This window comes from Coregonus clupeaformis, chromosome 14, assembly GCF_020615455.1.
Source record: "Coregonus clupeaformis isolate EN_2021a chromosome 14, ASM2061545v1, whole genome shotgun sequence".
NCBI lineage: Eukaryota > Metazoa > Chordata > Actinopteri > Salmoniformes > Salmonidae > Coregonus > Coregonus clupeaformis.
The window spans coordinates 20,580,119-20,652,207 of NC_059205.1; the positions used below are offsets into that span (position 1 = coordinate 20,580,119).

Sequence of the window (72,089 nt, forward strand, 5' to 3'; positions counted from 1 at the left end):
CTGACTTACGAACACATAAACAAGTTTAAGAGACTTTCACCCGTCGCAACGGAATCTCTAAGGATACGTTAACATGTAGCACACAACACAATTAGCCTGTAGCATTAGCATTTAGCTTAGCCTAAAGTACATGGTGACACAACACACATTTAGCCGTTAGCATTAGCCGTTAGCATTAGCCACGATGTACCACGTGACCTGAAACAATGAAGAATGAGCTGTAGCCTCTAGCTAACTGCGGTATACTACACAAATCAATATCCTGCACCGTGGCCCAATCATTTTCCATGATTATCAATAATATCTCCTTCTAACTTTGTGTTGCCTTGAAAGATGAATCTCATATCAAGAGGTTACCCCCAAACCAATTTCCCGTCGACCAGAGGCGGAGTATAACGTAAATACACCAATTCACTTCATAATTCCCGCTTAAGGAATCAACCTGACCCAATACTAACTAAGTCTGGATTTCTGGCCCACTCCTGTGAGTCGCCTCCTCGAGGGCTTTTCCAGATCCCCCGGTGCCCTAATTATGCAGACATCTCCCAACATATTCTCTACCAATCCATTTGTACAATCCATTGTTGTAAACAGCGTTTACACATCAACCAAATTTAGACTATTTTCGTTCAGACTCCCAGTTAACAGCCATAACGCCACCCGAAACACGGTCGTAAGGGTACACTCCTCCAGTGTACATAAGCAGTAACAAAACCAACAACTTAGCTGTGTCTAGTCGGGTCATGACTCCAGACCAAAGTCAACCTGAGTTAGCTTGATGACTCCAAATGCAGCAAAGAAGGATTGCATCATCCCTCCTGGCAAGCTCGCCATTCTGTAGTATATGATGAATTGTGGTCGTCATGGCTGATGAACAAAAGGAGTCTGCTCATACTGAACATTGATCATAAGGTTTATTCAGATCAAAAGCTTCAGCATGAGTTTACAGACACGCGTATCCGGAGAGCAGTGTCCTCCCATTCTAATGTCTGCTCTGTCCTATCTTCTTCGTTCACCCCTATTTATAACCAATGCAACAAGATGGCTCCCTCTTCTGGCCAGTTTACAATACACTTCCTGTCTATTATATGTTACATTATACTAACCATTGTCTTGTGATACTAACATAACCAACATTCTATTTCTTCATGAAAAACATTTAACAAAGGCATAATCTTCAGATACCATAGTGTCAAAAGCGTTCCACAGGGATGCAGGCCCATTTTGACTCCAATGCTTCCCACAGTTGTGTCAAGTTGGCTGGATGTCCTTTGGGTGGTGGACCATTCTTGATACGAACAGGAAATCCTTCTTTAACTTGTCTCCTCCCCTTCATCTACACTGATTGAAGTGAATTTAACAGGTGACATCAATCACCTGGATTAATCTGGTCAGTCTATGTCATGGAAAGAGCAGGCATTCCTAATGTTTAGGACACTCAGTGTACTGGAGTTGCTTACCAAGATGACGTTGAATGTTCCTGAGTGGTTTAGTTAAAGTTTTGACTTAAATTGGCTTGAAAATCTATGGCAAGACTTGAAAATGTTTGTCTAGCGATGCTCAACAACCAACTTGACAGAGCTTGAAGAATCCTTTAAAGAATAATGGGCAAATATTGTACAATCCAGGTGTGCAAAGCCCTTAGAAGCTTTCCCAGAAACACTCACAGGGAGGCCCATCCTCCTCAGTGAATTTTAGGTAAAACTATACTAAATATATTCACGTCACCAAATAATTGATTAAAACACACTGTTTGCAATGAAGGTCTACAGTATCCTCAACAGCACTCTGTAGGGTAGCACCATGGTGTAGCCAGAGGACAGCTAGCTTCTGTCCTCCTCTGGGTACATTGACTTCAAAACAATACCTATGAGGCTCATGGTTCTCACCCCCTTCCATAGACTTACACAGTAATTATGACAACTTCCGTAGGACATCCTCCAACCTATCAGAGCTCTTGCAGCAGGAACTGACATGTTGTCCACCCAATCAAAGGATCAGAGAATGAATCTAGTACTGAAAGCATAAGCTACAGCTAGCTAGTATTGCAGTGCATAACATGTGGTGAGTAGTTGACTCAGAGAGAGAAAGACAATAGTTGAACAGTTTTGAACATTTCATTTCTTTCAAAATGAAGGAGAAGCAAGAGAGATGGAGAGAGAGATTGTCTTTATTTTTTTCACTTTCAGTTTCACTTACTTAGCTAGCAAATGCAGCTAGCTAGTTTAGCCTACTCAAACATCCTGCTCAAACAGAGGGATGCTATGTTAGCTAGCTGGCTATGACTGTCCAGCACAACACTGGAACTCTTCCAAGGTTTTACTAATTTATTGCCACCGGGGCCTGCCGGTGTAAGTGCTAAACTGCTTACTGACTGAACGTTACTGCATGATTGTATTGGGTTTACTAACGCGTTAGTTCTATTAGCTATGTTGACTATGACGTTACTTTAGCTAATATGGTGACAACGATGTAGGCTGTGTGTAGCGTTTTTCGCCTGGTCACATACAGCTGATGTGTTGTGCATTGAAGTCCACAAGCGAAGGGAAAAGGTGAGAGGAGGAGAGCGCATAGATGCGAGAAGGAATACAACGTGGCTGCTATGAAAATGAACTGTGTTTACATATGATCAGGTATGTATTCATTTCGCCAATTCTGTTGAAAAACATTCTTAAACGGAAGCAAACGGAACGAAACGGGGATAAACATACCTGAATTTGTCCAATAGAAACTCTCGTTTGCAACTATTGGACTAATGATTACACCCTAGATCAGCTACATGCAGGCAAGAGTGTGCAAGGCGGTATTGAATGTGTCACTGTCTGTCCATGTGTCACTGTCTGTCACCTCAACATTTTCTCTCGACCTGTATACACCTACGTTGTAGATTTTCATTCATAGGTTAGGTTGTAGCAACCTCATGATGGGTATAGGGAAAATTTGAGTATCATGTAGTAGCCTAAACCTATCGCTGTTACATTGAACTGGGTGAATGGAATATGAATGACAGTCATCCAATATGCTGTAATAGAAATAAGGCCATGCTCATGAAAAAATTTAATTGTCCTTCCTCATCTTTAACGGCACCGACCGCCACTGGTCCGGGGGTACAGGTTAGTCGAGGTAATTGAGGTAATATGTACATGTAGGTAGGGGTAAAGTGACTATGCATCGATAATAAACAGCGAGTAGGGGGGATCAATTCAAATAGTCCAGGTAGCCATTTGATTAACTGTTGGCTTGGGTGTAGAGCCTTTTGAACCTAGACATGGCGCTCCGGTACCACTTGCCGTGCGGTAGCAGAGAGAACAGTCTATGACTAGGGTGGCTGGAGTCTTTGACTATTTTTAGGGCCTTCTTCTGACACCGTCTGGTATAGAGGTCCTGGATGGCAGGAAGCTTTTCCCCAGTGATCAAATCAAATCAAATCAAATGTTATTGGCCACATGCGCCGAATACAACAGGTGCAGACATTACAGTGAAATGCTTACTTACAGCCCTTAACCAACAGTGCATTTATTTTTAAATAAAAAAGTAAAATAAAACAGCAACAAAAAAAGTGTTGAGAAAAAAAGAGCAGAAGTAAAATAAAAAAACAGTAGGGAGGCTATATATACAGGGGGGTACCGGTGCAGAGTCAATGTGCGGGGGCACCGGCTAGTTGAGGTAGTTGAAGTAATATGTACATGTGGGTAGAGTTAAAGTGACTATGCATAAATAATTAACAGAGTAGCAGCAGTGTAAAAAGATGGGGTGGGGGGGCAGTGCAAATAGTCCGGGTAGCCATGATTAGCTGTTCAGGAGTCTTATGGCTTGGGGGTAGAAGCTGTTGAGAAGTCTTTTGGACCTAGACTTGGCACTCCGGTACCGCTTGCCGTGCGGTAGCAGAGAGAACAGTCTATGACTAGGGTGGCTGGAGTCTTTGACAATTTTGAGGGCCTTCCTCTGACACCGCCTGGTATAGAGGTCCAGGATGGCAGGAAGCTTGGCCCCAGTGATGTACTGGGCCGTATGCACTACCCTCTGTAGTACCTTGCGGTCGGAGGCCAAGCAGTTGCCATACCAGGCTGTGATGCAACCAGTCAGGATGCTCTCGATGGTGCAGCTGTATAATTTTTTGAGGATCTGAGGACCCATGCCGAATCTTTTCAGTCTCATGAGGGGGAATAGGCTTTGTCGTGCCCTCTTCACGACTGTCTTGGTGTGTTTGGACCATGATAGTTCGTTGGTGATGTGGATACCAAGGAACTTGAAGCTCTCAACCTGTTCCACTACAGCCCCGTCGATGAGAATGGGGGCGTGCTCAGTCCTCTTTTTTTTCCTGTAGTCCACAGTCATCTCCTTTGTCTTGGTCACGTTGAGGGAGAGGTTGTTATCCTGGCACCACACGGCCAGGTCTCTGACCTCCTCCCTATAGGCTGTCTCATCGTTGTCGGTGATCAGGCCTACCACTGTTGTGTCATCGGCAAACTTAATGATGGTGTTGGAGTTGTGCCTGGCCATGCAGTCATGGGTGAACAGGGAGTACAGGAGGGGACTGAGCACACACCCCTGAGGGGCCCCCGTGTTGAGGATCAGTGTGGCAGATGTGTTGTTACCTACCCTTACCCCCTGGGGCGGCCCATCAGGAAGTCCAGGATCCAGTTGCAGAGGGAGGTGTTTAGTCCCAGGATCCTTAGCTTAGTGATGAGCTTTGAGGGCACTATGGTGTTGAATGCTGAGCTGTAGTCAATGAATAGCATTCTCACGTAGGTGTTCCTCTTGTCCAGGTGGGAAAGGGCAGTGTGGGGTGCAATAGAGATTGCACCATCTGTGGATCTGTTGGGGCGGTATGCAAATTGGAGTGGGTCTAGGGTTTCTGGGATAATGGTGTTGATATGAGCCATGACCAGCCTTTCAAAGCACTTCATGGCTACAGACGTCAGTGCTACGGTCGGTAGTCATTTAGGCAGGTTATCTTAGTGTCCTTGGGAACGGGGACTATGGTGGTCTGCTTGAAACATGTTGGTATTACAGACTCAGTCAGGGACATGTTGAAAATGTCAGTGAAGACAGTGAAGTAATGTATTGGGCCGTACGTACTATCCTCTGTAGTGCCTTGCGGTCGGATGCCGAACAGTTGCCATACCAGACGGTGATGCAACCAATCTAGGTGTACAGTATTAGTGTTTAATTTTCCATTAGTTTTTATAAAATGTTAGCATTTTTCTTCCACTTTAGCATTAGAGTATTTTGTGTAGATTGTTGACAGAAAAGGCCAATTAAATCAATATTATTCCCACTTTGTAACACAACAAAATGTGGAAAAAGTCAAGAGGTGTGAATACTTTCTGAAGGCACTGTACATTATACACAAACTCAACAAACTACAGAAAACAGTGTGAGTGTCCTCAAGCACTTGGCAATCACCCCTCCTCATCTGACAAAGACAGAAAGTGTTTAAATATCGGAGGTCATGTGGCACCAGGTACCAGAGGGAGAATAACAGGCCAGGTTTGGTCTCAAAATGACCCGTCTCCTGCTCCTATTGAACTAACCTTATCACCAGGCTGGCTGGTGGACAAAGCTAATGTTGAACTAATTCCCAGGTTTTATTGTCTGACGTTGTGGAGTCGAGAGAGGAAGGGAGGAAGGGGTAATTAAACAGTGGGGAAATAAAATGTATAACAGGTGGGTGTTTTCCAATCCAACTTTTCGCCATTGGTACAAAAACAAAAATATGAAGATGGGAGAAATTCAACAGGGGAAGAATGTGATTAGTGATGGTGGAAGTTTCTGGGCAGATAAAGTTGCAGATTTTCAGTCCAACTTTTGTACACAGGCCAGAACTAGGCCTACTCCCCAACCCACCCATGCCTGTGGCCATTGTATAATTTAATTATTTGGGTTAACTTCTTCTCTCAGCAACACTTGACTTGTCCCCTCGATTCCCCCCAGTAGTAAACAGAATAGAAGGGGTTGGGAAAACTTCAATAAACAATACACACACGTACAGTACACTCACGTACACTCACTCATAATTTCTCTGGGATGAACCATTTAATTGAATGGTTGTTTTTTGGGTGGATTTAGGACTGGACCATTAATCCTGTATCACCTTTTCTGCAGTGCTGGGTTTTATCTGAACCTCTTCCCCCCTCCCTCCCTCCCTCCCTCTCTCTCTCTCACTCTTTCTTTCTCTCTCTCTCTCCCTCTCACTCCTCCCCCCACCCCCCTCCCTTTCTCTCCCTTCCTCTCCTCTCCCAATCCCTCTCCTCTCTGCCCTCTCTCTCTCTCTGGTGTCCCAGTTTTCAGGGCCCCGTATTAATCCTGCAACTGGGTGACCTGAACCCTTTAAACCTCTGAGCATGAGCAGTATACACTATATAAGGAATAGGGTGCCATTTGGGACACAACCACAGCCCCCGTCGCAGCCACTTTCCCACCTTTGAAATAGTAAAAGTAGATCTGACCGGTCTCTTTTAAAAATGTAAATTGATATTTTTCCTTCCTCTCTCTGTCCCCTGCAGGCGTTCTTCCAGGGCAAGCTGAAGATCACAGGGAACATGGGCATGGCCATGAAGCTCCAGAGTCTGCAGCTGACACCAGCCAAAGCCAAGCTGTGATTGGCTGACAGGCTCTCAGCTCTGGAACTCCTGCCATATGTTGCATTTATGCACCTTCTCTCTTCTCACCTCTCTCTGACCCCTCTCTCACCTCTTCTCATCTCTTCATACTCACTCTTGACGCTTTCCTGTGTCTATCTTTTTGTCTTTCTCTCTGTATCTCTCTCTCTGTCATGATCTTTGAAATAGATTATGTACTTGGTAATTAGCTGAGAAATCAACCTGTCCCAAGATTCTAACTGCCTTAAGTGTCCTATAACTTAATGGATAGTGAGATATGTTTTATATTTAATTCACATTTTCCTCATTATTATTATTTGTATTTTGTAAACCTCCAACTTTGGGCTGGATGTGTCAATGTGTAGATCATACATGCATAATCAATGTGCAGAATTACGGTCTTACCTCAATTAGTCACGAAATCCCTAGTTTGAAAGCCACTGTTTTCCCTACATTTCCCCCCACGTGGGCCAGTCCCCTAGCAATTCGAGTTCCAGCCAATGTGTTTCAGCCCCTCGCCATTTGAGTGACAGCTAGCAAGAATCACACACAGCAGAGCGAGAGAGAGAGCAATGACGTGGTGCACATATCTGCACATGCAGTGCTGCTTGAAAGTATGTGAACCCTATAGGGCTGGTCATTATTTTGCTATAAAATATTAAAATAAACATATACAATCCTTATCTAAACCCCAATTCATTTTACATTTTAGTCATTTAGCAGACGCTCTTATCCAGAGCAACTTACAGTTTTAGTGAGTGCATACATTTTACATACTGGCCCCCCGTGGGGATCGAGCCCACAACCCTGGCGTTGCAAGCGCCATGCTCTACCAACTGAGCTACAGGAGGCCCTAATTCGTAATAAAGACATTCCAAGTAAATGACAGAAACAAACAAATATGAAATATTTTCATTGTTTATTTAACAAAAGTGGTTTACTTAACAGAAACTCAGATTTTATGTGTGCAAAAATATGTGAACCCCTTCAGTCAATAGCTTGTGGCACCTCCATTAGCAGCGATAACTTGGACTAAACGTCTCCTATAGCCAGTAATCTGTTTTGAGGGATTTTTGCCCACTCCTCCTTACAGAACTCAGCCAATTGAGTGAAGTTTGAGGGGTGTCTGGCATGAACTGCCCGCTTCAGGTAGTGCCACAGCATCTCGATTGGATTTAGGGCAGGACTTTGACTTGGCCAATCCAAAACACAAATCTTCTTTCTCCTGAGCTATTCTTTGGTAGATTTGCTTGAATGCTTTGGGTCGTTGTCTTGTTGGAAGTCCCATTTTCGGCCCAGCTTTAGCTCCTTGACTGATGGCCTGACGTTCTGTTCAAGAATCTCCTGGTATACCTCATAATTCATGGTTCCTTTAATGATGTGGAGTCGTCCAGGTCCAGAGGAGGAAAAGCAGCCCCAGATCTTGACATTTCCACAACCATGCTTGACTATTGGGATACGGTTATTTTGGTGGTAGGCAGTGTTGGGTTTTCGCCAAACATAGCGGTGTTGATTGTGACCAAAAAGGTCAATTATGGACTCATCGGTCCAGAGAATGGACTTCCAGAAACCTTCAGGTTTGTCCAGGTGGTCTCTGGCAAAGTTAAGACGGGCAGTTTGGTTCTTTTCTGACAGCAGAGGCTTCTTCCTAGCAACCCTCTCATGAATGGCATTTCGATTCAGTGTTCTTCTTGTTGTTGAAGCATGCACAGTTAACTGAGATGCAGCAAGGGAAGTCTACAAATCTCTCTTATTGTTCTTGTGGCTCTTGGGGATATTTTGGAAGGGCGTCCACTTCAAGGCCGAGTTGTTGTCATGTTAAATGCTCTCCATTTGTAAATAATTTGCCTCACAGTGGACTGATGGAGCTCAAATATTTTTGAGATGACTTTATAGCGTTCCCCAGACTGATGTGCTCGCACTACCCTCGTCCTGATGTCCTCAGATCTCCTTTCCTCTCGGCATGGTGCGCTTTGCATTCACCTGGATGGGTAACACCAGGTTTCTTATCTCTATTTATCAGAGTCCCGCCCAAACTCTTTCCTAACGATCTCTCCTTTGATTGGTTCATTTGGTAGCTAATTATTTACCCACTTGATTATACTTACCTACTTGATTTAACCAATACAACTTATTTTTGCACCTTTTTTATTTAGTTTTTCTACTACACGCATGATTTCCTCTACACCAACATATGGTATTGGTAAATATAAACCTGTTATGTCAGATCAAAAAGACTTGTTCTGATTAAATGAAGATTTCATGGTAAAAACTGAAAAAATCTGTAATTGCACAAGGGGTTCACATACTTTCAAGCAGCACTGTATGTGATGTGGTAATTTTTTTTTGTTAAAGATGGAATGCATAATAATTAAATATCTGTCCCCAGTTTCCTCTGATTAAGCCTGAGGAATACATCTTACATCGTTTTTGGGGTGCATCTCAAATGGCACCCTATTCCCTATATAATGCACTACTTTTGACAAGAGCCCTCGACATCTAGTTATTTTTTTTGTATCTAAGGGTCCAAGGTCATGTTGATATTTTTTTCATGAAATTATTGGTTTTCTGCAATTAGTTCGGTGAGTCCCAAATGACACCCTATTCCCTAAACTGTGCAATAATTTTGACACGTGCGTGTCTGACAAAGAGAGAAGGTGTGTGGTTTGTGCTCAGGTCCTGAACATACAGATTAGATTAGTGGTGGAGAGATCGCAAATTACTGGCCTCTGAATAGTATATTTTGAACGTGTGGAGGGTAGCCTGTAAGGTTTATATCAAGGTTACTTTGTGCCTCTGTTGTATAGTTGTTCTTACACCTTTTTGGAGGATTTTTTTGTGTGTTTTTGGGGGGGGAAATTAACCCAAGTTTCTCCTGGGTTTCTGGAAACCCACTATCTGTAATTGATTAAATCCCATTCTAAGCCTCTGAGGCTTTTTGGTAAAACAAAACAAACAGAACAAAACGCTTTTTCTAGATTATCCAAATAATAACAAATTCTAGATGCCTTCAGATGCTTTTGTAATTGTATTTTTGTACATTCATCTCATGATGCCCTACTTGTAGTTTTTTTCAGTGGATTTTTACATTTTACATTTTTTGCTGATCCAGACCTGTCCCTGTTCACAACTGATTGACCAGAAGTGTTTTAGGAGAACCAATTCACTGTATGCATGTTTCTTTTATTCATAATAACTATTTATTTCTCTCTTTCACTTAGGGTTTTGTACTATAATTTTGCTGTACACTTGTCTGGCAGGAATTTAACAAATTCAACATTTCTTCTGTTCTGAAGAAATGTTGATTGTTACATTTTTCTGTTAAAGATGGAACGCATAATAATTAAATCCCCGTCTCCAGTTTCCTCTGATTAAGCCCAGCCCCACCGGCCGCACCGTCTGCCAGATACAGCCTGGGCTCTTAATCTTTTCCTCCAGCCCTCTCTCCATCCAATGGTGCCAACTGGTGGCATTTAGCAGCTGCGGTGGCCGTTTGGCCTGGCTCAGTGACCGTTTAGTCCATCCTCTCAGTCCCGGGCCACCAGACTTATGGCTCCTTAACATTAACGTTTAACAGATAAGGGCAACTAGTGGGATCTGATCTGTGATCTGGGAGCAGGGCAAGCTGGTGTTAAGACTGAGGGAATCCCTTAAGTACTCCTGAGGACTCTCGTATGGCACCACACTGGGCTTGGGCTGCATCTCAAATGGCACCCCATTCCCTATATAGTGCAGCAGTGGTGTAAAGTACTTAAGTGAAAATACTTGAAAGTACCACTTAAGTAGTTTTTGGGGGTATCTGTACTTTACTATTTATATTTTTGTCAACTTTTACTTTTACTTCACTACATTCCTGAAGAACATTATTTACTTTTTACTCCATACATTTTCCCTGACACCCAAAAATATTTGTTACATTGAATGCTTAGCAAGACAGGAAAATTGTCTAATTCACACACTTATCAAGAGAACATCCCTGGTTATCCCTACTGCCTTTGATCTGGCAGACTCACTAAACACATGCTTAGTTTGTAAATGGGTGTTGGAGCGTGCTCCTGGCTATTCATAAATTATACTTTTACTTTTGATACTTAGGTATATTTTAGCAATTACATTTACTTTTGATATATTTAAAACCAAACACTTTTACACAAGTAGGATTTTACTGGGTGACTTTCACTTGAGTCATTTTCTATTAAGGTATCTTTACTTTTACTCAAGTATGACAACTGGGTACTTTTTCCTCCACTGTAGTTCTCTACTTTTGACCAGGGCCCTATGGCCCTGGAACTATTGAAAACCATGTCACACAGGAACTTATCTTATCTCTCTTTGAGGCTGTGGGCCGTGTACTGTACATCAAACGGTTGCTATAGATTATGGTAACTATGGCCTAGATTCAATCCGATCAAGCATTAACAAGCGATAGCCGACACCCGCATAGCTGGTGTTTTGGCAGAGTCTGAAGGTGTAATTGCGTCAAATCGGTGAGCAGCTGATTGCGTGGTCATTGTCACACGAGTCCCACTCGTGTTAGATGTTCAGAATGAGAAAGTTTGGGCTTTATAGAAATAATGGCACTCAAAATGAAAATCATTAAACAAAATAATGAGGATTTCTATCAGCCTAATCGGGGTGTAGATTACATCTCATATTCCAGTGTTCAAACTTGTAAACAAGGCTGCATGGGATTTCTCTTAATGCGACTCCATGCAGCCAATGGAAATCTCCCCTTTAGGTATAATGCCGGAACACAGCCAAAACAACCACTATGCGAGTGTCGGCTATCACGGATCTGATAGAATCTAGCCCTAAGTCTTTGAGGGATCTGAGAATGTATCTATTAGAGGAGCATTTGAATTGTTTTGCAAGTTTCCTGTGTCACTTTTGTGTTCTGGGTCTAATTTGAACCCTTTACATTTCCTGTCTTTTTGTTGAACATGATAAGGTGCCAAATATGTATTTTGTGATGGCAAGAATATTCAACTCCAAAAATCCAACTAGCAATTCAAAAATGTGGATTTCAAATAAGAAAAGGGCGGCAGGTAGCTTAGTGGGTAAGAGCGTTGTGCCAGTAACCGAAAGGTCGCTGGTTCTAATCCCCGAGCCGACTAGGTGAAAAATCTGTCGATGTGCCCTTAAGCAAGGCACTTAACCCTAATTGCTCATGTAGTCGCTCTGGATAAGAGCGTCTGCTAAATGACAACAAAAAAATATATATATATATATAAAAAAAATAAACAATAAAAAATAAAAAAAATAAAACTCGTCAGACAATCAAAACATACTACACACCACAGTTCAATAAAATGTGTATTTGTGTTTCCTTACAATATATTTTCAGTTTTTTTTTTTTTTTTTTTTTACAGAAATACATTTTGTGCAATTGGACTAGATGAAACAATTAATAATTATGTTAATTTCATGACAAAGATAGAATGGCGCTTGTTGAATCATACTGTATGTTTATACAAACTGAAAATGATTTTTCACTTTTTAAATAAATATATGTACAGCATAAATTATCATGTACAAGTTCAGAGAATGACCTGTGGTTGTTTTGTTGCAGCTTGCTGCTCTTGCCTTGAATGTATTAGGTGTACCCCCATATGTTTTGTGGTACACCCATACTGTATATGAATGTATTGTCTCCCCACATGCTTCTCCTTTGTACTTTAAGGCAAAGAGGGAATAGTGTGGGTACAAAGAACTTGACACTCTAGAAATGTTTCAACAACGGCTAACACCTACCGGAGCAGTATGGCTCTGACACATACCTGTCTCTGTCATTGTGTGTGTCCCAAATGGCATCCTATTCCCTACCATATATAGTGCACTATATAGAGAATAGGATGCCATTTGGTAAGCAGCCATTGTCTCCATCATGCCAGTCACCATATACAGTGGGGGGGAAAAGTATTTAGTCAGCCACCAATTGTGCAAGTTCTCCCACTTAAAAAGATGAGAGAGGCCTGTAATTTTCATCATAGGTACACGTCAACTATGACAAACAAAATGAGAAAAAAAAATCCAGAAAATCACATTGTAGGATTTTTAATTAATTTATTTGCAAATAATGGTGGAAAATAAGTATTTGGTCAATAACAAAAGTTTCTCAATACTTTGTTATATAGCCTTTGTTGGCAATGACACAGGTCAAACGTTTTCTGTAAGTCTTCACAAGGTTTTCACACACTGTTGCTGGTATTTTGGCCCATTCCTCCATGCAGATCTCCTCTAGAGCAGTGATGTTTTGGGGCTGTCGCTGGGCAACACAGACTTTCAACTCCCTCCAAAGATTTTCTATGTGGTTGAGATCTGGAGACTGGCTAGGCCACTCCAGGACCTTGAAATGCTTCTTACGAAGCAACTCCTTCGTTGCCCGGGCGGTGTGTTTGGGATCATTGTCATGCTGAAAGACCCAGCCACGTTTCATCTTCAATGCCCTTGCTGATGGAAGGAGGTTTTCACTCAAAATCTCATGATACATGGCCCCATTCATTCTTTCCTTTACACGGATCAGTCGTCCTGGTCCCTTTGCAGAAAAACAGCCCCAAAGCATGATGTTTCCACCCCCATGCTTCACAGTAGGTATATTAATATATAATATAATATGCCATTTAGCAGACGCTTTTATCCAAAGCGACTTACAGTCATGCGTGCATACATTTTTTTGTGTATGGGTGGTCCCGGGGATCGAACCCACTACCTTGGCGTTACAAGCGCCGTGCTCTACCAGCTGAGCTACAGAGGACCACTAGAGCATCTTTGGATGCAACTCAGCATTCTTTGTCCTCCAAACACGACGAGTTGAGTTTTTACCAAAAAGTTCTATTTTGGTTTCATCTGACCATATGACATTCTCCCAATCCTCTTCTGGATCATCCAAATGCACTCTAGCAAACTTCAGACGGGCCTGGACATGTACTGGCTTAAGCAGGGGGACACGTCTTGCACTGCAGGATTTGAGTCCCTGGCGGCGTAGTGTGTTACTGATGGTAGGCTTTGTTACTTTGGTCCCAGCTCTCTGCAGGTCATTCACTAGGTCCCCCCGTGTGGTTCTGGGATTTTTGCTCACCGTTCTTGTGATCATTTTGACCCCACGGGGTGAGATCTTGCATGGAGCCCCAGATCGAGGGAGATTATCAGTGGTATTGTTTGTCTTCCATTTCCTAATAATTGCTCCCACAGTTGATTTCTTCAAACCAAGCTGCTCACCTATTGCAGATTCAGTCTTCCCAGCCTGGTGCAGGTCTACAATTTTGTTTCTGGTGTCCTTTGACAGCTCTTTGGTCTTGGCCATAGTGGAGTTTGGAGTGTGACTGTTTGAAGTTGTGGACAGGTGTCTTTTATACTGATAACAAGTTCAAACAGGTGCCATTAATACAGGTAACGAGTGGAGGACAGAGGAGCCTCTTAAAGAAGAAGTTACAGGTCTGTGAGAGCCAGAAATCTTGCTTGTTTGTAGGTGACCAAATACTTATTTTCCACAATAATTTGCAAATAAATTCATTAAAAATCCTACAATGTGATTTTCTGGAGAAAAAAAATCGCAATATGTCTGTCATAGTATACGTGTACCTATGATGAAAATTACAGGCCTCTTTCATCTTTTTAAGTGGGAGAACTTGCACAATTGGTGGCTGACTAAATTCTTTTTTTCCCCACTGTATATGAGGCATTTGTGTACTACCCTGTTTATAAAGGGATAAAAAGGCAAAGAAGATAATGGGATGGACATTTTAAGCAGAAAAGGTACCAAAAGGTTGAAATCAGTGAGAGAGAAGCAATAGAGTAGAGCGTATTTGAGTTCTGTAGATCCCTTCTCTGTTGAATGTCTTGAAAAGCCATTCTAGACATCGATAAAAGAGGTCTTCAGAAAACTTAACCGCCAGTGTAAATGTACCAACCAGTTTCTCAATTATAGAAAACATTTAGATAGCCTATGTATCCCTTTGTTTCAGATGTGGAGATATAAAAAACGGATTCTAGATTTTACCTTAGCTGAAAGTTTTACGAATAACCTCCAATGATGTGGGGGTTTGAGGAAGTTTAGTTTGTTATAACATATTTTTAAAAAGAAATGCGCACTTCCTCTTTGTCCATAGTCCACAAGCATTGTCAATGTAAGGAGAGTGTTGTCACATTCACCTCTCAGCTCGACAGACAGACGGACAGACTCACACATCCACTGTGAGGGGGGCGTTGATTAGCTAAGCTGAAGATGGAAGGCCAAAGCTTAGATGTCCTGTCATTATCCACAGATCCCCAAGCCCTCTCTGAAGTTTCCCATAGTTCTTCATTATCCCTTATGTCTCCTGATACTTGTCATATAAATAGTTTATTAGGTACACCCATCTAGTACCAGGTCGGACCCCCCTTTGCCTCCAGAACAGCCTGAATTCTTCGGGGCATGGAAACATTGGTATCAAGGGACTTAACGTGTGCCAGGAAAACATTCCCCACACTATTATATCACTGCCACCAGCCTGTACCGTTCACTTCAGGCAGGATGGGGCCATGGACTCATGCTGCTTAAGCCAAATCCTGACTTTGCCATCAGCATGACGCAACAGGAACCGTGATTCGTTGGACCAGGCACTGTTTTTCCACTCCTCAATTGTCCAGTGTTGGTGATAGCATGCCCACTGTTTTTAGCTGATAGGAGTGGAACCCGGTGTGGTCGTCTGCTGCAACAGCCCATCTGTGGCAAGGACTGATGAATTGTGCATTCCGAGATGCTGTTCTACACACTACTTTTGTACTGTACCGTTATTTGCCTGTTTGTGGCCCGCCTGTTAGCTTGCACGATTCTTGACATTCTCCTTCGACCTCATCTACAAGATGTTTTTGTCCATAGGACTGCCATTGACTGGATGTTTTTTGTTTGTCGCACCATTCTCAGTAAACCCTAGACATTGTTGTGCGTGAAAAGCCCAGGAGGCTGGCCATTTCTGAGATACTGGAACCGGCGCAACTGGCACCGATGATCATACCATGCTCAAAGTCGCTTAGAATGGGCAAAACGAGTGACCTAACGTTCAATCGAACAGTAACTGATTGCCTCAATGCCGGTCTGCCTGCTTTATATACAGTTGAAGTCGAAAGTTTACATACACTTAGGTTGGAGTCATTCAAACTCATTTTTCAACCACTCCACAAATGTCTTGTTAATAAACTATGTTTTTGGCAAGTCGGTTAGGACATCTACTTTGTGCAAGACACAAGTAATTTTTCCAACAATTGTTTACAGACCGATTATTTCACTTATAATTAACTGTATCACAATTCCAGTTTGTCAGAAGTTTATATACACTAAGTTGACTGTGCCTTTAAACAGCTTGGAAAATTCCAGAAAATGATAGCTTTTAGCTTCTGATAGGCTAATTGACATAATTTGACATAATTTGAGTCAATTGAAGGTGTACCTGTGGATGTATTGCAAGGCCTACCTTCAAACTCAGCGCCTCTTTGCTTGACATCATGGGAAAATCTAAAGAAATCAGCCAAGTCTGGTTCATCCTTGGGAGCAATTTCCAAATGCCTGAAGGTACCACGTTCATCTGTACAAACAATAGTACGCAAGTATAAATACCATGGGACCACACAGCCGTCATACCGCTCAGGAAGTAGACGCGTTCTGTCTGCTAGAGATAAACGCACTTTGGTGCGAAAAGTGCAAATCAATCCCAGAACAACAGCAAAGGACCTTGTGAAGATGCTGGAGGAAACAGGTACAAAAGTATCTATATCCACAGTAAAACGAGTCCTATATCGACATAACATGAAAGGCCGCTCAGCAAGGAAGAAGCCACTGCTCCAAAACCGCCATAAAAAAGCCAGACTACGGTTTGCAACTGCACATTGGGACCAAGATCGTACTTTTTGTAGAAATGTCCTCGGGTCTGATGAAACAAAAATTGAACTGTTTGGCCATAATGACCATCTTTATGTTTGGAGGAAAAAGGGGGTAGGCTTGCAACCCGAAGAACACCATCCCAACCGTGAAGCACGGGGGTGGTAGCATCATGCTGTGGGGGTGCTTTGCTGCAGGAGGGACTGGTGCACTTCACAAAATAGATGGCATCATGAGGAAGGAACATTATGTGGATATATTGAAGCAACATCTCAGTCAGGAAGTTAAAGCTTGGTCGCAAATGTGTCTTCCAAATGGACAATGACCCCAAGCATACTTCCAAAGTTGTGGCAAAATGGCTTAAGGACAACAAAGTCAAGGTATTGGAGTGGCCATCACAAAGCCCTAACCTCAATCCTATAGAAAATTAGTGGTCAGAACTGAAAAAGCGTGTGAGAGCAAGGACGCCTACAAACCTGACTCAGTTAGACCAGCTCTGTCAGGAGGAATGGGCCAAAATTCACCCAACCTATTGTGGGAAGCTTGTGGAAGGCTACCCGAAACGTTTGACCCAAGTTAAACAATTTAAAGGCAATGCTACCGAATACTAATTCAGTGTATGTAAACTTCTGACCCACTGGGAATGTGATGAAAGAAATAAAAGCTTAAATAAATAATTTCTCTACCATTATTCTGACATTTCACAGTCTTAAAATAAAGTGGTGATCCTAACTGACCTTAGACAGGGAATTTTTACTTGGATTAAATGTCAGGAATTGTGAAAAACTGAGTTTAAATGTATTTGGCTAAGGTGTATGTAAACTTCCGACTTCAACTGTATCAAGCCACGGCCACATGACTCACTGGCTGTAAGAGCAAACCATTTTCATGAACAGGGTGGTGTACCAAATAAAGTCTTCTCATTGTATGTAATGTCTGCTCTTCATATAGAATGTCTCCCACCATATCACTCTGCTGCTGGCGCATAGTATAATAAGTCTTATAAATATATACACAGAAATATACACAATCATAGTGGGTTGTAATATAAATAATGTAGAAAATCGTATTTTCTTTACACATCCTCTGAATGGCATCCACAGTGGGCCATAGTGTGCCAGCAAAGGTCGGGTTGGTCGTCCCGAGCTCTGGTGTAGTCAGTCAGTCCTTCCTCTCTCCCTCTCTCCCCTGTAGCTATGATACTGGCTGCATTCTGATTCTCCACACTTTTTCCAAAGTATGCATTTTCCCACTTCTCATCATGGATTTCAAAGCGTAGGATTGGTGTAGGCTAAGAATTGGCTAGAGGGAGTTGTTAGATCCACCATTATTAGATCCATGACGGGGAGTGTGCAAATGCACACTTAAGGAGAAGTGTGAAGAATCAGGATGCAGCTCAATGATAACTCTGTCTATACGTTGGTCTCCAGGCCGTTCATGTCGATGGAGCAGTGGTCCTTGTCCTTGTGCTCCCTCTGGTGTTGGGGAGCGTGGGGGTTCCTCTTCCTCTGCTCCGGCCGAACCCCCTCCTCCAGCTGCATCAGACGAGCCACATCTGGGCCCCCCGGTCCACAGGGAGTGGGCTGGTGCACACCATTCTTCTGGTACGTCATCTGCTGGATGCTGATCATGGGCTTGGTCTCGCAGATCAAAGGCACCTGAAGGGGGTAAAAGACAACGGGAGGTAGAAGAAGGAACCAATCCGTGAATTTGTGCTAAAGCAAAGAATTCCCAATGCAAAACAAATAGATAGGTCCACTGCTGGTTCAAATGTCAGGACGCAATGGGAGGTACAAAGAAACCAAACATTTAAAACGGCCAACACACTTGGATATATTGTAAGTTGCAATTGAAACTTTGTTTTAATGTTATTTTATCTCATAACTACATGTCTTCATAGCCCACCCATAAATGTAGAATAAACCAATCCGTGAAATAATGCCAAACCAAAATAATTCCCTATGCAAATAGAACTCTAAGGAAGAATCTTAATATCTGTATTCAACAGAGAGATTGGGAAATAACTTCAATTCAAATTGTATTTGTCACATGCGCTGAATACAACAGATGCAGACCTTACCCTAAAATGCTTACTTACAAGCCCTTAACCAACAATGCAGAGTTTTTTAAAAGTAAGTAAGAAAATATGTTTAAAAAAAAGTAATAAACTAAAGTTTAAAAAAAGTAACAATAAAATAATAATAACGAGGCTATTTACAGGGGACACCGGTACCGAGTCAATATGCGGGGTACAGGTTAGTCGGGGTAATTTAGGTAATATGAACATGTAGGTAGGGGTAAAGTAACTATGCATAGATAATAAACAGCGAGTGTCAGCAGCGTAAAAAAGGGGGTCAATGCAAATAGTCCGGGTAGCAATTTGATTAACTATTTAGTAGTCTTATGGCCTGTGGGTAGAAGCTGTTCATGGTCCTGCATCGATACCGCTTGCCGTGTGGTAGCAGAGAAAACAGTCTATGACTTGGGTGGTTGGAGACTTTGACAATTTTTAGGGCCTTCCTCTGACACCACCTGGTATAGAGGTCCTGAATGGCAGGGAGCTCGGCCCCAGTGATGTACTGGGCCGTACACACTACCCTCTGTAGTGCCTTGTGGTCGGATATCGAGCAGTTGCCATACCAAGTGGTGATGCAGCCATTCTTTAGGCGTTCTTCACTGAAGAAATTCAAATCAAAGACGCTGTTGCTCATCTGCGCTGGACGGGAAATGGCTACATCTATCGTGACTCACCAGCACCTGTGGCTCTCTCTCACTGCCATGAATTAGCCGGAGAGAAACAAGCTGCTCAACGCGCCTATCTCCAAGAAAGCCCTTTACGGGGCCGCCGTGGTGCAGGCGACTGAGCGCTTTAGAAAATTGGAGGGAGGAAGCAGCTGGCTAAATATCTGCCTCTGGCTACGTCAGCCGCGCAGCACCGGCAGCTGTCCTCCTCATCCTCCTCTTCCCAGAGACCGGGGTCTACAGCTCAGCGGCATGCCTGCCGCTAGGCGACAGCTCCAAGCAACACTCCTGCTGTTCCAGCTGCCCCAGCGCCGACCCTCCTGCCCAGCAGTACACGCCGGCAAAAGCACAAAGGCAAAACCCTCGTGATCAGAAGCGACGCTGCGTTTGACGCAACGCGGGGGAGCAGATGGAGGACCCGACTGTAGCCGGCTTTCCTTCTGTCATTCCTCACCCTCCTGTTGGATACTTTGTCTATTTGTAATAAAGAGATGGCATTATTTTAGGACAATGACACAAAAGAGCCCTTTTTCCATGGCAAACCTAAGATCTCTCAGGTTGCTCCTCTCCCTCTCTCTCTCTATCTATCCAGAGGCGTCCGGCCCCCGGTCATAGACACACATAACTCTGGTTCATGCACCCGGCACTCGTCAGAGCAAACAGCGCGTGTGACAGCAAGGGTTCCGACCCGCCGGCAGCCTCTTTTTGGCAGGCAGCGGGGACAACCTCTGGCCCACATATGAGCCCACAGCCTGAGCATGGCTCTATGCTATCAGGAGGCGCTGTTACTGGCGTTACGCATGTAACCATTGTATCAGCACCGCCGGCTTCCACAGAACCAGGCTGTTTCCTCTCCCTTTCACAAGGGGCCACCATGGGCTGTGCCACCGTGTTACGACCAGTGGCCAGTGGCGGGCAGGACCATAGAGGAATACAGATAGTTTCTACTAAACGTTCCCCAGCTGCACGCTCTCCTGCTCTCGCAGCATTATTGGGAGTGGCGTCAAAGCAGCACTCTCCATCCTGGTTAAAACAAACGCTAAGACTGGGTTACACTATCCAATTTCACTGGTCTCCTCCTCCCTACACGGGAGTGGTGGAGATGGTGATGTCATCGACAGAGAAAGTCGCGGCTCTAAAATTAGAGATTGCGGAGCTACTGTCAAAGGAGGCGGATACAGTGGTTCCCTCGGAACAGAGAAACAAGGGGCTTTACTCGCCCTATTTCGTGGTTCCAAAAAAGACTGAGCCTCTTTAAAGTAAAAATACTTTAAAGTACTACTTCAGTCATTTTTGGGGGTATCTGTACTTTACTTTATTATTTCTATTTTTGACAACTTTTACTTTTACTTCACTACATTCCTGAAGAAAATATTGTACTTTTTACTCCATACATTTTCCTTGACAACCAAAAGTACTCGTTACATTTTGAATGCTTAGCAGGACAGGAAAATTGTGAAATTCATGCACTTATCAAAAGAACACGTGGTCATCCGTACTGCCTCTGGTCTGGTGGACTCACTAAACACAAATACATCTTTTGCAAATAATGTCTGAGTATTGGAGTGTGCCCCTGGCTATCCGTCAATTTTAAAAACAAGAAAATGGAGCAGTCTGCTTTGCTTAACATAAGGAGTTTGAAATTATTTATACTTTTACTTCTACTTTTGATACTTAAGTATATTTGAGCAATTATATTTACTTTTGATACTTAAGTATATTTAAAACCAAATACTTTTAGACATTTACTCAAGTACTATTTTACTGGGTGACTTTCACTTTTACTTGAGTAACTTTCTATTAAGGTATCTACACTTTTACTCAAGTATGACAATAGGGTACTTTTTCCACCACTGGCCAGCGCACCCTGACCGAGAGATTAGCCAAACAGCCTTTTCGCTCACGTCAAAGCGTCTGATGGAATGTATCCACCTAAACAACTTTTGCAAGAGTATAGACCTGAAGGACGTGTACTTTCATGTGCCGGTGAAACTGTGCCACGGGAAGTTTCTCTGCTTCGACTTCCGGGGAATATTGTACGAATACATGAGGGAGCCGTTTAGGTACTCCCTGGCCCCAAGTGCGTAATGTTGGCTTACTTGGGAGTGTTGGCTTACTTGCGACTAGACCCTGTGCGTCATCGTCGCCGGCTGTTGGTCGTTCCCAGCAACCTCAGGGCGGATCTGTACACGTGGTGTCCTGATGGGAAGAGTCTCCTCTCACATTCCAGTCTATACAGATGCTTCTCTGACTGGATGGGGGGGACATGCCAGAATCGAGCAGTGGGGGATGTGTGGCCTCCATTGGAGAATCGCCACATCAATCTCCTAGAGCAAGAGACGGTGCTGATGGTTCTGCAACATTTCGCTCCTAGGCTTCAGGGCCGCAATGTGTTGCGCTCTACCAGCTGGCAAAGAGATTGTGGTTGTGGGTGCACTGGCGCCTTCACTCCTTGACAGCCCGTCATATCCCAGACTACCTCAATGAGGGGGCGGACCTCATGTCTCAAGGGGGTCCTCGGGATAACGAGTAGCACTGTTCGGGAGAGCCGACATAGATCTGTTCGCGTCGCGAGCCAATGCGCATTGCCGCCTTTGGTCCACTATGAAGGTGTACGCCTCAGCGATTTCAGCTTGTCATGAGGGTTTTGGTAAATCAATCAAATCACAGGAGGGGACTAAGCACACACCCCTGAGGGGCCCACATGTTGATGGTCAGCGTGGCAGATGTGTTGTTGCCTACCCTCAACGCCTGGGGGCAGCCCGTCAGGAAGTCCAGGATCCAGTTGCAGAGGGAGGTGTTCAGTACCAGGGTCCTGAGCGTGGTAATGGGCTTTGGAGGGACTATGGTGTTGAATGCTGAGCTGTAGTCAATAAACATCATTCTTCCATAGGTATTCATTTTGTCAATGTGGGTGAGGGCAGTGTGGAGTGCAATATAAATCTGTGGATCTCTTGGGTGTTGATGTGGCTAGGCCACTCCAGGACCTTGAAATGCTTCTTACGAAGCCACTCCTTCGTTGCCCGGGCGGTGTGTTTGGGATCATTGTCATGCTGAAAGACCCAGCCACGTTTCATCTTCAATGCCCTTGCTGATGGAAGGAGGTTTTCACTCAAAATCTCACGATACATGGCCCCATTCATTCTTTCCTTTACACGGATCAGTCGTCCTGGTCCCTTTGCAGAGAAACAGCCCCAAAGCATGATGTTTCCACCCCCATGCTTCACAGTAGGTATGGTGTTCTTTGGATGCAACTCAGCATTCTTTGTCCTCCAAACACGACGAGTTGAGTTTTTACCAAAAAGTTATATTTTGGTTTCATCTGACCATACGTCATAGTTGACGTGTACCTATGATGAAAATTTCAGGCCTCTCTCATCTTTTTAAGTGGGAGAACTTGCACAATTGGTGGCTGACTAAATCATTTTTTCCCCACTGTACACACAAAACCCCATAATGACAAAGCAAAAACTGTTTTTTTTAATTTTTTTGCAAATCTATTACAAATAAAAAACGTTAAAATTCCATTTACATAAGTATTTAGACCCTTTACTCAGTACTTTGTTGAAGCACCTTTGGTAGTGATTACAGCCTCGAGTCTTCTTGGGTATGACGCTACAAGTTGGATGGGGAGCGTCGCTGCACAGCTATTTTCAGGTCTCTCCAGAGATGTTTGATCGGGTTCAAGTCCGGGCTCTTGCTGGGCCACTCAAGTACATTCAGAAACTTGTACCGAAGCCACTGCTGCGTTGTCTTGGCTGTGTGTCGTTGACCTGTTGGAAGGTGAACCTTCGCCCCAGTCTGAGGTCCTGAGCACTCTGGAACAAGTTTTCATCAAGGATCGCTCTGTACTTTGCTTCGTTCATCTTTCCCTCGATCCTGACTAGTCTCCCAGTCCCTGCCGCTGAAAAACATCCCCACAGCATGATGCTGCCACCACCATAGGGATTCACCATAGGGATGCTTGGCATTCAGACCAAAGACTTCAATCTGGGTTTCATCAGACCAGAGAATCTTGTTTCCCATGGTCTGAGAGTCCTTTAGGTGCCTTTTGGCAAACTCCAAGCTGGCTGTCATGTGCCTTTTACTGAGGAGTGGCTTCCGTTTGGCCACTCTACCATAAAGGCCTGATTGGTGGAATGGTGCAGAGATGTTTGTCCTTCTGGAAGGTTCTCCCATCTCCCATCTCAGAGTGACCATTGGGTTCTTAGTAACCTCCCTGACCAAGGCCCTTCTCCCCCGATTGCTCAGTTTGGCCTGGCGGCCAGCTCTAGGAAGAGTCTTGGTAGGTCCAAACTTATTCCATTTAAGAATAGAGGCCACTGTGTTCTTAGGAAGCTTCAATGCTGCAGAAATGTTTTGGTACACTTCCCCAGATCTGTGCCTCGACACAATCCTGTCTCGGAGCTCTACGGACAATTCCTTCGACCTCATGGCTTGGTTTTTGCTCTGACATGCACTGTCAACTGTGGGACCTTATATAGACAGGTGTGTGCCTTTCCAAATCATGTCCAATTAATTGAATTTTCCACAGTGGACTCCAATCAAGTTGTAGAAACATCTCAAGGATGATCAATGGAAACAGGATGCACCTGAACTCAATTTCGAGTCTCATAGCAAAGGGTCTGAATACCTATGTAAATAGATTGATGAGGACATTTTTATATTAAATCCATTTTAGAATAAGGCTGTAACGTAACAAAATGTGGAAAAAGTAAAGGGGTCTGAATACTTTCCGAATGCACTATAGCTAGCTAGAAGATAGTTATGAAGTAAAACGTTTGCTTTGTGTATATCTTGTTTCGTCTATTGTTACGATTGTCCTGGCTGGAAGAAGGTTCAGTGAATGGGGAGGTGAAGCGTGAGGTAATACAGTAGGGGGAGTGCGAGTGCTTCTCAAATGTATTGTTTTATGCATTCTCCACACTCTCGTCCTCACAAGAACGTACTCAAGAGAACGTCTTCAGAGAATGCACTCAGAGCATGAGTGTACGGTAGAATGCATATTGAGAAACAGAGTTTCTCTCACCTGCTCTCCCTCCTTGATAAAGTCTTTTCTACAGATGTGAGCCATGATCCCCGTGGCCAGAGCGTCTCCCATCACGTTGACCATGGTCCTGAAACGGTCTCTGGAACACAAAAATAGGTTCAGCTGCCTTGGTGGTGGTGGGAGGCTCTGTTGGTGCACTGCACACACACTGAAGCTACAGTCTAGTAGTGTTGTGAGAGCACTAGTAACACATTACAGTACCACAGTTTTTGTGGCATATTGAGATCACTATAGTATATATTTTAAAATCAACTTCTCGTAATATCTCAGTACAATGTTATTCTTAATAATAAGATTCTATAAAACCAGTTTTTTATTGACTTTGTAAAATACGGCCAACTTTGCTTAGGTTTAACTTTATCAACACCTCACCCTTTATCAACTTTTATTATGTCAAATATAAATAGAAACTGGGCGTGAAGACCAAACAGAAGCGTTGTGTACTTACAACGCCCAATCCACAGCAATGATAAGTGTGATGTCATCAGTGGGCAGGCCCACTGAGGTTAGCACGATCACCATGGTGACCAGTCCGGCCTGCGGAATTCCAGCTGCACCAATACTGGCAGCTGTGGCTGTGATACTGGGATCAAGAGAGAGAGGAAATTACACCAGTGACCTTGACTGGATTAGGACAAATCTGTACAGTCTCCAAAACCTCCCAAATGATGTCATATAACCATGGATGCATTCCAAATGGCACCCTATTCCCTATATCAGGGTTCCCCAATAGGCGGCGCGCAGGCCAAATTCGGCCCGTGGGTGATTTTATTTGGCCACTAAAATCCTTTTCATGTTGGACATAAAAGACTGTAAAATCACCAGGAAATCAGCTCAAAGTGATTTTAATTTAGTAAATCTGATCCCAAGTATTTCCATGCATAAATAGAGAAGCATATGTGACTCGTTACAGGAAACTAGGCGTATGTCGCGTGTCACTACTTCACAGGAGAGCCATTTGAACGTAAACTTTTTTTTAAAATCTAAATGCATTTTTTGGGCAGAAATGCCTTCTGGAACATGTGAACTTTCATGTGCCTTAATAACAAACTTGTATGCCATCTGTAAATATGTTTAAAATTGTTAAATTACGAGCCTAGTTGGTCTAGCCACAGAAAAAGACAGCAACCTTCCCGCTAGCCATGATTGGCTGAGATAATGAGTGGGCTGGACATGCCGAGAGATGAGTTCGGATTGGTCAGCCATGTAGCACGCTTCTGTCTATTTGAGCTGGTCAGTATGTGTAGGTAATCCTGTCTAATGCAGCTTTTAAAAAAAACATATTGGGTAGTAGTACTGCATAAGTGTTGCTCTCCACTTTCTGGAAGACCAAGTTTTGAAATCTGTGGAATTAGAGTATGATAGCTAAGGAGATGGAGAAAACACCTGTCTCCGGATTACATCTTCAAACTAAGGGCAACCATGGCATCCATGACAGAGAGGGAGAAGCGTCCATCCTTGTATACGGGTAAGATAGTCTAGCTAGCTACATTGTCAGATATTACACGTTTCTAATTTTGTTAGAAATTCGTTTTCATTTCAAGTTAAAGTGTACTGTTAGCTGGCTCGCTAGCTAACGTTACGTGTATGATCTGTGTAGTAATATTATTAGTATCTCAGAGCCATTTGCTTTGCTAGTTATAGCCTAATGTTAGCTAGCTAACGATGAACCTGGTTGGTTAGCTACCTGCAGATTCATGCAGGGTAGTAACGTCATGAGTTGGGATTATGGTTCATTGTTTAGCTAGCTAGCTACTTGTCTTAACAAAAGACTCCACTGTGCATTTCAATAGAATGTTAATGATGTCACTGCGACAACAGTTGATAGACCTAGCTGGTAAATTCGCTCTGGCTAACTATTCTGATTTCAGATCACTCTCGTCTGAGTGTGCCAGAGCGCAGAATTTACGAACGCTCAACACCCATTGAATATGGCCGGTGTCAGTAAACGTTGGCAAAAAAGCGTAAATTGTTGCCAGCAGCACAATTACAGTCACCAACGCTCTGGATAAAATAAAAACAACCTAACCAGCTCTGCTAGGGCGAGTAAAATGGTCAGTGAGCTGTTCTCTCTTTGTGTCTGGAAGTAGCTAGCAAGCTAGCCAACGTTAGCCAGTTAGATGTGTGCTTGACTGCTGTTGTTAGGACAGAATGATCGGATCAACCCTTAAAGAGATGGGTGGGCTAAAGCGTAAGAGGGTGTGAACGATGCTGAATGGTGTAGACCAGGGGTGTCAAACGTCCGGCCCGCGGGCCGGATCAGGCCCGCAAACGGGTTTAATCCGGCCCGCGAGATGATTTTGAAAAAAATAATAAATAAAAAAATGAAAAAATAAATGAAAAAAATTTGTAAATTATAAAAATGCGCTGCAATTTTTCTATAAAATAAACTGCTGTTCCAATTGCGTCCACTGGATGGCGCAATAGCAATTGTGTTAAGCAAGCAAACTGTTTATACCGGGGCAGAGCAAGTAGGTCAAGCACGTGCAACCAATCAATCAATCAATCAATTTTATTTTATATAGCCCTTCTTACATCAGCTAATATCTCGAAGTGCTGTACAGAAACCCAGCCTAAAACCCCAAACAGCTAGTAATGCAGGTGTAGAAGCACGGTGGCTAGGAAAAACTCCCTAGAAAGGCGAAAACCTAGGAAGAAACCTAGAGAGGAACCAGGCTATGAGGGGTGGCCAGTCCTCTTCTGGCTGTGCCGGGTGAAGATTATAACAGAACCATGCCAAGATGTTCAAAAATGTTCATAAGTGACAAGCATGGTCAAATAATAATCAGGAATAAATCTCAGTTGGCTTTTCATAGCCGATCATTAAGAGTTGAAAACAGCAGGTCTGGGACAGGTAGGGGTTCCATAACCGCAGGCAGAACAGTTGAAACTGGAATAGCAGCAAGGCCAGGCGGACTGGGGACAGCAAGGTGTCATCATGCCCGGTAGTCCTGACGTATGGTCCTAGGGCTCAGGTTCTCAGAGAGAAAGAGAGAACGAGAGAATTAGAGAGAGCATACTTAAATTCACACAGGACACTGGATAAGACAGGAGAAGTACTCCAGGTATAACCAACTAACCCCAGCCCCCCGACACATAAACTACTGCAGCATAAATACTGGAGGCTGAGACAGGAGCGGTCCGGAGACACTGTGGCCCCATCCGAAGAAACCCGGACAGGGCCAAACAGGAAGGATATAACCCCACCCACTCTGCCAAAGCACAGCCCCCGCACCACTAGAGGGATATCCTCAACCACCAACTTACAATCCTGAGACAAGGCCGAGTATAGCCCACAGAGGTCTCCACCACAGCACAAACCAAGGGGGGGCGCCAACCCAGACAGGAAGATCACGTCAGTAACTCAACCCCACTCAAGTGACGCACCCCTCCCAGGGACGGCATGAAAGAGCACCAGCAAGCCAGTGACTCAGCCCCTGCAACAGGGTTAGAGGCAGAGAACCCCAGTGGAGAGGGGAACCGGCCTGGCACAGACAGCAAGGGCTGTTCGTTGCTCCAGAGCCTTTCCGTTCACCTTCACACTCCTGGGCCAGACTACACTCAATCATATGACCTACTGAAGAGATAAGTCTTCAGTAAAGACTTAAAGGTTGAGACCGAGTCTGCGTCTCTCACATGGGTAGGCAGACTGTTCCATAAAAATGGAGATCTATAGGAGAAAGCCCTGCCTCCCGCTGTTTGCTTAGAAATTCTAGGGACAATTAGGAGGCCTGTGTCTTGTGACCGTAGCGTACGTATTGGTATGTACGGCAGGACCAACTCGGAAAGATAGGTAGGAGCAAGCCCATGTAACGCTTAATAGGTTAACAGTAAAACCTTGAAATCAGCCCTTGCCTTAACAGGAAGCCAGTGTAGGGAAGCTAGCACTGGAGTAATATGATCAAATTTCTTGGTTCTAGTCAGGATTCTAGCAGCCGTATTTAGCACTAACTGAAGTTGATTTAGTGCTTTATCCGGGTAGCCGGAAAATAGAGCATTGCAGTAGTCTAACCTAGAAGTAACAAATGCATGGATTAATTTTTCTGCATCATTTTTGGACAGAAAATTTCTGATTTTTGCAATGTTACGTAGATGGAAAAAAAGCTGTCCTTGAAACAGTCTTGATATGTTCGTCAAAAGAGAGATCAGGGTCAAGAGTAACGCCGAGGTCCTTCACAGTTTTATTTGAGACGACTTTACAACCATCAAGATGAATTGTCAGATTTAACAGAAGATCTCTTTGTTTCTTGGGACCTAGAACAAGCATCTCTGTTTTGTCCGAGTTTAAAAGTAAAAAGTTTTCAGCCATCCACTTCCTTATGTCTGAAACACAGGCTTCTAGCGAGGGCAATTTTGGGGCTTCACCATGTTTCATTGAAATGTACAGCTGTGTGTCATCCGCATAGCAGTGAAAGTTAACATTATGTTTTCGAATAACATCCCCAAGAGGTAAAATATATAGTGAAAACAATAGTGGTCCTAAAACGGAACCTTGAGGAACACCGAAATGTACAGTTGATTTGTCGGAGGACAGACCATTCACAGAGACAAACTGATATCTTTCCGACAGGTAAGATCTAAACCAGGCCAGAACTTGTCCGGTAGACCAATTTGGGTTTCCAGTCTCTCCAAAAGAATGTGGTGATCGATGGTGTCAAAGGCAGCACTAAGGTCTAGTAGCACGAGGACAGATGCAGAGCCTCGGTCTGACGCCATTAAAAGGTCATTTACCACCTTCACAAGTGCAGTCTCAGTGCTATGATGGGGTCTAAAACCAGACTGAAGCATTTCGTATACATTGTTTGTCTTCAGAAAGGCAGTGAGTTGCTGCGCAACAGCTTTTTCTAAAATTTTTGAGAGGAATGGAAGATTCGATATAGGCCGATAGTTTTTATATTTTCCGGTCAAGGTTTGGCTTTTTCAAGAGAGGCTTTATCACTGCCACTTTTAGTGAGTTTGGTACACATCCGGTGGATAGAGAGCTGTTTATTATGTTCAACATAGGAGGGCCAAGCACAGGAAGCAGCTCCTTCAGCAGTTTAGTAGGAATAGGATCCAGTATGCAGCTTGAAGGTTTAGAGGCCATGATTATTTTCATCATTGTGTCAAGAGATATAGTACTAAAACACTTAAGTGTCTCTCCCGATCCCAGGCTCCTCGCGAGAGCTGTGCAGATCCAGGACAGCTAAGCCCTGGAGGAATACGCAGATTCAAAGAGGAGTCCGTAATTTGCTTTCTAATGGTCATGATCTTTTCCTCAAAGAAGTTCATGAATTTATTACTGCTGAAGTGAAAGCCATCCTCTCTTGGGGAATGCTGCTTTTTAGTTAGCTTTGCAACAGTATCAAAAAGAAATTTTTGATTATTCTTATTTTCCTCGATTAAGTTGGAAAAGTAGGATGATCGAGCAGCAGTGAGGGCTCTTCGGTACTGCACGGTACTGTCTTTCCAAGCTAGTCGGAAGACTTCCAGTTTGGTGTGGCGCCATTTCCGTTCCAATTTCCTGGAAGCTTGCTTCAAAGCTCGGGTATTTTCTGTATACCAGGGAGCTAGTTTCTTATGACAAATGTTTTTCGTTTTTAGGGGTGCAACTGCATCTAGGGTATTGCGCAAGGTTAAATTGAGTTCCTCAGTTAAGTGGTTAACTGATTTTTGTCCTCTGACGTCCTTGGGTAGGCAGAAGGAGTCTGGAAGGGCATCAAGGAATTTTTGTGTTGTCTGAGAATTTATAGCATGACTTTTGATGCTCCTTGGTTGGGGTCTGAGCAGATTATTTGTTGCGATTGCAAACGTAATAAAATGGTGGTCCGATAGTCCAGGATTTTGTGGAAAAACATTAAGATCTACAACATTTATTCCATGGGACAAAACTAGGTCCAGAGTATGACTGTGGCAGTGAGTAGGTCCAGAGACATGTTGGACAAAACCCACTGAGTCGATGATGGCTCCGAAAGACTTTTGGAGTGGGTCTGTGGACTTCTCCATGTGAATATTAAAATCACCAAAAATTAGAATATGATCTGCTATGACTACAAGGTCTGATAGGAATTCAGGAAACTCAGAGAGGAACGCTGTATATGGCCCAGGAGGCCTGTAAACAGTAGCTATAAAAAGTGATTGAGTAGGCTGCATAGATTTCATGACTAGAAGCTCAAAAGATGAAAACGCCATTTTTTTTTTGTAAATTGAAATTTGCTATCGTAAATGTTAGCAACACCTCCGCCCTTGCGGGATGCACGGGGAATATGGTCACTAGTGTAACCAGGAGGTGAGGCCTCATGTAACACAGCAAATTCATCAGGCTTAAGCCATGTTTCAGTCAGGCCAATCACATCAAGATTATGATCAGTGATTAGTTCATTGACTATGACTGCCTTTGAAGTGAGGGATCTAACATTAAGTAACCCTATTTTGATTTGTGAGGTATCACGATCTCTTTCAATAATGGCAGGAATGGAGGAGGTCTTTATCCTAATAAGATTGCTAGGGTGAACACCGCCATGTTTAGTTTTGCCCAACCTAGGTCGAGGCACAGACACAGTCTCAATGGGTATGGCTGAGCTGACTACACTGACTATGCTATTGGCAGACTCCACTAAGCTGGCAGGTTGGCTAACAGCCTGCTGCCTGGCCTGCACCCTATTTCACTGTGGGGCTAGAGGAGTTAGAGCCCTATCTATGTTGGTAGATAAGAGGAGAGCACCCCTCCAGCTAGGATGGAGTCCGTCACTCCTCAGCAGGTCAGGCTTGGTCCTGTTTGTGGGTGAGTCCCAGAAAGAGGGCCAATTATCCACAAATGTTATCTTTTGGGAGGGGCAGAAAACAGTTTTCAACCAGCGATTGAGTGCTGAGACTCTGCTGTAGAGCTCGTCACTTCCCCTAACTGGGAGGGGGCCAGAGACAATTACTCGATGCCGACACATCTTTCTAGCTAATTTACACACTGAAGCTATGTTGCACTTGGTGACCTCTGACTGTTTCATCCTAACATCGTTGGTGCCGACGTGGATAACAATATCTCTATACTCTCTACACTCGCCAGTTTTAGCTTTAGCCAGCACCATCTTTAGATTAGCCTTAACGTCGGTAGCCCTGCCCCCTGGTAAACAGTGTATGATCGCTGGGTGATTCGTTTTAAGTCTAATACTGCGGGTAATGGAGTCGCCAATGACTAGGGTTTTCAATTTGTCAGAGCTAATGGTGGGAGCCTTCGGCGTCTCAGACCCCATAACGGGAGGAGTAGAGACAAGAGAAGACTCAGACTCAGACTCCGACTCGCTACATAATGGGGAAAACCGGTTGAAGGTTTCTGTCGGCTGAATGAGCGACACCGGTTGAGCATTCCAACAGTATTTCCCTCCAGAAGCCATGAGAAAGTTGTCCGGCCGCGGGGACTGTGCGGGGGGATTTATACTAACGTTACTGTCTGTACTTACTGGTGGCACAGACGCTGTTTCTTCCTTTCCTACACTGAAATTACCCTTGCCTAACGATTGCGTCTGAAGCTGGGCTTGTAGCACAGCTATTCTCGCCGTAAGGCGATCGTTCTCCTGTATATTATGAGTACAGCGACTGCAATTAGAAGACATCATGTTAATGTTACTACTTAGCTTCGGCTGTTGAAGATGTTGACGAACCATGTCCAGATAAAGCGTCCGGAGTGAAAAAGTTGAATAAGGGAAAAAAAGTTGCGATGGAAAAATGGAAAATAAAGTAAAATTGGCAGCTAAAACGCACAGGAAAATGACTCTTCTGTCTCGGGATAAAACGTCCGGGGTGAAAAAAGTTAAACGAAAAAAGATGAGTGAGGACAAAACTAAAAAGTTGGTAAATTTGTTGAACACAGAGATTGATTAAACGTTTATTAAAAGTAAAACGTGAATAGTTTGGCAGGTAGCCAAGTAGCAACAAACAGCACAGCAGCACGGAGACAATGCGGAAGCGAGACGGAAGCCAATGAGCTACTTTGTTTTGCCCGCGATATTTATTATGGCTTCTACTTTTAACATTATGTGCTTTGGCACCCTCATTGCCCCAATATGTCTCTGTCAAAAAAGAGAAAAGTGGACGCAGAGTGCAGAGTGTTCCAAGAAAAATGGTCATCCTATTTATTCACGGAATTGAATGGGAAAGCTGTATGTTTGGTGTGTTCAGAGCATGTTGCAGTGCTGAAAGAATATAACCTTCGTCGCCACTATGTGAGTCTTCATGCCGACAAATATGACAACTTTCAAGGACAGCGGAGATGAGAGAAGGTGAATGAACTGTTGGCGGGTCTGAAGAAACAGCAGTCTGTGTTTACTCACAGCCGAGACATCAGTGACGCTGCAGTGAAAGCTAGCTACCTCATTGCTAATGAAATCGCAGTGGCTTCAAAACCATTTAGTGAGGGTGAATTTGTAAAAACATGCATGATGAAGGCAGCGGAGATTGTGTGCCCTGAAAAGCGGCAGGCTTTTGCAAATATCAGCCTGACAAGAAACACAGTTGCAGACAGGATTTCGATCTTTCAGTGGATTTGGACAGCCAGTTGAAGCAAAAGTAAAGTCATTTATTGCGTTTGCCGCAATTGATGAAAGCACGGACATTACAGATGTTGCACAACTGGCCATTTTTTCATCCGCGGAGTTGATGACACATTGACCGTCACCGAGGAGTTCGTGGAGTTGGTGCCGATGACAGATACAACGACAGCAGCTGATATTTTTACAGCACTCGCCGGGCGCGCTGGACAGGGTCGGAGTGGACTGGTCCCGCGCTGTCAGCCTGGCTACAGATGGTGCGCCCTCAATGATCGGGAAAAAAAGCAGGCGTTGTGACAAAGTTCAGAGAGAAAGTGCAATCTGCAAATGGAGGACGTGATTTTTTGACTTTTCACTGTATTTTGCACCAGGACGCTTTGTGTTGCAAGTCATTAAAGATGGATAACGTCATGAAGGTGGTCATCCAAACTGTTAATTTCATCCGATCCAGAAGCCTGAATCACCGTCAGTTTGACAGCCTTCTCAGAGAGAAAGACCACATCTATGGCCTGCCATACCACACTGAGGTAAGATGGTTAAGCCGAGGTGCTGTGCTGAGGCGTTTCTTTGATTTACGAGAAGAAATTGAACAGTTCATGGAAGAAAAGGGCAAACCAGTGTTAGAATTTCATTCCGTAGAATGGATGCAGGACCTTGCATTTATGGTGGATGTTACAGAGCACCTGAATAACTTGAACAAACAGCTGCAAGGGCGCAACAAAGTTGTCACGCAGTATTATGACAGCATACGTTCTTTCAAGTTGAAGCTGTCATTGTGGGAGACGCAACTTGCCGGTGGTGATGCAGCTCACTTCCCCAGTCTGAAAAATGTGTGCGCGACCCAACATGTGGCAGACATGAAGCGGTTCAAAGATAAAATAACGGGACTGTTACGGGAGTTTGAGCAACGCTTTCAGATTTATGTTTATATGTTTTTATGTTGATGTGCTATTGTTTTTAATTGATTTTATTTTATTTAACCTATTCTTGACTCTGTGGTTCTTGCACTTGTTTGGGGAACAGGATTTCATTATTTTTATCTACATTTCTGCCTGAGAAATGACACCCTGATATAGTTCTGTGATCTGTGATATACTTCTGTGAATCACTGAGGCATTGTGTGTTTGTGTGTTCTTTGTCCTCAGAACTTTCAAATAACTTGAGGTGTTTTATGATTAATAGTGATGTTGTGCTTTTGGACACTGTCCTCAGGCTCCAGCTTTATGTTTATATGTTTTTATGTTGATGTGCTATTGTTTTTAATTGATTTTATTTTATTTGTATATTTAACCTATTCTTGACTCTGTGGTTCTTGCACTTGTTTGGGGAACAGGATTTCATTCTTTTTATCTACATTTCTGCCTGAGAAATGACACCCTGATATAGTTCTGTGATCTGTGAAACAGTTCTGTTAGTCACTGAGGCATTGTGTGTTTGTGTGTTCTTTGTCCTCAGAACTTTCAAATAACTTAAGGTGTTTTATGATTAATAGTGATGTTGTGCTTTTGGACACTGTCCTCAGGCTCCAGCTTTATGTTTATCTGTTTTTATGTTGATGTGCTATTGTTTTTAATTGATTTTATTTTATTTGTATATTTAACCTATTCTTGACTCTGTGGTTCTTGCACTTGTTTGGGGAACAGGATTTCATTATTTGTATCTATATTTCTGCCTGAGAAATGACACCCTGATATAGTTCTGTGATCTGTGAAACAGTTCTGTTAATCACTGAGGCATTGTGTGTTTGTGTGTTCTTTTTCTTTAGAATTTCAAATAAACTTGACGTGTTTTATGATTAATAGTGATGTTGTGCTTGTACTATTTTGGACACACTGTCCTCAGGCTCCAGCTTTATGTTGTATGTTGATCGTATTAAAACAAAGAAAACAATCTGAAGTTGTTGTTTTTAAGTTATATATACCATGCTTTTTCCAGTCCGGCCCACTTGGGAATAGATTTTCCTCCATGTGGCCCCTGAGCTAAAATGAGTTTGACACCCCTGGTGTAGACAAAGAAAGAGCTCTCCAATAGTTGTACCAAAACATTCAAAGGCCATTTTCTCACAAGTGAGGTTACACATTTATCAACTTTCAAAGCAGAATTACTTTCCCGTTGTTCCTCAACTGTAGTGTATGATATACCATTTTCTAGCTCTGAGTCTCTACTTTTATCTAATGCAAAAAACACAATTTCAAAATTTGCTACATAAGACCGAATTGAGCCGGACGGTCACATATGTGATTGTATCCCAATGTAATCAAGGTTTGAAATTATTCTGTTTTTGTTAAGTACTATATCTGTTTGGGATTCTTGCGGTCAATTTGCAGTGTACAAATTATTGTTAACTATGTTCCTGGTCCCCCGACCATCCGCTTAGGAAAAATCGTCTCAAGGCTGAATGTAATTGGGGACCCCTGCCCTATATAGTGCATGGCTGCATCCCAAATGCCTATTCCCTATATAGTGCACTACTGGGCTCTGGTCAAAAAAAGTGCACTGAATAGGGAATAGGGTGCCATTTGGGATGCTCCCATAAGAGAAAGACAAAAGAGCAAGAGAAAGAGAGTGGAAGAAAGACAGACTGACAAACACAGACACAAAGATACAGATACAGTAATTGACATCTGACACAATGGCTGAATTTCTGTCCCGTTTGGCCTCCCTGTTTGGGAAGCCTCTGAGAACATACTGACACACAGGCTGCGTCGCAAATAGCACCCTATTCCTTTTATAGTGCACTACTTATAACCAGAGCCCTATGGACCCTGGCCAAAAGTAAAGGGAACATGGTGCCATGTAAATTTAGGACATACACTCTGAGTACACTCTGAGACACAGTCTATCTCTGGAGCCCTGGACACTCCAGCCTACAGAGTGACCAGCACTACGCTACGAACAGCCAAACGTCACAGGAAAAGACAGGACGCCACCAAATAATGTAAAAACCCTCCTGATAACTCTGCCGTGACAAGAGAGCTGAGTAATACAGGTCATTTGGGTCTTACTGCCAGGAGATTACTGCCTGCCTGGCCACAGTCGGTTTGCGTCCAAAATGGCACCCTATTCCCAATCTAGTGCACGTGCACTACCTTTGACCAAAGCCCTATGGGCCTTGGTCAAAAGTAGTGCACTACATAGGGAATATGGTTCCATTTGAAAAGCAGCAGTCTGTGACGAGTAGATGAGGATAGGATAGGTCTGCTTAATGTTATTACAGTTTAACATGTCATTAAATCAGGGGAGAGCAAGGCCATTTTACACCGCAGATCTGCAGGTTGGGAGGAGGAGGAGGGGTCCGGGCTAGTCTGTCTGCCTGTCTGCCTGCATGCGTTTGATTCAGTATAATCTCATAATGTTCATTCATTAATTCTTCCTAAAAACTGTAACACCAGATAAATGTCTGTGTTGCACAAAATGCAAAGCTACAGATTTGTTGAATCCTTGGTGCTATTTTGGACAAAATAATTCTCCACATGCTTATCATTGGTGCCTATAAAATGTAACCGATGCACCAATTTGTAAGTCGCTCTGGATAAGAGCGTCTGCTAAATGACGTAAATGTAAATGTAAATGTAACCGCACAGGGAATACACATAAATGGATAATTAAGCAATCAATATGATAATTCCATGTATTTTTCACCCCATTCCATTCTAGGAAATTCCATTGCAGTAATCGGATCTTCCAACAATTCTCCAGGTTTTTGACCCATTTGTTTACACTACATGTTCTAATCAAAACTACTTTCTACGTGTTTAATAAGTCTGTTTCTAATTGTAATTGAGATGCCCCATGCATCCATTTTCATACTAAGGCCAGTGTTCAACCCAATCGTGCTTGTAGACAATATGTCTTTTAAATGTGTTTGTGGAGATCGCATTCAAGGTAAATGCTGCAGATGTCAGCTCAATTACAAATTACCTTTAAAGCGTCAATCTGCAGTTGAAACAATAAGAAAGCGCATTCCCTGCCCCTGTTTCGGTAGAATGCTATTGGGATGGGGCTGAAGAAATGTGAACACTTTCAAAATTCATAGACAGAGCCATAGATGCAAGGACTGACCATCCATGATATGGATGTATATATCCAAAATTACAGTTCTAGGCCTAGATTCAATCAGATCAAGTGTTAACCGGCGATAGCCGACACCTGCATAGCTGATGTTTTGGTGGTGTCGGAGGTGAAACTGTGTTGGAGCTGTCAAATCGGTGAACAGCTGCTCTTGTGATCATTGTCACGAAACCACACCCGTCCCACTCGTGTTAAAGTGTAGAACGAGAAAGTGTAGGCAATATAGAAATAATGGAGAATCATTAAACGAAATAATGAGGATTTCTATCAGCCTTATTGAGGTGTAGATTACTTTTCACAATCCAGTGTTCGCACTTATAAACAAGGCTGCATGGGTTTTCTCTTAATGAGAGAAATGTCCGCTTTAGGTATAATGCCAGAAGCCACTTGTGGATTTGACAGCTCTAACCCAGGATGTCGGCTGAAGCGGATCTGATTGAATCTGGCCCTTAACCATGTTTTGTGGCTATATAGTGTTTGTTTACATTTACTTTGTTTACAAACATTGGAGTAAAACAAGCCTATATTTTGGGTTCTGATTGGGTAAGCTCATGAGGCATTTTGAAATTATATTTTTCTTAGAATCAATGGGTACATAGGGATTATAGGCCTCCTGTAGCTCAATTGGTAGAGCATGGCGCTTGCAACGCCAGGGTTGTGGGTTCGATTCCCACGGGGGGCCAGTATGGAAATGTATGCACTCACTAACTGTAAGTCGCTCTGGATAAGAGCGTCTGCTAAAATGACTAAAATGTACATATCATTAATTCACAAGTCCAAAAATAGATGTAGCAACTTTAGATTGCCCCTTTAAATGTAAGCGCTATAGCTAGGTTTCTGATTGAATCCCAGCCTAAAACACTAAAAAAAAACTCACAAGTAATTTGTTAACGCTCCCCTCCGCCTAAGACTATAGGCTACATACCTGATGGTGATGATCTGGCCAAAGTCCAGCTCGTAGTTGTTGACCTGGGCGATGAAGATGGCCGCCACGGCCTCATAGAGCGCCGTCCCGTCCATGTTGATGGTGGCGCCCACGGGGAGTACGAAGCGGATGATGCGTCGGTCGATGTGGTTGTTCTCCAGGAGGCACTTGAAGGTGATAGGCAGTGTGGCAGAGCTGAGGAGATAGAGGAGCAGATTACGTTTTAGATTAGTATTAATATTGGATTAAACTCGCTCAACTCTATTGTCTTGTAAAGTTGAACAGGCATTACCATTCAAATCAACTTTAGTGATGGGTGGCCTATAATATATATTTTTAATTGTGTAGCTGTGGATTGCGTGTAGCCCAATCATGAGGCATGCCTACAGTCGGGAACGCGCGGCAAATCTGTCAGTAAACAGCATGCAGCCAAAACAGGCTTTCGCAATATTTCAAATACAATCGCGGGAAAATACAGGTTGGAAACCAAATGGATCCTGCTGAAACGAGAAGACTAATCGGTCTGTAGGCTACCAAGTTATCAATTTCCAAATAGGCCCATTGAGCGAACACAATTGTTTTAACAAGTAAAACAAGAGAGAGATAAGCTTTTGGCACGAGCGCATCGGCCATCGCCACTCAGCATCATTGGGTGAGTAAGTGAAATTGGAAAGCTTTTTTAGGACTATAATTTCCTCCTCATATTGCACAATATCTGTGTCTCCACACACCTACTGTAGGTCTAGGCTATTAATGGATTGAAGACAAGGGCATTTTTATTGATCTCAGATTCTCAGTTGTCAGTGTCAAAGTAGCCTGTAATTTCGATCATTTGCTAGGTATTAAAAAATATTCAGCTAAAGTTTCCAGTAATCTAAAATGATGTAGAATTGCATGAAATGCTTTTATAATGGCCACATTTTTCCCGAACCCTAGGCTACAATTCCCCCATGTGTTCAACCTCTGCAAGTGCCTTTAATCTACTGATCTATGCCAGTATGCAGAAGCGATGATAATGCATGCAATGCTTTATTATAAATAAATAAAAATTTCATGCGTTCTGGTACCTCAGAGCACCCCGGTCACCCCCCTCTCGGGCTCACTTTTTGTTCCGGCAACTCCCAATGCACTGTCCAATGCAATATCAGTTCCCATTGGCTGTAGTGACCATAACATTGTGGCAATAACAAGGAAAGCCAAAGTGCCAAAGGTTGGGCCTAAAGTCATTTATAAGAGATCATACAAAATGTTTTCAGGATTCTTGTGCTGAGAATGTAAAAAATGTATGTCGGTGTGATGTGTATGAGAAAGTGAATCCAGATGCAGCACTGGAAGTATTTGTAAAATGATTCATGCCAATTGTTGACCTGTTAAGAAACTAACTGTGAGAACTGTTAGAGCCCACTGGATAGATTAAAAAAAAATTTTGCAATAGATTTTAATGCCAAAGACACACCAGACACACCAGAATTGCTTTCCAAGAGGTGTTGAGTGTTCCTTAGTGGTCCAGTCTCAGTCCTGACTTTGCTTGAAAATCAGAGACAAGGTTTGAATATTGCTGTCGATCAATGATTCCCAGCCAAAGTTACTGAACTTGAGCAATTTTGACAAAATCAATGGATATACTGTATGTTGCCCTAGGAATTGTGAAAGTTGGTAGAATCTTATTCAAAATTATTCACAGCTGTAAAGGCTGTCAAATGTGCTTCCACCAAGTATTCACTCTGGGGTGTGAAGACATACGCAATCAAGACATCATTGTTTTTCAATGTTTTATCATTAGAAACATTTTCTATAATTTTCTTTCACTTTGAAAATGTGGAGTAGGTTGTGTACATCTGTAGGGAAAATATCAAATTGTATCCCTTTTTAGATTACATTTTAAGGTAGCAAAATGTGAAGATGGTGCAAGGAGCGTGTAGACTTTCACTAGGCACTATCAATTATTGCCTTTTTCAAAGGTCACCCAAGCTGATGTCTCCATGACTAGATCGAGTTGAGGCCATATAGGGGCCTCAAGGGTTCCATACCAACAGATGCGATGAGATCTGAGTGAGATCAGTGCCATATGATGATGTTTAGAAAAGATGTGACCACACTATTTATTAGGTTAGAGTAGGGGTTGTGCCTGGAGCTAGGGTTAGGGTTATGGCTAGGGTTATGACTAAGGTTAGTGTTATGGCTAGGGTTGTGGCTGGAGCTAGGGTTAGGGTTATGGCTAGGGTTATGACTAAGGTTAGTGTTACGGCTAGGGTTGTGGCTGGGGTTAGGGTTAGGGTTGAGCCAGTGTGTGGACATGAAGCTAGGGTTTGGGTTAGGGTCAGTGTTAGGGTTGTTGTTGTTTACCTGGAGGAGGTTGCCAGGGAGATGAGCAGGGCCTGCAGGATGCCCCTGATGTAGACGATGGGACTTTTCTTGGTGATGAAGAAGTACATGGCCGGTAGGATGAAGAGACCGTGTAGCACCAGCCCCATCACCACGGTGATAGCGTAGAACCCCAGCTTCTTCCCCATGGCCGACGGGTCGTCCATCTCCAGGATCTTACCGGCCACCAGGAACACAATGCCGAAAGGGAAGTACCTGCGGTAGACCAGGATGTTAAGAGTTGTTTACATTGACTCTCATTGTAGGTAATTTTTTTAACCCAAACAGGCTAGTTTTTGGACTAGCTTAGGTCATTGACAGAGCCGGCTCTAGCCTTTTGGGGGCCCTAAGCGAGATTTGGTTGGCCCTGCTCTTGACGGTGGAGAGAAACATTTTGGTTTTTAAGTTACTTTCCTGCAATTCTACACATTTGGGGTGTACAGAAAATGTGGCACTTTTAAAGCAAGGTTTCTGCAGTTCTACACATTTTGCAATGTGGCGGAGAGAAAATTGTGCAATTTAATTAAAAATGTCATACAATTCAACTAATTTCGCCATGGGGCAGAGAGAGAAAATGTACAGTTTTACAGCTAATTTCCTGCAATTCTACCCATTTTGCCATGGCTGAAGATATTTTTTTAACACATTTTCCCATTACTTATACCATGTTAATGATGTGAGAGTGACAAACAAAATCAATGGGGCCCCGCTGGAGGTCAGGGCCCCTGGGCAGCCTGGGGGCCTAAGCGACCGCTTATGTTTCTTATACCTGGAGCCAGCTAACTAGCCTAAATATTCAGAAATATATATATATATATTGTAAAAATAAAGAAAAATCCTTGAATGAGTAGGTGTGTCCAAACTTTTGACTGGTACTGTATATATACAGTGGGGAGAACAAGTATTTGACACACTGCCGATTTTGCAGGTTTTCCTACTTACAAAGCATGTAGAGGTCTGTAATTTTTATCATAGGTACACTTCAACTGTGAGAGACGGAATCTAAAACAAAAATCCAGAAAATCACATTGTATGATTTTAAAGTAATTAATTTGCATTTTATTGCATGACATAAGTATTTGATACATCAGAAAAGCAGAACTTAATATTTGGTACAGAAACCTTTGTTTGCAATTACAGAGATCATACGTTTCCTGTAGGTCTTGACCAGGTTTGCACACACTGCAGCAGGGATTTTGGCCCACTCCTCCATACAGACCTTCTCCAGATCCTTCAGGTTTCATGGCTGTCACTGGGCAATACGGACTTTCAGCTCCCTCCAAAGATGTTCTATTGGGTTCAGGTCTGGAGACTGGCTAGGCCACTCCAGGACCTTGAGATGCTTCTTACGGAGCCACTCCTTACTTGCCCTGGCTGTGTGTTTCGGGTCGTTGTCATGCTGGAAGAACCAGTCACGACCCATCTTCAATGCTCTTACTGAGGGAAGGAGGTTGTTGGCCAAGATCTCGCGATACATGGCCCCATCCATCCTCCCCTCAATACAGTGCAGTCGTCCTGTCCCCTTTGCAGAAAAGCATCCCCAAAGAATGATGTTTCCACCTCCATGCTTCACGGTTGGGATGGTGTTCTTGGGGTTGTACTCATCCTTCTTCTTCCACCAAACACGGCGAGTGGAGTTTAGACCAAAAAGCTCTATTTTTGTCTCATCAGACCACATGACCTTCTCCCATTCCTCCTCTGGATCAACCAGATGGTCATTGGCAAACTTCAGACGGGCCTGGACATGCGCTGGCTTGAGCAGGGGGACCTTGCGTGCGCTGCAGGATTATAATCCATGACGGCGTAGTGTGTTACTAATGGTTTTCTTTGAGACTGTGGTCCCAGCTCTCTTCAGGTCATTGACCAGGTCCTGCCGTGTAGTTCTGGGCTGATCCCTCACCTTCCTCATGATCATTGATGCCCCACGAGGTAAGATCTTGCATGGAGCCCCAAACCGAGGGTGATTGACCGTCATCTTCTTCCATTTTCGAATAATTGCGCCAACAGTTGTTGCCTTCTCACCAAGCTGCTTGCCTATTGTCCTGTAGCCCATCCCAGCCTTGTGCAGGTGTACAATTTTATCCCTGATGTCCTTACACAGCTCTCTGGTCTTGGCCATTGTGGAGAGGTTGGAGTCTGTTTGATTTAGTGTGTGGACAGGTGTCTTTTATACAGGTATTACAGGGAGAGCAACCCTAATCAAACCAGTAACTCTAACTCTGGTCATGACCTCAATGACCATTCAAATACAGCTCTTACCAGATCACTATGGCGACAATCTTCAGGACAGCCTCGTTCAGACTCTGACAGAAGTTGACCAAGGCGCTGCCATTAGGCCCCATTCTACCCAGCATGATACCTGGAGAGACCAACAACAACAAGAACAACACTGAGACAACATGGACACCATACCGTGGGCCAGATTGATTTGCTAATGGTTTGTGCTTTTACTATAGGGAATTGATCAACAGGAGAGAACTAAAGAGTAAAGTAAAGGTTAACTGGATGAAGGGCAGGGACGATAGTGATAGATTCGATGTGTGTGTGTGTCTGTGTGTGTCTATGTGTGTGTGTGTGTGTATGTGTGTGTGTGCTTGCATTCGTGTGTGCGTGCATGTGTTAGTGGAACTGTCCCTCACCCATAATGACACCACAGGGTGTCTGGGGGGTTAGGGGTAGAGGTCAGAGGTCAGTGATGACGTCACTCACCCATGGTGGCGGAGAAGATGACGATCCCCAGGACGTTCATGCCATCGCTGGTCCCGGGCAGCGTGCGCATCTGGATGTCGGGTGGAGGTGTCATGTCCAGGGAGAAGTTCTGGATGTCTGTGCCGTTGTCGTCCTGGACACCGTAGATATAGACCCTCCGGGTGGTGCTCTCCATCAGGGAGGCTGCCACCGTGGGTGGGGGGGCCTTAATGATGGGGATACTCCTGGTACGGTACTAATAAGACCAGATATACATTAATATCATATTAAAGTATCTAACATACACTACCTGTCAAAAGTTTTAGAACACCTACTCATTCAAGGGTTTTTCTTTATTTTTACTATTTTCTACATTGCAGAATAATAGTGAAGACATCAAAACTATGAAATAACACATCTGGAATCATATAGTAACCAAAAAAGTGCATATCAAAATATCAAAACAAATCAAAATATATTTGAGATTTTACAAATATCCACCCTTTGCCTTGATGACAGCTTTGCACACTCTTGGCATTCTCTCAACCAGCTTTATGAGGTAGTCACCTGGAATGCATTTCAATTAACAGGTGTGCCTTCTTAAAAGTTAATTTGTGGAATTAATTTTCTTCTTAATGCATTTGAACCAATCAGTTGTGTTGTGACAAGGTAGGGGGTACACAGAAGATAGGCCTATTTGGTAAAAGACCAAGTCCATATTATGGCAAGAACAGCTCAAATAAGCAAAGCAAAACGACAGTGCATAATTACTTTAAGATATGAACGTCAGTCAATATGAAACATTTCAAGAACTTTGAAAGTTTCTTCAAGTGCAGTCGCAAAAACCAGTAAGCGAAATGATGAAACTGGATTTCATGAGGACCGCCACAGGAATGAAGACCCAGAGTTACCTCTGCTGCAGATGATAAGTTCATTAGAGTTACCAGCCTCAGAAATTGCAGCCCAAATAAATGCTTCACAGAGTTCAAGTAACAGACACATCTCAACATCAACTGTTCAGAGGAGACTGTGTGAATCAGGCCTTCATGGTCGAATTGCTGCAAAGAAACCACTACTAAAGGAAACAAATAATAAGAAGAGACTTGTTTGGGCCAAGAAACACAAGCAATGGACATTAGACCGGTGGATTCTGTCCTTCGGACTGGAGTCCAAATTTGAGATTTTTGGTTCAAACCGCGTATTTGTGAGACGCTGTGTGGGTGAACGGATGATCTCTGCATGTGTATTTACCATGCAAGGAGGTGTTAGGGTGTGGGGGTGCTTTGCAGGTGACACTGTCAGTGATTTACTTAGAATTCAAGGCACACTTAAACAGCATGGCTACCACAGCATTCTGCAGTGATACGCCATCCCATCTTGTTTGGGCTTAGTGGGACTATCATTTGTATTTCAACAGGACAATGACCCACACCTCCAGGCTGTGTAAGGGCTATTTTACCAAGAAGGAGAGTGATGGAGTGCTGCATCAGATGACCTGGCCTCCACAATCCCCTGACCTCAACCAAATTGAGATGGTTTGGGATGAGTTGGACCAGAGAGTGAAGGAAAAGCAGGCAACAAGTGCTCAGCATACGTGGGAAGTCCTTCAAGACTGTTGGAAAAAGCATTCCAGGTGAAGCTGGTGAGAATGCCAAGAGTGTGCAAAGCTGTCATTAAGGCTGTCACGTTGTGAAATGATTTGAAGACAGGCGCAGGAATACGTATTAAGGGTTTAATTTACTCCTCAGCAGTACCAGGGGGATCCGTGGCAGTACCGGGGGGATCCGTGGCAGTACCCCCCCAATGTGCTGCACTAGCAGCAAGACGACACCGGCCTCGGGGACGACCACAGGGACGCGGTGCGGGTCGGTCAGGGTGCCGACGGTGAAAATCCCTGGTCAGCGGAGCGTCCAGGATGTCCACCGCAGGAACCCAGCACCGCTCCTCTGGGCCGTACCCTTCCCAGTCGATGAGGTACTGGAGATGCCCCGCCCGATGCCTCGAATCCAGGACTTCACGGACCGAGCACGTCGGACCTCCCTTGATGTCCAGAGGAGGAGGACCAGGCACCACTGGCCTGAGGAGAGAAACATGAAAAGTCGGGTTAATGCGGTAATTAGCGGGGAGTTGCAAATGGTACGTTACCTCATTAACCCTCCACAGGACTTTAAACGGGCCCACAAACCGCGGGCTCAGCTTCCGGCAGGGCAAGCGGAGGGGCAGGATCTGGGTGGAGAGCCAGACCCGGTCGCCTGGAGAGAAAACATGCTCCTCACTGCGGTGGCGGTCGGCCTGATCCTTGTGCTGACAAACGCAGCGTTCCAGATCTCCTCAGCGTGCTGAAACCACTCGTCCACCGCAGGGGCCTTGGTCTGGCTCGGATGCCAAGGTGCCAGGGCTGGCTGATACCCCAACACGCACTGGAAAGGAGTGATGTTAGTGGAGGAGTGGCGGAGGGAATTCTGTGCGTACTCAGCCCAAGGTAGAAAATCCGCCCACTTCTCCGGCCGGTCCTGACAGTAACACCTCAGGAACCTGCCCACTTCCTGATTGACCCTCTCCACCTGCCCACTAGCTTGAGGACGGTACCCGGAGGTGAGACTGACCATGACCCCAGGTGTTCCATGAACGCTTTCCATATGCGTGAGGTGAACTGAGGGCCATGGTCTGACACAATGTCCTCTGGGATCCCGTAGTGCCGGAAGACGTGCGTAAAAAGAGCCAGTGGCAAAGTCCACCGAGAAGTGAGACCAGGGTCGTTGTGGAACAGGCAGGGAAAGTAGCTTTCCATAAGGGAGGTGTCTGGGTGTCTTAGACTGGGCACAGATGGAGCAGGAAGACACTTAAACCCGGACGTCCCTAGCCAAGGTGGGCCACCAGTACTTCTCAGTCAGTCAGGCGATGGTACGGCCTATCCCAGGATGACCCGACACAGGCTCCGTGTGCGCCCAGAAAAGGAGGCGGTCCCTAACACCCTTGGGCACATATGCGCGGTTCTCCGGGCACTGTGCAGGTGTGGGTTCCGTATGCAGGGCCTGCCGTATGTTGGCGTCCACGTCCCACACCACTGGTGCGATGATACGGAACTGAGGGATGATGGGGGTCTCCTCTTCCTGCCTCTCCTCTGCTGGGTTGGAGCAGGGGAATTCCCTGGCTTGTCACCTCCTCGCCTATTAGTGGATAGAGGGCAGGTCAGGGAAAAATGACCCCTTTCTCCACCATAGGAGCAGAGGCACAGATTCCTCCTCCTCCTACGCTCTGCCTCGGGCAAACGTGCAGAGCACACCTCCATCGGCTCTGGCCATGGAGGAGGTGTAGCCATGGGCTCCGGATTCCATGTAGGTCTTCATCTGGACCGCAGGAGGTTCTCCAACCGGATCGCCTCGGGTCCGCCCGTTTCCCAAACCGCGGCACCCCAGTCCAGGGCCTGTCCGGTCAGTGCCAAGATGACTGTGGCAACCCTGTCTCTCCCGGAGACAGCCTCGGCGTAGCGAGCGAGGTACAGGTCGCATTGCAGAAGGAATCCCTTGCATCTCGCTGGCGCGCCGTCAAAGCGCTCCGGGAGGGACAGGGGTATTCCACGGGACCGGCTCAGATGGAACGGAGGCAGGTAGTGGTGGTGTGGGGGCTGGTGCCTGAACCAGTGCTGGAGACTGGAGGGACTGCACTTTCCCCTCCAACCGCAAGATGGTTGCCAGCACGCTGTCCATGGTGCTGCCGAGTCTGGAGAGACAGTACTCGTGATGCTGGACTGTCTCTACGATGATCGCCAGCTCGGCCTTTCCCGCTGTCTCCATTTTTATGGGTCGATTATTCTGTCACGTTGTGTAATGATTTGAAGACAGGCACAGGAATACGTATTAGGGGTTTAATTTACTCCACCCAACACAAACACGTCTTACATACAAAAGGATGTAACCCAAACAAAGAGCGAGGTGTAACCTCTACACAATACACGGGACGAGACCCGTAAACAACAACAGCACTATACACGGTACTCACGAGACCAATGGACATGGGACAATAATCGACAAGGACAATGGGGAACAGAGGGCACATATATGGGCGGCGCACAATTGGCCCAGCGTCGTCCAGGGTAGGGGAGGGAATGGCCGGCAGGGATGTAGCTCAGTTGATAGAGCATGGCGTTTGCAACGCCAGGGTTGTGGGTTCGCTTCCCACGGGGGGCCAGTATAAAAAAAAATATATGTATTCACTAACTGTAAGTCGCTCTGGATAAGAGCGTCTGCTAAATGACTAAAATGTAAATGTAAAATATACACATACTAATCAGGGGGAATGGGAACCAGGTGTGTGTAATGAGATAAGACAGTCCGAAGTTGGTGGTAATGATCCATGTCAGTGACGAAGACCTCCAGAACTAGTGAACGGAATGAGTAGCAGTACCGGGGGGATCCGTGACAAAGGCAAAGGGTGGCTATTTGAAGAATCGCAAATATAAAATATATTTTGATTTGTTTAACACTTTTATGGTTACTACATTTTTTTTACATTTTAGTCATTTAGCAGACTCTCTTATCCAGAGCGACTTACAGTTAGTGAGTGCATACATTTTTCATACTACATGATTCCATATGTGTTATTTCATAGTTTTGATGTCTTCACTATTATTCTACAATGTAGAAAATAGTAAAAATAAAGAAAAACCTTTGAATTAGTAGGTGTTCTAAAACGTTTGACCGGTAGGGTACATTAATGTCATACTGAAGTATCTAACATGTTATGTATAGATAGATATACAAGCTATGTATGATATGAAAAAGAATCGGAATTAGTTAAAGATACTGTATTGAATTCATTCCTGTCACTAACGGTCACCCATAATTTGGTGAATTTGTATTTCAAACATACACAGACTTCCATTCAAATAATCTCATTATCTCATTAATCTCCTATTAACTGTATTTCATGCTTTGGCACTCCTCCTAAAACTCTTTAGGATACTATATACAGTATGATAATGTCATGCTACTCACCTGTTGGAAAGTTGCTTGGACCAAGTTGGCTGGGAACATGTTGCTAGAAGGGAAGAATATAGAAAAGTGTTAAACTCTGTAGCTGTCTGACAGGTTACAGAAATGAAAGTGTTAAGATAACTGAAAAAGCATTATTCAAAATGTTTCAATCAAACTTTTCCATGTAAAGTTAAAATCTGTTATGTGACTAGACTTTCCTATAACAGGCATGGAAGCACAGCATGTTCCATATGAGGAGTCAGAGAACTTGACCACATCCAAAAGCTTTATACTTTATAACCTTTTTTCGTACTCCACTTCTCTCATTCACATCATCTTGTGGATAACCAGAAACGATGTACACAATGTGTCAAACCAGTAGCAGCATTTTCATTAGAATAAGACTGTCAGTTGGCCCTAAAACATGTGTGTATTATTACACCAATGCTATTCACCTACTGCTCGTAATTGATCAATTAATTTATCTGATTGGTCAGATAGTTGTGGCCCTCAGGCTTCAGGACTGTGATTGAGTAGCCCTAGATAAAATTATACACAAAGCTCTGATTATGATTAGAATGTATTTTGGATTGGTAAAACGTCAATCCTTGCAGTTGAGAATATAATTATGCTGAATAATAATAAACTACATTCATCAATCTGACTCCATTATTAGGTGAATCAATTCTGTAGGTCATAAACGTATACCGATGGATCTAGCCAGCTTGAGAGTCTCCGTGTCCCCACTCGGTACTATAACTACATGTTTTCTACGATAGCTTTATGTGATTATTAAGTGACTTATAGGACTTATGAGCTGTTTATAGCAACCACAGTCCAAGCTTTAATTTATCAAGTCTATCTTAGCCAGAGATGTCAAGTTAGAACCTATGCATAATGCTATGTGTATAGTGTAAATAACATTTACCAATAGACCTACTAAATTATGAACATACAGTACCAGTCAAAACTTTGGACACACCTACTCATTCAAGGTTTTTTCTTTATTTGTACTATTTTCTACATTGTAGAATAATAGTGAAGACATCAAAACTATGAAATAACACATATGGAATCATTACTACATGATTCCATATGTGTTATTTCATAGTTTTGATGTTAAAAAATAAATTGTAAAAATAAAGAAAAACCCTTGAATGAGTACGTGTGTCCAAACTTTTGACTGGTAGTGTTCAGTCAATCAAAGAGTTTACTCTACAAATGAGGAATGCATTTACTCAAATCAACTAATGCGATTTATTAGTCACGAATGAATTGACACAAAACAATTACAGTGTACATAAAATACATGATACATTACAGTATAAGACAGAGGAAATTACTTTCTACTAATAAGACACACATCTTTTAATGTAGCTTGTAAAACAAGTTCTCAGTTAAACCAAAGGAGACTCTGACCTTTTATCCATGGAAAAACGGAAACTCACCCCCAAACTACATTAACAATACTTTGCACTCTGCTGGTGAAAAACAAAAGCCAGGACATCACACCCAGATTCAAATCTAATCAAGTCAATGAATTTCAATGTTATGACCAGACAACAGGAATATGCCTGATAACCGGTCAACCCAACACACAATTTTGACCTGGTCTCTCTGAAAATATATCAAACGCAATAACACATATAAAAATGTGCAGCTCTTTATGCGCTCTTGAAACCATCCAAGCACAACAATTTAATTCACAAAATTACATTCACAACCTCAGGTCCAGTTTTAATCACTTTCAGCCTTGAAGGCACCAGGAGACAAATGGAATCTCCTGTACATATGGCCATCAATGCGGACAATGCCATAAATTGTGATTGAAGTGAGAGACACCCGGCCAGGTGAAGTAAAGTCAGACTCATGTGGAAGTAGAGTTAGCCGGTTACCTGACTCGGCCCAGCGGCCCCACGCCAAGACTCTTAACTGCTAGTTCTAATAGGAGTCTTAGATGCTGTTATAATAGGTTATAATTTGGTCTCTGACAAGGACGTCTTAGGACATAACTCACTTCCCAGCTTTATGTGGCCATTTGCAAGACATCTGTATATGTATAGTGCAGTAATTGTATTAATAATTTGGCTATTTATATGTATATAGTGCAATAATAAACAACATGCTCGCTAAACATTTGTAAAATTCATTGTATAAATAAAACGTGATTAATTTGTTGATTGATGGTTTGAAGAAGAAAACGTAGAGTTGAAGTCGGAAGTTTACATATACAAACTATAGTTTTGGCAAGTCGGATAGGACATCTACTTTGTGCATGACACAAGTAATTTTCCAACAATTGTTTACAGACAGATTATTTAACTTATAATTCACTGTATCACAATTCCAGTGGGTCAAACGTTTACATACACTAAGTTGACTGTGCCTTTAAACAGCTTGGAAAATTCCAGAAAATAATGTCATGGCTTTAGAAGCTTCTGATAGGCTAATTGACATAATTTGAGTCAACTGGAGGTGTACCTGTGGATGTATTTCAAGGCCTACTTTCAAACTCAGTGCCTATTTGCTTGACATCATGGGAAAATCAAAAGAAATCAGTCAAGACCTCAGAAGAACAATTGTAGACCTCCACAAGTTTGGTTCATCCTTGGGAGCAATTTCCAAATGCCTGAAGGTACCACGTTCATCTGTACAAACAATAGTACACAAGTATAAACACCATGGGACCACGCAGCCGTCATACCGCTCAGGAAGGAGACGCGTTCTGTCTCCTAGAGATGAACGTACTTTGGTCCGAAAAGTGCAAATCAATCCCAGAACAACAGCAAAGGACCTTGTGAAGATGCTGGAGGAAACAGTTACAATAGTATCTATATCCACAGTAAAACGGGTCCTATATCGACATAACCTGAAAGGCCGCTCTGCAAGGAAGAAGCCACTGCTCCAAAACTGCCATAAAAAAGCCAGACTACGGTTTGCAACTGCACATGGGGACAAAGATCTTACTTTTTGGAGAAATGTCCTCTGGTCTGATTAAACAAAAATAGAACTCTTTGGCCATAATGACCATCGTTATGTTTGGAGGAAAAAGGTGGTTGCTTGCAAGCCGAAGAACACCATCCCAACCGTGAGGGGGTGGCAGCATCATGCTGTGGGGGTGCTTTGCTGCAGGATGGACTTTTTTTTACACTTCACAAAATAGATGGCATCATGAGGAAGGAAAATTATGTCGATATATTGAAGCAACATCTCAAGACTTCAGTCAGGAAGTTAAAGCTTGGTCGCAAATGGGTCTTCTAAATGGACAATGACCCCAAGCATACTTCCAAAGTTGTGGCAAAATGGCTTAAGGAGAACAAAGTCAAGGTATTGGAGTGGCCATCACAAAGCGCTGACCTCAATCCTATAGAAAACTTGTGGGCAGAACTGAAAAAGTGTGTGTGAGCAAGGAGGCCTACAAACCTGACTCAGTTACACCAGCTCTGTCAGGAGGAATGGGCCAAAATTAACCCAACTTATTTTGGGAAGCTTGTGGAAGGCTACCCGAAACGTTTGACCCAATTTAAACAATTTAAAGGCAATGCTACCAAATACTAATTGAGTGTATGTAAACTTCTGACCCACTGGGAATGTGATGAAAGAAATAAAAGCTGAAATAAATCATTCTCTCTACTATAATTCTGACATTTCACATTCTTAAAATAAAGTGGTGATCCTAACTGACCTAAGACAGGGAATTTTTACTAGGTTTAAATGTCAGGAATTGTGAAAAACTGAGTTTAAATGTATTTGGCTAAGGTGTATGTAAACTTCCGACTTCAACTGTACATAAAATGTGATTGATTAAAACAAAAATACTGATATAGAGTATTGAAGTGCAGTATATTTAAATCACTAGGTCATACCTGTTGTAAACTGTGTATGTGACCAATAAATTGGATTTGAATTTGATTTGATTTATAGTACATTCCATTACTAAGTAATCCGTTCCGGTCCTCTATGAGACTAAAGCCTGCTAATAAACCCCTCTGGTAATCAAACACAGTGTGGATCAGAACGAAACACTGACCTCAATGCCACTAATTACACCTCACCATCACACACGTTCATACACACAACACATTAAACACACACAAACAAGCTCTCGGCCATAAGAACACACACACTTGGACATGCACACGCACGCGTGCACCGTGCACAAACATGCACAAAAACAGGCGCACGGACTTAAGCACACATATACACTGGCATGATAGATGAAGGCAGGGAGGGAGACTCTAAAGGAGCTTTAGGGTAAATCCTGAGCACAGCTGTCCTCTGGGATAAAAAAAAACACGCAGCAACAAGAACGATAGACAGGATCCCTACTCCTGTCCTCACGTACATGTACCACAGCTGCTGCCTAGGTAGATACCAGGGTTGGGGTCAATTCCAATTCCACATGTTCCTCGTTGAAAAGCATTAAAGAGAATTGGAATCGGAATTTCAGTGTACTTCCTGAATTAACTAGAATTTAAATGGAATTGACTTCAACCCTGGTAGAGATAAACAGGTCATTTTCTCACGCATTTTAAAAATGGCACAGTGCTTAGCACTCACCTATCATTTGTATCACTTCTCAAGTTTTTAAAATATAAATGATTGTGCAGTTATCTTCTGCATCAGTTTCCCACGTTTAACAGCACGTAACAGGCTACTGCACGTGCTCAGCTCTAATCAAAATATACACCTGAATGAATATACCACCTATACTTACACAATGACAATAAAAGATAGTCAATGTTCCTTAATCAGTTATTCTTAACAGTAATAAAGTAGTTATAAAGTAGTAATAAAGTACCATTGTCTGTGTAGAGTCTCTCACATGAGGTCTCTGTGTGTAGGTAAGGGCCACAGAATCCCTCAGTCTTGCTTAACATACACTTTTTCACAGTATAAATCTGATGACCTGTTACAGTTTCCTGATGCAGGACAGCACATGACAAGGTAGGTGTTCAGCTCTAACAAAAAAAAGACACGTTTGCCAACATGTATGCGAACAAACATGAATGCCAACTTACTGTCTTTTTTTCTTTATTACGATTACTATAAAAGATGGTAAATGTTTGTTAATGATTAATACTTAGCGATAATAAAGTAATAATAAAGTGCAATTGTCTGTGTAGTAAAGCCTCCCACGAGAGGCTTTACTACACGAGAGGCTCCTGTAGCTCAGTTGGTAGAGCATGGCGCTTGCAACGCCAGGGTTGTGGGTTCGATTCCCATGGGGGGCCAGTATGAAAATTGTATGCACTCACTAACTGTAAGTCGCTCTGGATAAGAGCGTCTGCTAAATGACTAAAATGTAAAAATGTAAATGTCCCTGTGTGTAGGTAAGGGCCACAGGCCTGTGACTGGGAGCTGTGTAGGGCCACAGGCTAAGTGCTCATGACAGTGGCCCACTGACCGACTGTTATGGTGATACACACAGTGATGCTCTGAGCCTGTCTAGCGTGTCCCTGTGTGTAACCCTAACCCTCACCCTCCATCCCTCACCTGGCTAATTAGCTTAGCTGTGACCCACTGACAGAGGAGGCATTAGGCTTTACTTCCTGTTCGTGTCACTGAGACACACACGCATACACACACACACACACACTCCGTGAGACTGAGACGGCACATGACACAGCACACATGGTTAACCACCAGGCTGGCTGGGAGAGAGACAACCAAACGCAGGAGGTGTAGGAGCTTCAAAGCTGGAATCCATAGTGGTGAAACTGTGATGTCCGTTACGTCAAACAACAAACACTGTTTCTTTCCCTCTGACATCATTGCACATCATTGCGCGCACGGTAGAACATCAGAGTATGTACAGCAATTTGTTTTTATACCACGATGCTGGATGCTAATTTCCTCAGAACAAAAACAGGAACAACTTCGCCTAGGAGCAGCGGTTATATTTTCAATTAAGCAGTTCATAGCTTAATATTTTCCAAATATATCAGGGCCTTATATTTCCAAATATCTTTTCAAATATTACCCAAATACCTCTGGCACAGTTGAATTAAACAGTTAAAAACTCTCACCGGAGAAATGTGAAAAGGACTGGTCTGGGTGACGAGGTGAAGCTAAGAGCTGGAAGCCCCTTGGCTGCCTGCTACAATCTCCACACGGAACGCACAGGCACACATGCACACACGCACTCATGGACACACGCACACTCTTGTACATGTCTTAATGGTTTTATGAAGAAAAAAAATCTAAAGCCTGCCTCAAACGAATTCTGATGAAGGGTCTTGGGAATCTGCAGTTGCCAGGTTACTGTGTAAAGCACTTGTAAGAAATGTTGCTTTTATAAAAGGGGCTATGTAAGTACATTTGATTTATTGAACAGCAAAGCCTTTAGCATGTCAACAGTCACAGAGTACAGAGGCTTGAAGAGAAACGGATAAAGTTATAGTAATATTCCTGTCTTGAATATGTTTTGCACTGGGGAAACAAATGTTGTGTTTATTGTAAACGTGACTAATAAAACCCCTCAACCTTGGAACCCTTGAACCATTGAACCTTCACTGTAGGCTGATTTTAGAACAATTAAATTCAGTAGGACACGCAACAACAAAGGTCAAAGGTCAATTTAATTATATCTTACCGAATTAGATCGAGCAGGGCATCAGCGGAGCTCATGATTGGCTTGCCGCTGTCCTCATTGTCCTCCTTCTGGGCGGCGCCCCCTGGGTGGATGATGGTAACCATGAGGATGCCCACCACCACCGCCACAAAGGTGGTCCACAGGTAGTAGGAGACGGTCATGATGCCCAGGCGGCTGGAACACTTGGCATCCAGGGCTGCTAGCCCCGACATCAAACTGGAGAGAGCGAGAGAAGAGAAACAGAATGGTTAGGAAGGGAAAGAGCCAGGCGGATCATCACAGAGAGAGGAGACATAGAGAAACAGAATGGTTAGGAAGGGAAAGAGCCAGGCAGATCATCACAGAGAGAGAAGACAGAGATAAACTGAATGGTTAGGGGTCACTTGGTAGACAAACACCCCACACCGCACTGGATAGAGGAGCATCCAGAGACCCCTACCAGACCACCAAGGAGCCCCAGTCCCCCTCAATACCACACCAGACCCAGCACATCCCACAGGACCCACCCACCACCAGAGCATCACTACCTCCATCAGCACAGCCAGACTGGACCGGGCCCAGCCTACTACCCCACACCAGACCACCACCTCTACCAGACCAGAGAGGCAGCCCCCTGGCCCAGATCTGCCCCTCCACGGACCCAACAGCAGGACCAGCGCGGCTACGCGGAGGCCCTCAGAGGACAGGAGAACTCTGTAGGATTGAGTGAGATTAAACAGCTCCTTCAGTATATCTGCACTAAACGCATGCACGCACTCATGCAAGCACGCACTCATGCAAGCAAGCAAGCAAGCAAGCACGCACGCACGCGCACACACACACACAGCTATTGTACTAAAAGTTCACTTGTTCAATTAATATAAAAATTAAAAAAGAGAACAAATGTTTTCTGTTATCCATTGTTTATCTCACTCTTAACTTAGTAGTTACTGTATTTGACTGTGCTAATCTTTCTTTTTGCAACATGAAATCGCGATCAGTTAGCATGTGGAACATTCAGGGCCTAAACTTGTCAACCTTTGGACTGAAGAGTTTAGCACTGGAGTTTTAAAAAATCTGAAAGATGTTGTCATCATTCTGCAGGAGACATTGTGTAAGGCAGACATTGTCACTCACTGTCCCACAGGCTACAGAGAGGTAATTGTGTCATTACAGAAACACAGATCTGTCAATAGAGGCAGAGACTCTGGAGTGTTGATAATTTTGTACAAATCTGAACTACAAAATGTAATTGATCCCCTCAAAATTGGTAAATATCACATTTGGTTAAAACTGAGAAAATAACTTGTACTGACAGAAAAATATGTGTTACTTTGTGCAATATATATCCCCCGCTCAGAATCCCCATATTACTCAGAGGAGACATTCCCCACCATTGAGGAAGAGACGTGCTATTTCCAGGCCCAGGGAAATGTGTTGATCTGTGGGGACACAAATGCGCTCACAGGAACACTATCTGATCTAACGACCACACGAGGGGACAGCTTTATTACAGGCCATACTGTTTCTGTCTTAATCTCCCCCATAGAAACACATTTGTTGCAGCTCTGTCAAAGCCTGGGTCTGTAATTTGTTAATGGTAGGTTACAGGGGGACTCTTTGGGGGAGAATCATCTATTGTTCACCTATTGGCCACAGCACAGTAGACTATTGATTACAGACATTGACCCTTTCTCTCTCAGCTCATTCACCATCAAGCCACTAACACCTCTGTCTGACCACAGCCAAATGACCTTGTTCATCAAAAGAACAGACTTGGAAACAACCACACATTCACAGCCCAGTGAGCTGTACAACTTCAGAAATTCATACAGATGGGCCCAAAACAGCACAGAAGAATACCAGAAAGCAACCAGTAACCAAAATATCCAAACACTCTTAGATAACTTTCTGGATACCACATACACTCATAGTAAAGAAGGCATCGATATAGCAGTAAAACACATCAACAAAATTTTCAGGCAAATGACAAAGAAGCACAACTGAAATTGATTAAAAACAATAACTTTTAAAAATACAGATGACCACTGGTTTGATACAGACTGGAAAATGATCAGGAAAAAAAATGTGAACACTATCAAACCAAAAGCACAAAGACCCAAATAATGGTGAATTACACCTTCATTACTGTGATACTTTAAAACTCTATAAACGTACAATAACAATCAAAAACGGACAGTACAACAGCAAGCAACTGACGATAATTGGGGAGTCCATAAACACAAACAACTTCTGGCAAAATTGTAAAAACCTCAAAAAAATTAGAAACAAGAGGAATTAGCTAAACAAAATAGTGGCATAAGGACAACCCATTTTAAAACACTCTACAACACTGTTCAAATTAATGCAAACGCAGAACAATGCCAAATTCATGAGAAGTTGAACGGATTATAAAAAGCTACATCCCTGCCGGCCATTCCCTCCCCTACCCTGGACGACGCTGGGCCAATTGTGCGCCGCCCATGAGTCTCCCGGTCGCGGCCGGCTGCGACAGAGCCTGGATTCGAACCAGGATCTCTAGTGGCACAGTTAGCACTGCGATGCAGTGCCTTAGACCACTGCGCTCACTCCTCTCGGACCAGGATATAACAGGGTTATGCCAACTCAACCAAGGGAGACCTAAAACAAAGGGGTGCGTGGGGGTGTCTATAATCAAAAAGGTGATCTGTTCTAAATGAGTGTCATGGGTCAGCAGAGAAACAGGAACAGTGATGTGATGTACGAGCCCTGTCCCTGTTGGACGATTACCCAGGGCTCAAACCGGAATTGTTGACTGTAGGGGGAAACAAAGGAATGCGTAATGCAGTGGCCAGTTCCGGAATCAATCAGAGCTAACGGGAGTGAGGGGCTAGGGTATTCAGGGAATTTAATGGAAAAACACACTGGTTGAGTTGACAGAAAAGGAGAGGAGATCTTGCATCCGACCTGGGTTGGAGCAGGGGAATTCCCTGGCTTGTTGTCACGTTCGTTGAATGACGGGTCAGACCAAGGCGCAGCATGATATACATACATGTTTATTTTAACTGAATAAACACCACGACAAAACCATAAACGAAACGTGAAGTCCAAGGTAGCACACACAACATACCTTACAAGGAACAAGATCCCACAACTAGACAGTGCCAATAGGCTGCCTAAGTATGGTCCCCAATCAGAGACAACGAGCGACAGCTGCCTCTGATTGGGAACCACACCGGCCAAAATAGAACTATACATACTAGATCACAAACATAGAAAACGCACAACAAAGAATATACACACCCTGACTCAACATTTAAGCGTCCCCTGAGTCAGGGCGTGACAGTACCCCCAAAGGTTCCTTAAAAGTAATTTCCTCCCAATCTTAAATAAACATGCCCCATTCAAAAAATACAGAACTAAGAACCGATATAGCCCCTGGTTCTCCTCAGACTTGACTGCCCTTGACCAGCACAAAAACATCCTGTGGCGTACAGCATTAGCATCAAATAGCCCCTGCGATATGCAACTTTTCAGGGAAGTTAGGAACCAATATACACAAGCAGTCAGGAAAGCAAAGGCTAACTTTTTCAAACAGAAATTTGCATCCTGTAGCACTAACTCCAAAAAGTTTTGGGACACTGTAAAGTCCATGGAGAATAAGAGCACTTCCTCCCAGCTGCCCACTGCACTGAGGCTAGGAAACACTATCACCACCGATAAATCTACAATAATCGAGAATTTCAACAAGCATTTTGCTACAGCTGGCCATGCTTTCCATCTGGCTACCACTAACCCGGCCACCAACTCTGCACCCTCTGCTGCAACTTGCCCATGCCCCCCCCCGCTTCTCCTTCACACAAATTCAGACAGCTGATGTTTTGAAAGCGCTACAAAATCTGGACCCCTACAAATCAGCTGGGCTAGACAATCTGGACCCTTTCTTTCTAAAACTAGCCGCCGAAATTGTCGCAACCCCTATTACTAGTCTGTTCAACCTCTCTTTCATAACGTCTGAGATCCCCAGAGATTGGAAAGCTGCCGCGGTCATCCCCCTCTTCAAAGGGGGTGACACTCTAGATCCAAACTGCTACAGACCTATATCCATCCTGCCCTGCCTTTCGAAAGTATTTGAAAGCCAAGTTAACAAACAGATCATCGACCATTTCGAATACCACCGTACCTTCTCCGCTATGCAATCCGGTTTCCGAGCTGGTCACGGGTGCACTTCAGCCACGCTCAAGGTCCTAAACGATATTATAACCGCGATTGATAATAGACAGTACTGTGCAGGCGTCTTCATCGACCTGGCCAAGGCTTTCGACTCTGTCAACCACCGCATTCTTATTGGCAGACTAAATAGCCTTGGTTTCTCAAATGACTGCCTCGCCTGGTTCACCAACTACTTCTCAGATAGAGTTCAGTGTGTCAAATCGGAGGGCCTGTTGTCTGGACCTATGGCAGTCTCTATGGGGGTGCCACAGGGTTCAATTCTTGGGCCAACACTTTTCTCCGTGTATATCAATGATGTCGCTCTTGCTGCTGGTGACTCTCAGATCCACCTCTACGCAGACGACACCATTTTGTATACATCTGGCCCTTCATTGGACACTGTGTTAACAAACCTCCAAACGAGCTTCAATGCCATACAACAATCCTTCAGTAGCCTTCAACTGCTCTTAAACACTAGTAAAACTAAATGCATGCTTTTCAATCGAACGCTGCTAGCACCCGCCCACCCGACTAGAATCACCACTCTCGACGGGTCTGACCTAGAGTATGTGGACAACTACAAATATCTAGGTGTCTGGTTAGACTGTAAACTCAACTTCCAGACTCACATAAAGAATCTCCAATCCAAAGTTAAATCTAGAATCGGCTTCCTATTTCGCAACAAAGCCTCCTTCACTCATGCTGCCAAACATGCCCTCGTAAAACTGACTATCCTACCGATCCTTGACTTCGGCGATGTCATTTACAAAATAGCCTCCAACACTCTACTCAGCAAATTGGATGTAGTCTATCACAGTGCCATCCGTTTTGTCTCCAAAGCCCCATACACTACCCACCACTGTGACCTGTACGCTCTTGTTGGCTGGTCCTCACTACATGTTCGTCGTCAAACCCACTGGCTCCAGGCCATCTATAAATCACTGCTAGGCAAATCCCCGCCTTATCTTAGCTCATTGGTCACCATAGCAGCACCCACCCGTAGTCTGCGCTCCAGCAGGTATATCTCTCTGGTCATTCCCAAAGCCAACACCTCCTTTGGCCGCCATTCCTTCCAGTTCTCTGCTGCCAATGACTGGAACGAATTGCAAAAATCTCTGAAGCTGGAGACTCTTATCTCCCTCAATAACTTTAAGCATCAGTTGTCAGAGCACCTTACCGATCACTGCACCTGTACACAGCCCATCTGAAATTAGCCCACCCAACTACCTCATCCCTATATTGTTATTTATTTTGCTATTTTGCACCCCAGTATCTCTATTTGCACATAATCTCTTGCACATCTAGCATTCCAGTGTTAATACTATTGTAATTATTCTGCACTATAGCCTATTTATTGCCTTACCTCCATAACTTGCTACATTTGCACACACTGTATATATATTTTCTGTTGTATTTCTGACTTTATGTTTTTTTTTTACCCCATATGTAACTCTGTGTTGTTTTTATTGCACTACTTTGCTTTATCTTGGCCAGGTCGCAGTTGTAAATGAGAACCTGTTCTCAACTGGCTTACCTGGTTAAATAAAGGTGAAATAAAAAAATTAATAAAAAAACTCAGACCGCACAACATAATCATAACAGGGTAGGGGCCGGGTGGGCATTCCGCCTCAGAGGCGGATCCGGCTCGGGGAGTGACGACCTCTCAATCTCCGCCTCCCTGTTGCGCCCCTGGTCTGGTCTGGACCTCGGCGCGCTGCTTCCCCTCTCCTTCCTCCCACGATACGCCAGGCCCTGTCTGGACCCTGGTGTGGGAGACCCCGAACCTGGAGAGGGGCTGACGTCATGGTCTGGACTGGAGCCGCTGACCGGAGCTGGACTGCTCTGGCTCCGGAGTGGAGTCGCTGACCGGAGCTGGATCAGGCATCGGTGGAGCGGACTGCTCTGGCTCCGGAGTGGAGCCGCTGACCGGAGCTGGACTTGACCCCGGTGGAGCGGACTGCTCTGGCTCCGGAATGGCGCAGCTGACCGGAGCTGGATCAGGCACCAGTGGAGCGGACTGCTCTGGCTCCGGAGTGGAGCAGCTGACCGGAGCTGGATCAGGCACCGGTGGAGCGGACTGCTCTGACTCCGGAGTGGAGCAGCTGACCGGTGCCGGACCAGGCACCGGTGGAACAGGCACGGGCCGTGCCGGACTGGACAAACGCACCACTGGTCTGGTGCGAGGAGCAGGCACAGGCCGGACCGGACTAGGAACACGCAACACTGGCTTGGTGCGAGGGGCAGGAACGGGCCGGGCCGGACTGGCGACGCGCACCACTGGCTTGGTGCGAGGAGCAGGCACAGGCCGGGCCGGGCTGGCGACGCGCACCACTGGCTTGGTGCGAGGAGCAGGAATAGGCCGGGCCGGGCTGGCGACGCGCACCACTGGCTTGGTGCGAGGAGCAGGCACAGGCCGGGCCGGGCTGGCGACGCGCACCACTGGCTTGGTGCGAGGAGCAGGAACAGGTCGGGCCGGACTGGCGACGCGCACCACTGGCTTGGTGCGAGGAGCAGGAATGGGCCGGACCGGACTGTGAAGGCGGACTGGAGGTCTGGAGCGGAGAGCTGGCACAACCCGTCCTGGCTGGCTGCCCACTTTCGCTACAAGAAACGTCTGACCTCTGTGATTGCCAACAAGGGTTTTGCCACCAAGTACTAAGTCATGTTTTGCAGAGGGGTCAAATACTTATTTCCCTCATTAAAATGCAAATCAATTTATAACATTTTTGACATGCGTTTTTCTGGATTATTTTGTTGTTATTCTGTCTCTCACTGTTCAAATAAACCTACCATTAAAATCATAGACTGATCATGTCTTTGTCAGTGGGCAAACGTACAAAATCAGCAGGGGATCAAATACTTTTTTCCCTCACTGTACGCCTTCGGGGAGTTTCAATGCTTCTTTCTCGTCGTCTAGCTCCAGTTTAACAAACAGATACCTCGGAAAAAAGTCAGTTGGTTGTGAGTAAACAGTGGGAGGGAGAGAGCATGCGCAGAGAAGTGCAACTAGAAACTAATGAGATTGATTGTTTGACCACAAGTGAGAGTTGTTTGATATTTTTTAATCTTGTTTCACTATTGCAGAAATGTGGTAAGAGGTTAATGGGAAATGGCGGCGAGTAGTGCGGACAAAATGGAAGAAATGGAGAAAACGTTGGTGAAGCAACAGCTGTGCTGGAATGCGAACAATATGGGTGTCAGTTCTGATGGTATGGAGTGGGAGGATGAGGGTCAAGGACCGGAATGGTCGGTAGTGAAAATACATATGAAGAACAGAGATCATGATACAGAAAGCAGTGGAGAAAGCATAAAGAGGGCCAAGGTAGGAAGCAAGAGTAATGATGGGTTGGAGTGGAAAGTGGTGATAGTGTTTGATGAGACCACTCACTTACACCCTATCTGACTAACTAATGTCATAGAGAAAAAGGTAGGTGAAGTGAAATTAGCTTGCTTCATTGGAAATGGTAGATTGTTAATATTGTGTGGTAGCCAGGCTCAGCAAGGGAAGATTTTGAAAATTGAAAAACTTAATGGGATGAAGATTAAAAGCCATGTTCCTGATGCTTATGCTATGTTAAGGGGAGTCATCATTGGGGTCCCAATATCTATGTCCACAGATGATATTAAAGAAAATGTGAAGGGAGGCAGAGTGATTGAGACCAAAAGTCTGGTCAGTAGGAAAGAGGGTCAAAGAAGTGAAAGCTTATCAGCGATGCTGAGGTTTGAGAAAGTCTTGCCGGGAAAAGTTAGGGATTTATTTGGTTTAGAATTGTATTTTCATGGTAGTACAGAATTGGGCAGATCATGATTGATCGTACATTCCAGCACAGTATGTGGCAGCATGCACTTAAACGATTGTTTGCGGGCCGCCATGATATCATAGAAGAAGAAGAAGAAGAAGAAGAAGAAGAAGAAGAAGAAGAAGAAGAGAAGACGCGTGGCTTCACAACATTGTCATATTTGAAGAAAATGGCGGGAAAAATGCAGCCGAAGTCCGACGAGAGCAGATACAAATTCATTGCTTTAACAAATTATGACAAATGTTAAGAAAATGTTGAGCAATGTAATAAAGTAATGACTTTTAAATAAGTTAAGTTACACGTTATGTTGACTGACAATTTGTTAGCTACGCTATCCTTACGAACCGCATAGCATTACAGCATGTACCGGTATGTTAGCTAGTTACCTAACGTTAGTTGGCTATTAATACATCGAATTTGCCAGGCAGTATATTAACTATATGCTAACTAACTAACTACCCAACATTTATTGACTTGATTATTCACGTCATTATTAGCTAAGTGGTACAGTCATTGTGCGTTCTTAATGGACATTGTTAAGCATGCATGAGAGCATCAGCTGTTCCGGATGACTATATGATCACGATCTCCGTAGCAGATGTGAGTAAGACTTTTAAGCAGGGCAACATTCACAAGGCCGCAGGGCCAGACGGATTACCAGGACGTGTACTCTTGAGCATGCGCTGACCAACTGGCAAGTGTCTTCACTGATATTTTCAACATGTCCCTGACTGAGTCTGTAATACCAACATGATTCAAGCAGACCACCATAGTCCCTGTGCCCAAGAACACTAAGATAACCTGCCTAAATGACTACCGACCCGTAGCACTCACGTCTGTAGCTATGAAGTGCTTTGAAAGGCTGGTCATGGCTCACATCAACACCATTATCCCAGAAACCCTAGACCCACTCCAATTTGCATACCGCCCCAACAGATCCACAGATGATGCAATCTCTATTGCACACTGCCCTTTCCCACCTGGACAAGAGGAACACCTACGTGAGAATGCTATTCATTGACTACAGCTCAGTGTTCAACACCATAGTGCCCTCAAAGCTCATCACTAAGCTAAGGACCCTGGGACGAAACACCTCCCTCTGCAACTGGATCCTGGACTTCCTGAAGGGCCGCCCCCAGGTGGTAAGGGTAGGTAACAACACATCTGCCAAGCTGATCCTCAACAAGGGGGCCCCTCAGGAGTGCGTGCTCAGTCCCCTCCTGTACTCCCTGTTCACCCATGACTGCATGGCCAGGCACGACTCCAACACCATCATTACGTTTGCCAACAACACAACAGTGGTAGGCCTGATAACCGACAACGACGAGACAGCCTATAGGGAGGAGGTCAGAGACCTGGCCGTGGGGTGCCAAGATAACAACCTCTCCCTCAACGTGATCAAGACAAAGGAGATGATTGTGGGCGCAGTGGTCTAAGGCACTGCATTGCAGTGCTAGCTGTGCCACTAGAGATCCTGGTTCGAATCCAGGCTCTGTCGTAGCCGGCCGCGACCGGGAGACCCATGGGGCGGCGCACAACTGGCCCAGCGTCGTCCAGGTTAGGGGAGGGAATGGCCGGCAGGGATGTAGCTCAGTTGGTAGAGCATGGCGTTTGCAACGCCAGGGTTGTGGGTTTGTTTCCCACGGGGGGCCAGTATGAAAAATAAAAATAATTAATAAAAATAATGTATGCACTCACTAACTGTAAGTCGCTCTGGATAAGAGCGTCTGCTACATGACTCAAATGTAAATGTAAAAAATTTTTAAAAAGAGGACTGGGCATGCCCCCATTCTCATCGACAGGGCTGTAGTGGAACAGGTTGAGAGCTTCAAGTTCCTTGGTGTCCACATCACCAACAAACTGTCATGGTCCAAACACACCAAGACAGTCGTGAAGAGGGCACGACAAAGCCTATTCCCCCTCAGGAGACTGAAAAGATTTAGCATGGGTCCTCAGATCCTCAAAAAGTTCTACAGCTGCACCATCGAGAGCATCCTGACTGACATCACCACCTGGTATGGCAACCGCTTGGCCTCCAACCGCAAGGCACTACAGAGGGTAGTGCGTACGGCCCAGTACATCACTGGGGCCAAGCTTTCTGCCATCCAGGACCTCTATACCAGGCGGTGTCAGAGGAAGGCCCTAAAAATTGTCAAAGACTCCAGCCACCCTAGTCATAGACTGTTCTCTCTGCTACCGCATGGCAAGCGGTACCGGAGCGCCAAGTCTAGGTCCAAAAGGCTTCTTAACAGCTTCTACCCCCAAGCCATAAGACTCCTGAACAGCTAATCATGGCTACCCGGACTATTTGCATTGCCCCCCCACCCCACCCCATCCTCCTCTTTTACGCTGCTGCTACCATGTTTATTATTTATGCATAGTCACTTTGACTCTACCCACATGTACATATTATCTCAATTACCTCGACTAACCGGTGCCCCGCACATTGACTCTGTACCGGTACCCCCTGTATATAGCCTCCCTACTGTTAATTTATTTTACTGCTGCTCTTTAATTATTTGCTCTTTTTAATTTTTTACTGATCAATTTTTTACTTAACACTTTTTTTTCTTTTCTTAAAAACGGCATTGTTGGTTAAGGGCTTGTAAGTAAGCATTTCACTTTAAGGTCTACACCTGTTGTATTCGGCGCATGTGTCAAATAAAATTTGATTTGATTTGATTTCATTCTGGCTATCTACTCCGATTTCAGAGCGCTCATCTCGTCTGAGTGTGCCAGAGCGCAGAATAACTGATGAATTTACGAATGTTCAACACCCGTTGAATATGGCCGGTGTCAGTAAACGTTGGCAAAAAAACCCGTAATGAAATTGTTGCCAGCCGCACAGTTACAGTCACCAACCAAATGCCCCGCCCACCCGAGGATCTCTTAGTTTCTGTCATATATTTTCTGTGTTTGAGGGGTGCAAAATCCACTTCTCACTTAAATCTCGCTGGGTTGATTGCTTTCATTTTACTCTGGTGACTCTTTCCCACTCTTGCCTGTGCCATTCACTTTTTCCCGTTAACGTAACGACCGCGGAAACGTTTGTAAAGACCTGTCAAACACACTCCAGTAATGGCTAAAATGGGCTCAATGGAATACATTGGCTTTCTATAAGAACGCTTCGTCTGGGATTTAACACAGTCTCGACAGTTACATCAGAAGAAAGATAACTATATTTTGATGGGTGTTGACAGGGTTGCCGTGTCCGTAGTTTTGTAGCAAATTGGGCTACTTTCAAACAATGTCGTGGGTGAAAATGTATTGGTCGTGGATTGCAGGTTTTTACACCGCGGCCGCCATGGCATTTTTCTTTAAAAATATATTTCACTGTGACTTGCTGCTGACTGTCAGGCAGTGAGGCAGGCTGTTGCTGAGTGAGTGAGTGAGTGGTGTTGAGGGCCGGAGAGGTGTGTGTTTGTTGAGAGAGCACTACAGCAGGCAGCTTAAGGGGTCAGCATACTTCAGTTTGGCTGGCGCCTAGCTGAACTTGGCTGGAGGAACCGAACAAGTGTGCTGGCATACTCCCTTAAAATACCTTCCCTTGAAAAACAAGAAAAAAGCGGCAATAGTTTGTCCATTTTGAGACACGTAGCCAGTATACACTTCCTCAAAATAATCAGAATTAATCTAAGATAACTCAAGAAATCTGTCATTAATTTTGACGTTTTTTCCGAAGAGACCTTAGTCGCGCAATTTTACATCTAACTAAGATGTTTGGTGCACCATTTTTCAATGAAAAAATATGCATTAAACAAGTCATCTCTAGTTGAATGACAACAAATACTTTATTAAAGAATCCCTACTGTTGACCAATAACCGACGAAAGAGCGTAGACTTCAGCTCCGAACTTCGGCATGTGTCCGAACAGTCAGAAAAACCCTCACCGAAGTCCAAAACGAATAAAAACGTCACAAAATGTTATAATATATGCATGAACTCTACCAAACTGTTTCAGCTGGGAAGCATGAAAAATACTGCACCAAACATCTTAGTTAGATGTAAAATTGCGCGACTAAGATATCTTCGCCAAAATTAATGACAGATTTCTTGAGTTATTTTAAGATTAATTCTGACTATTTTGAGGAAGTGTATACTGGCTACAGCGTCTCAAAATAGACAAACAGTACTATTGCTCGTTTTTCAAGTGAAGGTCTTTTAAGGGAGTATGTGATATTCGGTTGGCTAGTTCGGCTAGGTGCCAGCCGAACTGAAGCATGCTGAAGCCTTTAGTCCACTATTGGCTGAGTCACGTGATCGAGAGGAGACAGCAACACTCGCGCATGTCGTGACAAGTTTTTACCAGTTGTAGGTAGGCTATTTAGATTGTCATTATCAGTGTTGCCAACTTAGCGACTTTGTCGCTATATTTAGCGAGTTTTTAGACCCCTCTAGCGACACATTTTCAAAAAAGCGACTAGCGACAAATCTAGCGACTTTTTCTGGCAATCACCATGCTGTCACAGACGCTATAATGGCACAGATACAAAGTCCTCTATCTATCTCTATGGGAGAATCTCAATTGCATACCCCTCGAGTCCTCTCTCCTCACTCCCCCCCCGCCTTCTTCTCAAAACCCATTGTAGGAAAAAGTCAGAGGGGAGTGACCTCTGGCTCACCCAATGGGTTTTGAGGAGGTGAGGAGAGAGGACGAGAGGAGTATGCTATTTAGATTCTCCCATAGTGTGTGTTGGAGTTGGTTGGAGCAGCAGCAGACTGGGTATGAAGACTGGGCATAACGGGATTGCAGGAGGCTTACAGTTCTTTCCTAGTGCAGGGCGGAGGATGGAGGACAGGGACGTGGCCTTGCTGTGACCCCAGCACCTGCAGTCTAGCACCAGGTGGTTCCCTCTTCTCAAAGTCCCTCTTGGTTGTCAGCAATAAGTCAATGGCAACATTATAAACATGAGATCAACGCTCATAGAAATTAACCAGAGGCATTAGCTATTGGAACCTCTTATTTCCTTTAAGTGATAAATAAACAAATTCATTCAACATCATTTTGATCAACCAGCAACCAGCTTATACATTTTTCATTTTCGACAATCAGAGCTTCTCAGAGAGCTTCTCCAAACAATAAGTCAAATGGCAACATTACAAACATGTCAGAGCTCATAGAAAGAAAATGATTATTGATCTCAGTGTGTCAGTATCCTCCAGAAACCTGTTACTAAACCAGAGAGAGAGAGAGAGAGAAGCCCTTTACATAAGGAACGGCCACAGATGTTTCTGGACCATGCTTGACTGTCTCCAAATGTTTCCCATCAGAGCAGCCAGGTGGGCAGACAGAGCAGAGCAGTGGTGAATGAAAACACTTCTTCCTGCCTGACTGTCTAAGGCTGAACCCTCTCCCGTCCTCTACTCCCCTCCCCTCCCCCCTCCTTTCCTTTCCTCCTCTTCCCCTCTTCTCCGCTCTCCTCCCCTCTCCTACACCTCCCCCTCTCCTCTGCTCTCTTCTCATGTGTTCTCTCCTCTGCTCCTGCCTCCTCTCCTCTCCTCTCCTCCCCTCTCCTCTCCTCCTCTCCTCTAGTCTCCTCTCCTGTCCTCCCCTCCCCTTCCCTCTCATCCTATCCTCTCACACTCAACAGTAATCTGCAGACGACAACCAGAGTAAGAGGGTTGCTGTTGAGTCATTCTACCATGTCAAGAAAGGTCAGACCAAGTTCAGAATAACAGCAGCAATTTTTCAGGGAGAATACTTAGGGCTCGATTCAATCCATATCGTGGAAGTTCAGCGTTGTAGCGCAATTACATTTTTAAAGGTAATTTCCGATTGAGCCGACATATGCAGCGTTTACCGTGAATGCAGTCTCAGCGAACGTGGGAACATTACCTTTAAATTTCAATCGTGCTATAGCGCTGAACTTCTGTGATACGGATTGAATCTAGCCCTTAAATAGAATACTTTTCTCTCAGTTAGATGCTCATTCATATTCATATTCAGATTTGATTAATGTAGCCCTTACCATGAATTTTATGTACAACTAATTGTTGTACTGGTACTACAAAACGAAGGCTATGTGACATCACTGTCAGTAATGAAAAGGCAAAGAAATCACATTGTATCAGTGGGACCACTTGTTGCAGATTTACTACCATTTAGTACCAGAGAGCATTTATACTGAACAGGAAATGGAGGAGACATCAATCTGACTCTCTGATCCCCAGAGCTGGACAGACAAGGGATGCGTCCCAAATGGCACCCTATTCCTTACATAGTGCATTTCTTTTGACCAAAGCCTTATGGGCCCTGTTCAAAAGTTGTGCACTATATAGGGAATAGGGTGCCATTTGGGATGCAGTCAAAATGTTGACCTAGCTGCCTAAAGTCTAATCCTGTATTGTTTGTCCAGCGGGTTTAAGTGGTCAATGAATGTTTCCTCTGCCATTTTGTGCTGTGAGTCCGTCCTCCGCAGATACCCCTCTGAGATACAATCTGCGTACCAAATGGCACCCCATTCCTTGCTCTACTTTTGAACAGGGCCCATAGGGGAATGGGAAATAGGGTGCCATTTGGGACGTAGATGCAGTGAACCATCCTGCTCTGGAGACCGTGCTGAGGATGAGATAGCTTTCTGAATGTCCTTGATCTTCACACAGACTCTTACCAGCAGGAGATGGGCACAGGAGGCAGTGAATGAAGGGGGGAGGGTGTGTGTGTGTGTGCGTGTGTGTGGGTACAGTGTGTATATAACCTTTTTATATATCACTAAGACAAATTTACTCATAGCCTCGGAAGGCTTCTAATGTACGAGACTAAGTCTCTCATGACCCAGTCTTGACACTCATTTGGGTCTGGGTGCCGAGATTAGTGTTCTTCGTGTGTGTGCGCGCCCTGGTCAAAAGTAGTGCACTATAAAGGGAATAGAGTGCCATTTGGGAAACACTCGTATTCATCCAGTCTACACAAGAGACCAGCTGGGTGATGACTGATGAACACTCTTGCAAATCTTCACACAGGAACAATCGGTCCGTGTCATCACAAATAAAAGCAAATGCATTCAATGGAAATCAATTTCTTCAAATATGGTTTATCAGAGGTGTTGGGAAGCATTAAAAATAGAAAAATACACAACGAGGTCAAAAGAGCAGAATAATGAAGAATCTCCCAATTAACAGTAAAGTCTGCTACAGAACTCAGACATCATCATTCTGTGGTCACAAATGAAAACAAATTCATTCATTAGATGTTAATTCATTATTCAACTATGGTTAGAGGTGTTGGGATGCTGCAAAAGTAGAAAATCCAAAATGATAATCAGAACTCGAGGCATCAGACATGCATCAGACATCATCCAATTAACAGGGAAGAACTGATCACAATTCTCATTTGTTGATTTCTCAAGGTCAAATACAACAGAGTTGGTGTCAGAGGGGCTTGAAGGTACAGTGCCTTGCAAAAGTATTCATCCCCCCTTGGTGTTTTTCCTATTTTGTTGCATTACAACCTGTAATTTAAATTGATTTTTATTTGGATTTCATGTAATGGACATAAACAAAATAGTCAAAATTGATGAAGTGAAATGAAAAAAATTACTTGTTACAAAGAAGTCTAAAAAATAAATAACGGAAAAGTGGTGCGTGCATATGTATTCACCCACTTTGCTATGAAGCCCCTAAATAAGATCTGGTACAACCAATTACCTTCAGAAGTCACATAATTAGTTAAATAAAGTCCACCTGTGTGCAATCTAAGTGTCACATGATCTCAGTATATATACACCTGTTCTGAAAGGCCCCAGAGTCTGCAACACCACTAAGCAAGGGGGCACCACCAAGCAAGCGGCACCGCGAAGACCAAGGAGCTCTCCAAACAGGTCAGGGACAAAGTTGTGGAGAAGTACAGATCAGGGTTGGGTTATAAAAAAATATCAGAAACTTTGAACATCCCACAGAACACCATTAAGTCCATTATTAAAAAATGGAAAGAATATGGCACCACAAACCTGCCAAGAGAGGGCCGCGCACCAAAACTCACGGACCAGGCAAGGAGGGCATTAATCAGAGAGGTAACAAAGACACCAAAGACAACCCTGACGGAGCTGCAAAGCTCCACAGCGGAGATTGGAGTATCTGTCCATAGGACCTCTTTAAGCCATACACTCCACAGAGCTGGGCTTTACGGAAGAGTGGCCAGAAAAATGCCATTGCTTAAAGAAAGAAATAAGCAAACACGTTTGGTGTTTCTGTGATGTATCGGATTGTTTGTTGATTTTCATGTTGTATGTAACAGAGACTGTGAAAACAATCTTGCTCTATGAGAACAATAGAATGTATCTGTCTAAAGACAACATGGCTGTCATGTTCCCCATTCACTCAGTCAGCTAGGGTTTTGACTAGATGGAATACAGCTCTGATGGAATACAGCAACCCCACTCCACCATCACCACCTCCTCCACCTCCTGCCCAACTCCTCCTCCTCTCCTCCACGTCCTTCTCCACCTCCTCATCCTCCTCCTCCACATCCTACCCCACTCCTCCTCCTCCATGTACAGATGCTTCAACCAATATTGTATATTCTGCAAAAGCCATCATCATCATCATCATCAACATACAGGCAATTTAAAACAACCTCTTCTTGAACTAACAGTATTGGCATGTCAGATTGAGCCATCCACTGGAGAGGACCAGCACATGGGAATATTTTTTTCTTACAAAATGAGAAACCCCTTGACTTTTTCTACATTTTGTTACGTTACAGCCTTATTCTAAAATGGATTGTTTTTTCTCTCCATTAATCTACACACAATACCCCATAATGACAAAGCAAAAACAGGTTTTTAGACATTTTAGCTGAGGAGTGGCTTCTGTCAGGCCAGTCTACCATGAAGGCCTGATTGGTGGAGTGCTGCAGAGATGGTTGTCCTTCTGGAAGGTTCTCCCATCTCCACAGAGGAACTGTGGAGCTCTGTCAGAGTGACCATTGGGTTCTTGGTCACCTCCCTGACCAAGGCCCTTCTCCTGCGATTGCTCAGTTTGGCCGGGCGGCCAGCTCTAGGAAGAGTCTTGGTGGTTCCAAACTTCTTCCATTTAAGAATGATTCTTGGGAACCTTCAATGCTGCAGAAATGTCTGGTACCCTTCCCAAGATCTGTGCCTCGACACAATCCTGTCTCGGAGCTCTACAGACAATTCCTTCGACCTCATGGCTTGGTTTTTGCTCTTGAAAAAGAAAAGGAGAGCCGCACACACTAGGAGCTCAGATGCAATAATTTAATAACCTAATAACCAACGTTTCGACAGACAAGCTGTCTTCATCAGGGCATACTGACAAACACTGCGGGTCACTAGTTTATATAGTGTCAAAGGACACACACAGGTGTTTGTAATCATGGCCGGGTGTGGCCTGATCGCATTGGTTAATTCACAGATAAACAGAACATACAAAAAACATGAATAGATAGCATACGATCATAGATACAACTTGGCTACATAGGTCAGCAAACATGTACAATGAATAGCAAAATCACAATCACAAGAATGGCTTCAAATCAAAGTCTACGTTGAGACCGAAGGGAGCAAGGGTCTTTAAATTAAAGATCCAGGCAGCCTCTCGTTTTACATTTAGTCATTTTAGCAGACGCTCTTATCCAGAGCAACTTACAGTTAGTGAGTGCATACATTTTTCATACTGGCCCCCCGTGGGAAACGAACACACAACCCTGGCGTTGCAAGCCCCATGCTCTACCAACTGAGCTACAGGGGACAATAAGTTGTCGAGGT

General features: G+C 44.0%; 2 protein-coding genes across 2 annotated transcripts; both read right to left on the minus strand.

The window, feature by feature from the left end:
* Positions 1–17,237: 17,237 nt before the first annotated feature.
* Positions 17,238–24,326, minus strand: LOC121581608 (excitatory amino acid transporter 5-like). Its single transcript, XM_041897100.1, has 2 exons — positions 24,233–24,326; positions 17,238–18,119 (listed from the first exon to the last, which is right to left on the minus strand). The coding sequence occupies exons 1-2, from the start codon at positions 24,314–24,316 to the stop codon at positions 17,874–17,876; spliced, it is 330 nt and encodes a 109-aa protein (XP_041753034.1). The 5' UTR covers positions 24,317–24,326; the 3' UTR covers positions 17,238–17,873.
* Positions 24,327–24,697: 371 nt separating this feature from the next.
* On the minus strand, positions 24,698–54,618 carry LOC121581378 (excitatory amino acid transporter 5-like; the record flags this gene model as incomplete). The annotated part of the gene is made up of 7 exons (XM_041896889.1): positions 24,698–24,836; positions 37,772–37,966; positions 40,118–40,351; positions 42,395–42,494; positions 42,845–43,079; positions 47,821–47,863; positions 54,395–54,618. Coding segments are annotated over 7 exons (1,170 nt in total), but the record flags the coding sequence as incomplete, so codon positions are not given.
* Between the last annotated feature and the right edge of the window lie 17,471 nt (positions 54,619–72,089).

Coding starts and splice junctions, on each gene's coding strand:
- LOC121581608 (XM_041897100.1), bottom strand. CDS start 24,316: ATGGTCAACGTGATGGGAGACGCTCTGGCCACGGGGATCATGGCTCAC. Junction 18,120..24,232: donor TTATCAAGGAGGGAGAGCAG/GTGAGAGAAACT, acceptor TACCCCCTTCAG/GTGCCTTTGATCTGCGAGAC.